Genomic DNA, 71,063 nt, shown 5'->3' with positions numbered 1-71,063 from the left:
GTCCTGTGTGGGGAGAGATCACAGAGGGTGCATACTAAGAATGAGAGATGGTGGCCACTGCAAGGATCCCTGTTCTCCATGGACAATGCTTAATTATTCTCCCTAGGTCATTTTTTTCCTTGTCTAAAGTACTTGACCGAACAAGGATAATTCACATATTTCTTCAAATTGTTGTTGAGTATGATCTGTGAGCTGTGCATACACAAATCCATGGCAAACCTTGTAACATGTTCTCAGGTCTTGCCATGACAGAGCCCAAGTTATTCAGCTGATCTAGTTTCACTGCTTCTCTTTGTGCAGTCATCCTAAAGCTTTTAGTCACAAGGAACAGGGAACATTGCTTCTTTTCCTGACTTGAGTTGCACTTTTATTCTTGCTCCATTTTTAACCTTTCTTCTGCCACCGTATTCTATCTCTTTTGTTCTGTCAGTGTTCACACCCACCCTGCCCTCCTAGGACATCACTAACATCACCTTATCTTCCCCTTAACCATTTAGCAGCAATTCCTTTTTCTCCTCTCATGTCTGCTCTGGAGTCTCCCTCTCTTGCCCCTGCTGCTGCTTGCTGGCAGAGCAGACCCCAACACTCATTGTCCAAGTCCCAAAGATCTCCTGCACCCTTGCCAGCACTACTGACCTTTGCTTTGTGGCATTGCTGAGATGCAGAGCCACTCCGTGGCGTTCTGTTGCAAGGTCTTCAGCTCTTCATGGCTATGGGAGAAGTGAGTGACTGGAAAAGGAGAGGAAAAAAGGCAAGATTACCACTTTCTCCCTTCTCCTCTTAAATCATTGCTGCCTTCAGTATTTTGTCTCTATTTCCCCACTAAGAACTGTCTGGCCTTTGGCAACACTCTGACTGTCTCTTAATTTCACAAGCAGTAACTGCCATCCTCTAAGGGAAGGAAACAGGCATTTCTGCTCCCCCAGCATCCCACAGCTGCCTGCAAGGACTCCTCCACCCACTGACTCACCAGATCTAGCCAGGATGACCTAGTCAACAAATCTAGAGAAGCATATGATCAACCTGAGCAGTCCCAGGTGGCTGTATAGCCAGGTCTGTTAATACAGTCTGTCACTACTCTGCTGAAAAGACCTCAGGGTAAACAGTGGAAGATTTGGGGGGCATATGTTGCAGTCAAACATGACAAAGTCAGAGCAGAGAAGCCTGAGACCTTACAGAAAGCCCAAGCAACACTGAAGTTCTAAAGATGGCCCTGCTTTGAGCAGGGGGTTAGGCTGGAGACCTCCAGAAGTCCCTTCCCATCTAACTCTTTCCATCATTCTAAGAAACAGGGTGTGTACAACAGAACCATCTGACATAACACTGTGTTATTCCTAGCTCCTACATATCTGTTGATAAAAACACCTGATTTTGTTGGCCTGCAGAAGGAAGCTTGTGCCAGCTTGCAACTGTACTCTTAAATACCCAATATTTAATGAGTCAGGAAATATTTTGCTCCTAAAATATACCTTTCAAATATCTCTCCAAGCACAAATGTTGGGATTTGCATCCTTTCTCATGTCTCTTTTCTTACTTCTCTAGAGTAACAGCTCCTCCTGGTTGGAAAATGCTCCCTTTCATGCTCAGATTACTCTGCTTTTCTCCCAACACTGCCCACAAACCTCTCTCCCCTTTTCTGGGTAGCCAGCCTGCACATAACTCACCGAGCAAAGTAATGATGAGAGCAATGCACACCAACAGGAGCAGCAGTGAGATCAGCCATGGGAGCCATGGTGGGTATTTCTGGGTATGACGCTCACGTTCCTTCTTCTCTGGAGGTGCTAAAAGTAAAGGAGCCCACCAAACACAACAACACAGTCAACTCTGCTTCAGTCAGCCCACATACCAAGGATGTACGACTCAAGAGAGAGCTGCCCTAGGAAACCCAATTTCAATCTTGATGTGGAAGTTACACGGTTTGGGAGTGGAGCAGACTAGGATAGAGTAGGGCTCTCTGGTGTCTCAAGAAAATTAGGTTCAGAGGCAGTGTCCAGAGCCCCAGCCGTTTTGGTGAGCCAGCAATGCCAATTGCTGCTGTTTGAGTGTGAGGCCTTCACATGGCCTTAAAGACTAGAAGGAAACCATGTCTCTCCAGATCAAGTCAAGGGCTACCAAACACCACATTGCTTTTCCCATGTTACTTGAGACATTTGCATAAGATTTCATGTTGACTTCTCCCCAGAAAACATGTTTTATATCTAGCTCAGTTCCTTCTTATCTTTTTGGACTTTCTAGGTACAGAAAGGTAGATGTAAGCTGAGTGAGTGCAGAGACCAAAAAAGGTGAAAAGGTATGAAGGCCTGGAATCGCTAGAAGAGAAGAAATATACTTTCTAGGACAAGACCCTTCCACCTCTGTTTTCCAAGCTAGTATTCAGAGAGACTTGCCATGGTGAAACTAAGCTGTGTTAGGCTGGATGCTAGAGGTGTGGGGAGAGCAGAGGGCTGTGTCCAGCAGTCTACCTAAAGAACCATGCTCAGATTCAGTCTTGCCGGAACCTGACTTTTGTCCAGGAGAACACTGCCCATACCAAGGAGGTTTCAGAGCAAGGAGGAGAATGGGTCACAGGTAAAGAGAAGCAAACACTTCGTAGGAGACTGTTTTAGGTAGTGGCAGGGACACAAGCTGGGGCAAACTGGAAGTTACTGGAAGTAACAGCACTCACCGCAGGACAAGAGTAAAGAAATTGAGAGAGACTGATATTTATGCTAAGCTCAGAGAGACCTCATTCATTCTTCAGCTTGAAGCTCCCAAGTCAGCCAGCAGCCACGTGTGCCTGCCAGCCATGCCTAGTGAGTTACAAGACTTCCAGAAACTTATGGTTTGGGGAAATGCCATGACTACTTCCCAAAGTGTTGGGGTGTGTGCGCGTGTGTTACAACTAGGCAAAAAAGTATCATCTTCCATTATCAGGAAAAAAAAAATTATATACAGATAAGACTCAGATTCTCCCGGCCAAATCATGTTTTTTCAGCAAGAACTTTTGTCTGTAGTGAAAACAATGACCTGGATCATGCTCCAGAATCCAACCACTTGCTTCAGACCATAAATCTGACCAGGCCAATTGTCTTTTTGATGTCCTGCATGCTCACAGATTGACTGCTCAGCCTGTGCCCAGTCAGACCTCTGCATCCTGGACTCACCACACTCAGACAGCACAGAGATGACAGGCAGTATGCATGCACTTCACCAACACAACCAACATGAAGTAGATGTTGTGCATACCCAGCAGGCCAATTTTCCTGCAGAATGCTTCCTACATTTAGTCTGCATGCTTTTAACATGTCCAGCATGATCATACCACATCAGACCTGATGAGCACATGGTGGTTATTCAGCCTGTAAATCCAGTATCTCCTGCGTGCATGGGATCTGGCAGCAGGTGCTGTGCAGCACAGATACCTATGTTTCTATCTGGAAAATCCTAGTTGGAAATTCAGTGACCCTAACTGCACTCTTGTGTGCCTTAGCAGTCTCTGCCACCTCCTGTCACAGACAGGTTGGTTGACTACCTGATGCCTTCATCTCTCTCTCTCTTCCAATGACTGCCAGTTTTAGTGTCTCTAGGATGTAATAGGAAGACGCTAAAAATGGGAACTCCAGGTGAGCTTGGCCATTACCAACATGGAGTCTGTATGGCCAGAGTAACCACTCTGAAGGGCAACAGAGCAGGAAGCCTCCCTTAATCTTTCAGTCATTTATCCTGTCCTAGGAGCATGTAATGAGGCTGTGAGAGACATTATCACTATGTGCGATGGTACTCCTGGATACTTCACTGGCTTCAACATATGAGCTACAACCAGTGTGGGATCAGTTGAACAGGTCCACCCAAAATCAGACCCTGAGCACACACCCAAACCCACAGATGAGCTTGGCATCAGCAAACACAGCTGCATCAGGTATCTTTGGAATAGGTCATGGGGAATACTGAACTACCACCACTCCCAGTTCAACGTGATGGAAATGCTGGCTGTAACTGTGCACCAGCTGATCTCAGCTCATTGAAATCTCACTGACAGCCAGTTAGTCATGTGTACATGTATGGTTTATTTCCGTGACTCACACCTCAGAGCAGGCAAGGAAGAACCAAAACTGATGCCTGCTCTGTGTGGAAATTGTGAAACTGAGGTAAAGCTCTAAGTTGGTAAGTCCTTTGCATCAATAAAGATATATGGGTATGTATGTATATATACACACTTTCAATTCTCTAGGCCCTGCACAACAGCAGGGTGGAAGCACTGAGCCACACATGGAACATCTCTATGTGTTCCTATTTGTGGCATAATGACTACAGTATGTACACTGATCAGAACAGGCCTTAAATTTGCACAAAGCCTAGAAAAAGCACCACTTCGTAACCATGATTTTTAATAGAAATAAGACTTTGTTTGGTGTGTTAATTATTTTTCCAGGAGAAGTAGGCACCAATCACAAAATTGGATCTTCTTCCAGGTCTCAGATAATTTCTCTGATATATATTTCAGGGTGTTTTGTTCAAGCCCTTCCCTCCTTTTGACTTTTGGGTCTCTATCCTGCAAGGACGATTTCACAACCAAACAAAAGACCACAAAGCTCTACATTTCTGCATCTAGTGTCACCTCTCATTAGGGTGCAGACTCCTACTCTACTGTAAGAAGACATATTGGTTCCCCACTCCCATATCCTCCAAAGGCAGGGATCTGTAGCCTCACTCTTTGAGGCCAAAGCAGTAGCAGGCAGAGCTTGGGCTTATTTCCTGCCATTTGCTGCCCTGGGAGTCCCTCTGTCTTTGTGACAGCTCAGATCATTTGTAATAAACCACAGTCTCTACTGTTAGTACTTGGTACTTGTCAAAAAAATGCCACTGTCACCCAAGATAAGACTAGATAACACGCAAAGAGGCAGCTGCTACCTCTATCACACCAGTGCTAAGTGCTACTACTCTACAGCACACATCTTGTGTCCTCTACCACTCACCAGTGCAGGTAAGGCAACCAGGGGGACTAGGGGAGCCAAAATACTTTCCTTCCTGAATCTTCATCAGACACTTGCTGCTTGTCTTCCCACTAGCCATCCTTGTTCATGTCTCAACTCCCTACCATTTAAAGATTCCCATTTCTTCTCTTGCAGATGTTCCTTGACCCTCTCACTTGAAAACTCCTCTAGTCTCCTGCTCAGGTAGTGGCAGACAATTCCTCTGCCTCATCATTTTGTCCAGACCAAGCAGGAACCACAGTCCCAGAAGCAAAAGTCTCCATCCCCTGTTCATCAACCCCCTTCTCTCCTGGGTCTCTTTTCCCTTAACCATCCATTCCTTACCTTTGACCTCTGCAGACAGTGATGCATTCTTGAACTTCACCTCAGCGTAGGTGATTTCTGATGCCATTCAATCACAATGTTACTGGTCCCTGTTCTTAGGTTTATTACATAAAAGCTTGGACTTCCAGCTCCCTGGTTTCAGAGGAAAACACCAGCCAGTCACAAAGCCTTTCCCATCTGCTCTTTCATCTTTTGTCTGTGAAAAAAGGTTATGCTGAATGCTGGAAGTACTATAAATAATCTGAGAATTGCTGGGAGCTCAGAAACACTCTGAACAGATCTTGGGTTTCTTAACCCAGGAAATCAGCCCCAGGGCTATGGAAACTCCTGACAGAGAAAAGAAAAACAAGAACCCAGCAACTGAAAAGGAAGTTGCACTCCTCCTTCCCCAAAACACATACTCAGTTTCTAGCTGATAGGTTTCCTTTTTGAGATCTCTTGTCTCTCCCTTTTTCAACTTTTTTTTTTTTTTTTTTGGTTAATCTCTCTCCTTCACTTATCTTCATGTCTTTCTTTCCTTGTTACCATTGCTTTTAGGTTTGCAGCTGCTAAGGCTCTTAACCCACTTTGACCTTCTGCACAGCTTAATACAAGATGCATTCTGCCCTCATTTGTCTGTTGTGGTTAAGCTGCATTTGTTATATCAAATATTGCATGCCCTATCTCATCCTGGGAAATCAGCCCCTGTTGGCAGCCAGCACCAGTAGAAATCTCAAACAAGTAACTTTCCCTGTGGAGGTGAGGCTGGGGAGTTCTAGCCTTAGACAGAGGGAGATTAAAAATCAGAAGTTTGACATATCCAGGGAGAAATAGAAAAGGAAAGAGTGGAGAAAAAAATGAAAGAAAAAGCAAAGCTAAAATAAAAATATGGCTTGAGGCGTTATTGGGAAGAGATTTACACACAGAGATCTCTATCACAGCCTGATTTACCATCTGTTGAATTTCAGAGCAATGCTCCCTTCAGTGAGTCAGGCTCCATTTTTGAGTTTGAAAAGGGTTGGTTTATATTTTTCCTCCACCATGCTATTTATTACCTTTTTCCTGCTCTCTGGCAAAGGCATCTGTTGTTGCCTCGGGGAAAATTTGCCAGACTACTATTCAGTATACTTTCTAGAAGGAAACATGATGACTACAAGCAGGGTCATACATTGGTGGGAGGCTATTAAGAGAAATGGCTGCTGAGATAAACAATGAATAAGACACTTCTGAGAAGAAATGGCAATGAGTCAGGATACCCTGGAGAAAAAGCATCAGAAAGGCTCAACCAGCAGATAGGATCCAGGAATCAACCTCAAGAAAGAAGGAAACTTTTCTTGGTTAGTTTGGCTGACAGGAAGCTCTTCAAAGCAGGCCAGGATGACATGATAGCTGGACATTCAGGGAGCTGGCATGAAAAGTACACAGGACAGAGCCAAAGGTGAGACAGGACTGTGCAAGGAAGAACATGCATCAGAGAAGAGAGGAGCACAGTGTGGCAGAAGGTAAAGAGCAAGGGAGGGAGGTAGTGGACATTTGTGCACAGATTATTGAGAAGAGCTGCCCCTAAACAGAATGTGTAGGGCATACCCCCTCCATCAGCTACTATAAAATCATCATGTCTCTTGTACTGGCTTCAGGGTTTTTTTGTTTGTTTGTTTTTTAAACTGTGTGCAAAGAGAGTGACTTAGTCCATTACGCAACAAAACTGGCTGCAGGACAAAAGCCTGGTCCCTTGGAAGGTTGCATGCAGGCTCCTTTTCTTCCCAACATCCTTGTGCCTCATTCCTTTGTCATCAGGCTTGCCCTCCTGCAGGACCTAAGTGCATCTACGTGGTTGCTGAAACCTAGTTACACTCTGAAATTTCATGCTGAGATTTCACTCATAGTAATCCTCTGCCTGGCCCATAACCAAGTCACAACAGACTCAGTCTCACAGAAGAAAAGCTTACTTCCTGGCAGGGTTTTAGACTGACCATGGTATAAAAAGAGGAACCACAATCAGCAGACAGAGGAAGAAGTTACTGTGTAACCTCATAGGCTTTTTTGCTGCTGAAATACATCTCCAAGCACTGCTGATGCATTTTAGATGTAAATTCAGTTGCTGATTTTATTAGAATATACTACATCTCTCCCAGACATCAGGAGATGGCTCAGTTCTTCCCTCTCAGCCATTAATAGAATTGTTGCTTGCTTTCAAAGTTCAACTCTGAACTACATCTCCACAGGATACAATGTGTGGCACTGTGCAACAACGCTGAGATGATATCCCTGAGGTTAAAATTAATGCCTTTGAATTTGATTAGCACTGCTGGCAAGTAATGGGGTGGGAGTTGGAAGAGTTGGAAGGGAAGTGAGCCCAACAGGTGGTCACAGTGATAGGAAAAAACAAACAAACAAACAAACAAAAACAAAACAGTTAATTCTGCTCCCTGCACAGCACTGAAGCCTAATCACTATCCTACCTTGCTAAAAACAAGCCTTGCAAGCTTTGTTTCCTAGCACTTGCACTGCAGTTCCTCCCTCCTCCCTTCATGTTCATTCTGCCCACCCAGCGCAGTACATCCAGGTCCTCCCACAATACCTGTGTTCCCTCACATATGTCTTTCAACTCAACCCCACTCAGATACAAGTGTGGGAGGTATCTGGAAGTAACTCCCACTTACCTCACAATCCCCAGCTTTTTAGGATTCTCTGGTTTGCTCAGCACAATATTGCCGAGTCCCCTCCTTACCTAGGTTGAGGCTGCTGCCTTTCGGTGGTCGTTCTGGAGCTGTGTAAGCACCAATTGGCTAGCTGACCCAAACAGAAAGCAGCAGAGACACTAACTTTCTTTCTCCCCTGACTACCCTCAACTTCTACCTCTCAGTGAAGTTTTAGTAAGGTAATATCTGCAGGTGTTTTACCTCATGTTATAGGTAAACACGACAAATTGACAACCACTCGGGCCGGGTTGCATAAATTCCAATTTAATAGAATAATTGAGCAAGTCACAAGTAAGCAAAACAGCGCTGGGCGGCCAGGGAGTCTCCTGCTCCACCAACGGCGCGCGCAATCCCCCGCTCACAGTCCCCTTATATGCCTGTAACTTCTGTGGTTGCGCCAGCTGTTGCTGGGGGGGGTCGGGATGAAGGCAGGGGTCTTCCTCTGCGTTGTGCGTGGTGCCCTTCAGGTCGCGCGCATACATTTCACAATGCAATATCGCTCTGCTGGCTCAGTACAATCATTGTGGTGATAGCCCGTACTTAGCGCCTAGTTTCATGGTAAAATCACTTCACGAGTTGATAGCCCGTACTTAGTGCCTAGTTTCATCGTAAAATCACTTCCCGAGTTGATGTAACAAATTATCACCTATCACACCTCATAGCCAGTTTTCACCAAATTTTGCAAACAGGTCCGCACAGCAGCAGAGAAGTGCCTTAGTTGGTTTGAAAATCAAGCTGAGCTAATTGGGTTAAAATTGAACTTACTGAGAAAAGAGAAGGCCTTGAGTCCTAAAGCTGTGACCTCACGTATTCAAAAACAAACAAACAAAAAAACCCTTTTGAAGGAAGTTGAGCACAGCTATAGAGGAAGTTGCAGGAAAGTGAGAAGCTTGTCAGAACTGAGAGGTGCAGCTAAGGGAATTCAGTTACTACAGGTGTCATGGAGATTACACACGGACATCACATTGGCAGCCTAAAGCCAGTGCCTAGCACCTCTTTAGCAGATTTGAGATCAGGCAAAAGGAAGCTGGTGTGGCCAAAATCTAAAGCCAGAGGGATTATCAGTATGCATTCTTCAGCAAGCTCACCTTGCATCCAAAGGAGGAAAATCTAAAGGATCATGACCTCCATTAAATGTAAAACCCCCAAAATGCAAGGCAAAAAAGAGCCTCAGAAACAACTAGTAGAAGCCATCAGAACTAGTAATAAATCCTTTTCTATGCATACTGAAAGCAGAAACACAGACTTCACAGACTTTGAGGACAAATGAAGACCAGGGAATAAAAGGAGCAATCAGAGAGAACAGGGACGTTGAAACAGAGCTAAACGAATTATTTGCAACAGTACTGACAGCAGAAGAAAGTGTAGAGATTCCCAAACCAGACCCTTCTCTTGTGGGGGAATAAATCAAAGGACCCATCCAAAATAAAAGTAATTGTGAAGAGGGTATGGAATTAGTAGGTCTGGGCAGGATGGTCCCAGGGGTTCCCAAGAAATTCAGGGATGAAATAGCTGAATGGCTAATTGCGTTGGGTGGCCTTTTGCCTTAAACTGCCTTCAAATCAGAAAATCACAGGATGGCAAAGAATAAACCAAAAGGAAAAAGAAATCCAGAGAGATCTAGAAAATGAAAGATGTGACATCAGTATTGGGCAAATTAACAGAAATTATAATAAAAGAATAAAATTAATGGACACATGTATAAGTATGATCTACTTGCGAAGAGTCAATATAACTTTCATAAAGGAAAATCCTGCCTTACAAAGCTTTTTTAGTTCTTTGAAGGGGACAACAAGCATATTCATAAGAGTAATCTAGCTATTTGGATTTCCAAAGACTTTCAGCACAGTTCCTCAGCAAACATTTCTAAGGAAAGTGAGCCATGGGATAAGAAGACAGATCTTTTCATAGTAAGCAGACAGGAAAGATGGGTAGGAATAAATGATCAGTTCTCTCAGTGAATGAAAAGCACCAATAGAGCTCTATCAGGTCTGCAGTAAGACAGGTGCCAATATGTCCTTAAACAACAAGGCAAAGAGGAATGAGATGACAAAGTCTACTAATGATACCAAATTGTTCAGGGCAGTAAGGACAAGAGCAAACTGTGAAGAACTGCGGAAGGATGAGACTGAGAAACTACATGATAAAAGGATATAGTCCAATGTAAATAATTATCTAAATGAAGCAACACACATTAGGGAAACCTGCCCTAACTTCACATATAAAATGAGGGACTCTGAGGTGACTATTGCCACTCATAAAGGAAACCTTGGATTATAACCAACATGAAAAATCAGTTCAGATGCAAAGAGAAAAGCAAACCAAACATCAGGAATAATGAAAAAAGAATACAGCAGAGAATATTGTTACAGCACTGTATCGTTATGCCCACATAACTCCAATCTTCTCATCTCAAGAAGGGTACAGAAAAGGTTCAGAGAAAAACAACAAGGATGAACAAAGGTATAGAAGGACTGTCATATAAAGAATAGCTAATTAATACCGGACATTGCCATCTGGAAAAGAGAAATTTTAGAAGAGAAATAATAGAGGTCTATGAAATCATCAATGAAAGGGTTGGTGTGGACTTACATTTGTTTCTTTTAATACAAGAACTACAAGACATTGAAAAAAGGAAAAAGGAGTCAGTTAACAAAGGAAGGTGGTTCTTCACAAAACTGATAGTAGGGCAATGGACTCCTTACTCCAGCACGTTGTGCATGCTGAAAGCTTTCTTGGCTTAAAGGTGGAAACAAACTGACTGTTTACTGAATGCACAGCAACTATGTCCTACTCAGTAAGTTCCTATTCAGAGGCTGGAATAATGGCTGGAAGGGGACAAAGCATTCAAGGAGAACATGCTGTATGCTTGCCCTGGTTTTAGTCTTTAGGCACTAACATCACTATGGTCATTCTTAGATTATTTGTCCGAAGCATCTATCAATTCGAGGTTTGCCTGGAGGCAAGTGCTGTAGTCAGGTGCTAATATCAGGGCTTGAGGTTCTGTAAACAACAGCACAAAGGGGGCTGTTGATGTGCTTTCATCCTTTTGAGCAGGCTTTAGTTCTCCCAGCCAGCTGGGGGATGCTGCCAGTATGGCAACCTTTGGTACATGAGCACACTTCCAGGGGCTAGCTGTTCTGCCAGTTGTAGGGGTCTCCCACAGAGCATAGACCTACACAGGAAAGGTAGCTTACTGCATTCTGGAAAGCAAAGCAGAGAGCAAGAAGGGCGGAAAGACAGAAATGAGGTGGGGGAAGCAAATTCTCTAGACAAATTCCATTCTCTCCATTTATTATCTTTCATGTAGTTGTATTTATCAACACTCAGTATTGTGAGTTGTTTTGCTCAGTTTCTGAACGGAGCACTGATAGCACAAGACCTTCTCGCAAGACCTCTAAGCTCTTATTCAAGCACAGTCCACACCTGCTCCTTTCACAAATTCTCTGCTCTGATCTTACCCTGATCCTATCTGTTCCTCTCCCTACTGACAGGGCACTCCAGCCACCACCTGCTCTTAGAGCTAACCTGCTCCTCCAGGTCACTTGAGTTATCTTGCCTTTCCTCCCTGCACCAGGGTGAGAAGAGCATCAGGAGTGAACCTGCCCCACCTTCTTAGTCCTCCCTCCCTTCCCCACATCACCTTGCTTCTCTCCTAGGGATTAAGGCAGAATTGGCCATGGAGATATTAAGGGAGAAGTAGAGTCCTCCTAGCCAAGAGGAGAGCATAAAATGCCAAGGAAGCACGGGGAATGGGGCCCCAAGACCCAGCACTGTGTGGTGAGTAAGGGATGGCAAATATCTAGCCTCTGACAGTCAGGAAGTGAAAGAGTTCCTTGAGTGCTCCCGAGGGATTCAGTTGGTGAGAATGGATGCAGCAATAAGTGATCCACCTGTCTACCAGGCTGTGAGGAAATAGCTAAGATGCAAAGACAGGGAGGGGCAAGACACTACAATTCTTACTGTGCAGTACACCCAGCTGTAGGATACAGTGTGGGAGCAGTGCAGCCAGCTGGGACAAGAGAGAAAAACATCATTTGTCCTCCTCGCACATGGCTGACAACTCTGGCCAGAGCTGCAGGGAAAAGAGACCTCTTCTGGAAGGTAGTAAACTCTGCTGAAGACAGAATAAACCAGAGTAAAATAAGGAGGTACTAGAAGACCTAGGAAGAAAAGGATTATGAAGCCATGAAAGCTCAGAGACAAGGGAATTAGAGCATTCAGGGGTGAAGGGGAAAACAGGGAAGAACTGAAAGGAAGGTAAGAAAAGGGAGGCTAGAGCAGAGAGTGAGAGGGATAAAGCAAAACTGGTATCAGTGGAAAACCACATTGATTTCTGGCAGGTGGCAGCACATCAGCATAGGCAGGCCTGAGTTAGCACGAACACTGTCTCCTTACCAAAACCACCTAGGGTTACCCTCTAGCATTTTGACCAAGTTCAACAGCTCTCCTCACTGTATGGCTGCAGTCCCATGGAGGACATGGTGGAAGGAAGGGAGACTAGAAGAGATGAGAAAAATAAGTTCCTCACCAGTAGGGTTTGTGCACACCCCTGCCCCCATCAAGTTTTAGAAAGAACTGAGGGGTTCAAGCAGAATGGAGCATGCCCAAAAGCCAGCTGAGCTGAGAGAGATCACACTCGGTCAGCTTTGTAATGGGGAAAAGACATATGGTCTCCTGTGATCACAGGTTCCTGAAATCCCTCAGGTATAGGCAGTCTTGGAACAAGAGAAGGAAGAACAGTATCCAGAGAACCTTCAAACAGACAAGAAACCCTAATCCTCTTCTTTCCACAAACTGTTAACCCAGGACTGTTTTCTCAGAAGAGGAATGATACATTTTTCTCCCCTAATTAACCAATCATCCAACCAAAGCCAACAGAGGACACAATCATATGCATTATCCCACAGCTGTTTTATGTCATTATGGGGAACATCACACCTTCACTTCCTTCCTCTTTTGGGGCTGAGCCACAAATCTCAAGGCCAGAAATTGCTGAAGATCAGATCCAGATGATATTGTAGCTGCTTGCCATAGCTGCACTATATCTGATTCCAAACCTGGGCCAAATCTAAGTCCAGAACTGCCAGACCCAATGCCCTGTTTCAAAGGCAGGAGTGTGAAGTCTGTGGCCTTAGAGAGAGCACACAGCATCTGTATGAACAAGCTATGGCCACATAGCTCACAGAAGTGCTAATAACACCTTCCCACAGAGACAATCCTTCATATTTCATTGTCAATATCTGTCTAAGGATTGTACAGAACTCAACAGACTTAAATTTACCTTTGTATGCCTCTGCCCCAAGAGGTAAGTAACCTCATCTCTCTCTTTTGACAGTGGTGGTATGAAAAGAAAAGCACAAAAAGGCAAATCAGCCCAATCATAATCACCAAGAAAACAAGGCCACAATCAGGTAAGGTCACCCAGACCCATGCTGCAACTTTAGGGCCACTCTTACTTGTTCTCAACCTGTTTTCCTCCCACATCCTCTTCATGCACATTAGGGGAATGCAGTAAAGCCTTCTCAGAGAAAGGAGGTTTTGGTGTGAGCTGCATTGGTTAAACAATTCCACCAGAGGGCACTGGAACAGTCGCACCAATCTCGCAAGCTCTGCACGGCGTGCATCAGCACTGATACTGCATGACTCCATCACTCTGCTTTTACCCTCGAGGTTAGATTTATCGGAAGGATTATAAGTGGCCTGCGCTGACCCTTACCCTGTACTGTAGCAGCATCCTACAGCCCAGAAGGCCAGGCACACCCTTTGGAGCTTCCATTTCCTTTCCCTTCTACCCTCTGCATGGCATGTTACTCTCCCACAGGCAGAGAGTGGGGCCAGGCAGAGCACCTGCCTCCAGAACAGACTGCTGCAGCTCCAAGTCACAGCAATCCTAGCTAAGCAATCAGGGTAGGAAAAGAAGAAAGCCATCTGGAAACCACTCGGGAAGGACTGAATTAAACCAAGTACAGTCACCTCAGCTGGAAGTTCCTATAAGCCTTCAGCAACTACTCCCTGAAATATGTTAGGGAATTTTTAATGCCAGGCACTCAGCACTGTAGCTTTGGGTTTCAAACAAATGAAGGAGTCCCATCAGGACCCAGATGTTAACACAGTCAGATGGGGAAGAGGACTTTTTGTTCCTATCAAGTTGCCTGCATCACCTAGTTTTAACACACTAAGGCACTGAACTCAGTGTTGGCACAGCAGGAAAAAGAAGGGAAGGTAAAGAGCACTCCCATGTGCCAGCCCTCAGCATGGGAGCCAACACGATTCAGAGGGCAAAAGACCCTCTCTTGCCAAGTTCCTGCAGGTCTTGCAGCTGTCAGCCAGGATTGACTCAAAGGGTGAAGTGCTCCCTGTTCACTTATACTGGCCTACAGCACCATGGCCCGTTTCTTTTAGACTCTGCCTCTAGTTCATGTTTACTTGCATATTTGGCATTTTAAACTGGGAAGGAGCAGCACACCACGCTGGTCTTTCTACAACAGGTGTGGTCTCTGCCCTTTCTGAGCAGAAGAACTGTTGTCGTACCTTAGCACCCCCCACAACCTATCAAATCCCCATATCAGACTTCTCACCAGCCACTGCTGTCCCGCAGCCCCATCCTGGGACCAACCTCACTGCTGCATTGAGGGCCTAGCACAAAAGTTGAGTTATAGAATAACTCAGCTTGGACAGATTCTCTGGAGGTATCTAGTTCAATCACTGCTCAAAGCAGGGCTAATTCTGAAGTTAGATCAGGTTACCCAGGGCAGGTTCACTGCTAAAAAAACCTCCTCTATTTCTGTATGGAACAGGCTTTTCCTGTTCTCCTCCCTTCCCTCAAATGTCTTTATTTCCATGGTAGCCTCCAGAAATAGATATTCTACCCAAAAAGTAGTTACACAGCAGTGGTTTCCAAGCACAGTTTACACACTTACTATTGTGTTGACTTCAGCCTTAGGTATTGGTGACAGCAGCCCCTAATTCTGGGCCAGACATCAGTCCATGCTGCCATATCTCTAGCCTCATATCACATATTTTCCTCCCAGAGGAAACAGCCTCCCAGCCCTCTCCTATCTTCCTAGCACTGCTACACACTAGAATAAAATTCCTTGTCCCTGGCAGCTAACCAAAGCAATAGTTTGAGTAGCACTATTGATTTAGCATCTCCACACATCTTTGGAAGCAGTTCACCTAACACCATAACCAGTGCTCATGGACAAGTGCTTAGCCTTCACTTCAGAAAAGACCAGGAGAAAAATCAGCTCCTAATGGCCAAACTTTAAAGACAACTCAAATACACATGTACTGCCATACCAGAAGAGGATATGTGCCTGCCCTGGAGCATCTTGATTCCAAGTCTTACACTACCCTCTCTGTGCATGAGGGCACTAAAGCACAGAGGTCATTAGGTAACAGAGCATTTCAGCATTTGGAAGAAATTAATTCCATTACTGCCAAATTGTCAAGAGAGATGAAAAAAAAATCTTCAAATTGTGCTTCCTGTAAAATTGACTCCCTGCCAAGTTTAAGTCACCCAGGAAAGCATTTGAATGACAAGTCATGATGCTGATGGACATGAGTTGAGAGCTGCTATTGGACTCAGGGAAACGTTTGAAAAGGCTTATACAAACTTTGCAGTCACCCAAAGCTGTTCTGGAATTTTACACCAGACCCACCAAATTCCTTTTCTGGTATTTTACATTTGCCTACCTCCCTTTCCCCTTTGGTCTACTGGGCTGTGTGCCAAATTCAAGACACCCTTTCCTTCCCCTTCTATCTGGGACACTCCTGGGGGCATTTCCAGATGTTGCAGTTCTGCTTTGTGGCTTGTTCCATACCCAGGTCTAGCCCTTGCCCAAGTTCCTGAGACACAGTGTGCTCTTGCTGCCATGTGCCAGCTGTGATTTCTTTTTAGAAGAGCACTTCAAGGGCACCAGCTCCAGATGCTTCTAGCTAGGTGACACTTGCCTGCATATCCCCTCCCCAGCTGAGCCCAGGGATTGCCAGAACCCCTGGAACAAGGTGGTTCAGCAGCAGATAGCAGCACATGGTCACAGGTGGGACTCTGCATTTCTAGTCCCTGGTTGCAGATGCTCCCAGCCACCGCTTTCCACAGGCCAGCCAGGCTTGCAGACCAGGCTGGGAGGGCAGCAGAGCACCACATCTCTGTGCATCCCAGCAGCAGAGGGCTGAATTGAATACAAAGGCTGGAAGTTACAGGCTGTTCCCTGGCTCACTGGGTTTCTCCTCAGGCTGCTCCAAGAATTAAGAAGCCTGGCCCCTGAGAAAGCCAGCTACCTCTATCTCATCATGCAGTAGCGTTGCTATCCCATAAAGACCTGGGAAAGGGGAGGAAAAGCAGGCCATTGCGAGTACATGGCTGGCCTGCCCCAGGCATAAGTGATGTAAGCCGTTCACCTTGCAGTCTCCCATCAGTGACAGCGGGCCAAATGTAGCTCTGGTCTATAACCACTTCAGACACAGGCTGCCGACTGATCTTCCCATGCTCAGAGGCAGCTTTGGCAGCTAGCAAAAGTAAGCTATCAGACTAGAAGAGCACTGACCATCAATAGCTACTGTATCCTGTAATGTTTTCCCTGACTATTAGCATGGACAAAACTATTAACTTGGAAGAAAATAAACCTAAAATGGTCTCTAGAATAAGAATCTATTGTTCACATAATATAATGAGCGCTCAATGGATCCTAGACCTTGAGGCATTACACTGTGTGTGTGTGAACTACACAGGCTGCAGTGATCTGCTTTTATGCATTAACCACCCAGGTTTGTTCTCTCCTAGAATTTTATAGATTTATGCTGATTTAACAGGGTCACTTCAGATGCAGATTCTACTCACTCCTTCACACCCAACTCAAGACGACTGTTCCCCCCTCCCCTTTTTTTTTTAAATTAATTTGGAGTAATTTCCTCCTAGGGAAATCTCTTTACCTCCATTTCTTCAGGAGTCTACACACAATACTGAGGTTTTGTTAAAGCTGTAAGCTTGCGCCTGCAAAGTTGTGTGGCTGTGGTAAGAACAGTTACCACACGGCTGTGGGACAGGAGTTTTAAATCACTGAACACAGAACAGAAATAATGAGGGGTGGGGAGGGTGGCAATACTCACATCCCTCCCCAACTACAGCTGTCACAAGAGAAGCTGCACAACCAATGACCAAACAAAATTGGGATCTTTCATTTGACACTTAAGTTTCTCTTCAGTGTCCAGAACTCTTTCCATTTGCTACGTTCCATTTCCCATTTGGCCAACACAAGTATTAGCTTTCCTTCCCAGTTGTCCACCGTCCCTCTCAGACAGGGAGCAGCTCTTCCTATATGCCCCCAAAACACAGTTTTTGTATTAAGTGGAACACAACAAACATTCAGGACATATTCCTTGGTTTGATCTGTTGATCTATATTAAAGGCCTGGGCTTATGCCTTAATCTAGAGAGTACTCTTGTGCAGTCTTAAGCAGCTTGCATCCTGCTTCTGCTAGTTTAAAAGAGTATTTGCAACAGAAAGCACAGAAGGAGATGGAGGATTCAGCTGCTCTGGTCACAGGTGAGGTCATTTCACCAGTAACTTACTGTCACAGACAACTTCTCCCCCTTGCAGACCAAGAGGAAGGGAAAGATTACTCCTGGTGATAGCCAAGGTGAAAGGGAGAGGAGACATGCCGAACTGCTGCATTCCAGCAGGCTATCAGCCCAAGATGCCCCACTGTGAGGAAGGACACTGGGAACAAGGAGATCCCAAAGAGGACTAAGCTTTCTCCCTCAAACTGTATACCAGTCCTCTATGCTTCTCTATTACACAAGCAACAATACATCCCAGCACCTCTATGAAGTACCCCTTACCTGAAAAACCTCTTGCTCTGGAGATACACTTTCTTAGATCATTCAATCCTTTCTGCTGTAAACTGCTACTGGAAAGCCACTGTCAAGCTTCATCACAGCTCATGGATAGGACTCTTCACCTTTTGTCTGCTGGGACCTACCCCACATATCTACCATATTCACCCCAGGGGATAACAGCTTTGCTCCTAGATCTGAAGAAAACTAGAGCTATTTTCCTAGACTACCACAGATGCTAGAATATTTATATGCATTTGATAGAGGGGTTTATGAAACCCAGTGTTTACTGGTGCCCATTCAAAATGCTGACTTAAAAGGCTAAGACTTCTCACCTTTGCCTAGACTGCAAAACTTCTGTGATACTTCCAAGACAACCTTGTGCAGAGCTTTGCTGTCCTGACACTGGAAGACTGCACAGCCCCACTTGCACAAGAAGAGATGGCTGTAAGCAGACTCAACCAAACTGAAGATGGAAGAACATCACAGCCCTGAGCACATTCTCCATCTTCTGAGAGTTTGGCTTCCTGGACTCAAGGCCAACTTAGTAATATTGGTGTCTTGCTTTGAGACTCCTCAGCAAGGTCCTACCCCTCCCTTGCCTGGGAGTTGTATTTAAGCTGAGGTTCTCACCTTTGATCCCTGTCTGAGCTAAAATGCAGCCAGGTCCATGCCTCACTCTACTGATCTAAGTTCTCACCCTGATCTGCTTTATCTTCCTGCTAAGGTGCTGTTGGACTGTTCCTTTGTTAGCAAGGCCACTGCCCCTGCCTGCCTTGCTCTGACTCTCAGCTCCCAGCTTACCCTCCCTTTCAGAGCAGCCTGCCCTTGCTGCTCCTTGACAAAGAGCCCACTCAGTTCACCTTGCTCATCTCTGCAGTCAGCAGACTGCTTCCAACTTACAAGTGTTGCAAGAATCAATTCTGACAAATCTCCACAGGCTGTAGAAACCACCAATGTCCGATAGGCTAAGTGGCAGGGCAACTAAAAGTTCTCCCACTTGATCAGAACAAGGATAAAACTAGCAAGTATCACACACACCTATAGCCAAGCCTGTTCCCATGGGTATTTTAGTAGTTGTTTGTTTGTTTTTAAACCATTTGGAATAGCCTTAGGCCATTTTTATCTCTTTCTTCCAGGCTTCTACTTCTTTGCCCAGGCAGAGGCTGAACCTCCATCACTCCTAAAGCTGCTCTTGTCCAGCCTGCAGGCCATGATGCACTTGCAGAAGGACAGGCAGGCTACTGGGGGTTTGTTGGAGACTTAAAAAACCTTCAGTCTGCAGAGCTGCCAAAGCAACAACAATTTGACAATGTAGAAGACTCGCAACATTCTTTTCCCCAACATTACTTGTTTAATTACCATTTTTGCACCAGTACATCTTATACTTTATATACATATATCTTTAATTTTTGCTTCTTCAGCTTTTCAAATACATAATATATTATCTCCAGAATACTAATTAAGACAGAACACAGAATAAGAGGCTCCTGGTTAGTTGCTAATTGGTGCTATGAACTTCCTTGGTTTGGGGAACTGATACGTACTTGAAATGACATGACCTGACAATGATACACAAAAAAAACAAGCCAGCCAGCAGAGTCCATGGCTTAACCTAAAGAATGCAAGGGAAGGAAATGGACAGCTAGCAGATTACAAATTCAGAGGAGGCTGGGAGCTGATGTACAGCAAGACTTAGGAGCGACTGGGGTGGGAGAGAAGCAGGGGGAACACCAAGAGAACCAGGGGATCAGGATTAAGTGACTAAAAATACATCCAAGAACAGTCCGATCTCCACTTATCCAAGTGGAACTGCAGCAGCTTTAGAGCTATTTTTAAAAAACTTAGTTTCCCAGAGGGATTGTCTAAGTGAAACTTTGTGTCCAAAATACCCTCAGTGTAGTAAGAAGACAGAAAGGACCAGAGACCTGGTATATACTGGTAACTACTCTCTAAGAGCCTCACCATGAAATTTTAGTCCCAGGGGGCAGAATTTACTTGTACAGAAACCTTGCAGAGTATATCCCAGTCACAAAAGTGTTGCTGCTGGTTGAGTGTTCAAAATAAGAAGCTTTCCTGTGAAGTACAAAAGTCTAGTGTTCTATGAAATGGGTCACAGCTACAGGAAGGTCATTGAGACCCTCTTCACTGCTAGTGTTTTAGCTAATCAGCTAGCATGGTAGGGCTTGTGTTTTCTAGCCTGCCCTGGAGTGTTGCCCAGGTAATCAGCAGACTCGTACCCCAGATCACATCCATAGCTGCTATAGGTGGGATAGTTTATAGACTAAGGGGGCCTAAAGAATCTCTCACAAACGGAACAGGAGAGACTAAGGGCCTTCTGCCTCAGACCTTCTAACCCCCTAAAACACGCAGGAAAGTGGATGACCTTCAGGACACGTTAAAAAAGAGTTACAACAATCAGATCACATCTCTAGAAAGTTAGCCTCAGAAGGAAAGCCACAAGAAAGAAGCCAGGTGGGAGAACCCAGCTGCCACAGCTCTCAGGATTGGGCCTCCTACACATTTCTTGCCCAAATGATGAGTGTAAGGTGAAAGGGGGAGGGGACTGCCCCTTCACTAGAAAATACCCCATTTTCCCATCATAGTTCTTACTGCTGTGTAATACCTGTAACAGTGCAAAGTCACAGCAGGTACTGCTGCACAAACACACAGACAGGGCTCAGGACAGTGATGCAGGAACATTAGAAGCTGAGAGGTGGGATCACCTGGCTGTCATCTAGCATAAGTAACTACTAAATTATAAAATGCTTCTCTTTCTTTTGTTTTGTTTAAAAAAAAAAACAAAACAACTATTTCCAGTTAAAACAGCCCAATGTCATGGAGACCTTTGCATGGGAGGTGGTGGGGGAATGATAATGAGAGAAGTTCCTCCAATGAACCTACAAGCCAAACAAGGAGCCTTAAAATGGCATGCCCATTTGGAGCCACAACACCATGGCAGCAGCAGGTCTACTTAGTGTCCTGCACATCTCTTCCCACAAGAGCACAGGAACATCCAGCAATACCAAGAATCGCACCAAACAGAGGAAGAGTAGTGTGAGCACGGGGAGGTTCACTCCTCACCACAGACACACCATAATTAATCAAACAGGATTTTGTGTTGAGACTTAGCAGAGAGATAAACAAAACCTATATCCTTGCAGCTTCCATTTATGAGTCGCAGCTAAACACAGCTGCCCTCAGCACTGTAGGCCAAGCTGCATAGACTCAAGTCACTATTGAAAGCAGCCACAGAAAGCAACAGGCCATAACCAGAGAAGTTTAAAGGAAAAGGAACCCAGATGCACCTACCCAGCCTACTCCTGTACCCACCTTCCTCAGGATTCTTGCCTTCCCTGTATGGAAACATGGGGAAAAAGAGCTAGGATGTACCATGTAACAGCCAAGTGGGTAGAAGAGACAAGGCTACCTCTCCTCCTTGCCCACCGCGCGAGGAGTCAGTATGTTCTCTTTAGGTTCAGTGGTTTCACTGTGGGATCAAAATTAGTACGTTTTGACTGAAGTGAAGATCTACTTTAAAAAGGAGGGACTGTCCTGACTTGTTTTTGATTGAAGATTAGAGAGGTTTGTGCCTCCTCTGTTCCCATTTGGTGTTTCTGGAGCCTCTTGGTCATCAGTTTATTCCATTCCACTGCTTTGACCATTCAGAACTGGACCCAGTTGGATTGCTGAGGAGTCTGATTAGGAATGGCACTGAAAGAAGGAAAGAAAGGACAATCAAAGGGGCAAATCTAATTACAGACTTCCTAACCCATGTTTTTTCCAGTGCCCTTCTAGACTCTGCCCTTCTTGTGTGCTGTTCCCTCCACCACAGTTTACCTGGATGCAGCGCTGAAGTCTCCCCAAAGGTCTGTAGTAGCTGGTGCCTTGGATGCAGATACAGGAGTGCCTAAGTCTAACAGAATATCTAAGGCAGAAAAAGAAGACAAATCTGTCAAAGTAATCAAGAAGAAAACAAAACAAAACACCCTACAGGCATTTAAATTGTCACCTTACACAACCTCTCCTCCCTGGTAGGTGCAGTGGCACAGCATCTCTAAACAGACTCCATCTCTCTCTCCAGAGGAGGGAGGTTAGAGTTTTTAAGGACTGAGTTTGTTATAACAGCTCCTTTTGCTGAATGTGCACTGAGCCTTCAGCTCCTGCTGCAGGGGTGCATCATCTTCAAGAACTGTTCAGTCCCTACCTATCATACCAACCAACATATTACCCCTCCCAGTAGACATAAGGCTCAGACCCAGCACTATTGGGCACAGCCATCATAACAGTTGCCAACTAGGCATCACTACCAGTGCAAATCACACAGTGGAGCCCAGCCCTAATCAGAAGGTTGTGGTTTCTTCTCACTCAGATCCGTATATACCACTGCTAAAGTCTCTGCCTTCTCCATGCACCTCTACATGGTCACACTTCTAGTACATCTAGAAAGCTTCAGCAGCTCTACTCTTGTCTCCCCTTATAGCCCAATCCCACTATACTTTGCACCTCTTTCTATTGTGCTCTTTATACTAAAGCTGCCTCTCTCCCTATTGTAAGCTTATCAAGAAGTGCTTTTCCTGTATCTCTCAACAACAACTACAGGCTGATGTATATTCTCCTGTGGAAAGCAAGTGACCTGGCAGTGCTTTTCTGGATGCCTCATACAGGTCTGTCAGCATCCATCAAACAAACACAAGGTCAGAAAATCTAAGCATTTAAGTTGTATATCTGACCCTCACAGATCATTTTGACCAAGTCATTTGGTTTCTCCTTTTGCAAGGATAAGAGCTAAAATACTGTTCTCCCCTACAAGGGGAAATGACCAGGTATTATTGTCAAACAAACACGGAGATCCTCAGGTCAAAGGCAGCAAAGTCCTCAGGACACATGATGTCTCACAGGGCTTTTAACTGCACTGTTGACATCAGACTGAACATCAGTTCCCTGAAGCATGCCTCAGCCCTCTTTATGTGCCTACTAGGGTCCAACAGACTGATTGCTCTGTGCTAATGTTTACCTGCACTGCTCACATTACTGGATTTCACCATGGGTGGTGGTGTGACATGGTCGGCAATGGCTGTGGAAGAAGGGGGAGGGATGGGAGGGACTGCAATTTTGCCTCCTGGTGGGGGTGGGAGCAGGCTTAGGCCCCCTGATCCAGACACACGGGGCTTGGCTGCCCCTCCTTTCTTAGTCGTCATGTTCTGTATAAAAAGAAGGGACAAGTGAGGAAGCATCTCAACTGGCAAATCCAAAGAAAGAAGCTGGGGCAACCAGACTCCTTACCCCAATGTTCAGTTTGATGGTCTGCCCTTCCTTGAACCCTAAATCTAATTTGGGACGTGTGTCAGCTTCCTGGGACTCCTTGGAGATCTCAGTCTCCTGCTTTACCCACCTAAAAGGAAAAGAGGAAGACATAAGACCCTGTGGCAAAGGGAAACAGGGCTTCAGAAAAATGCATGGTTCCTCCCTCCTGCCAAAGGACTAGCTTGCCTTGTCAGTCTGGCTACCTCACTGCTCCCAGTACAGCACAGCAAAAAGCTCAGACCACACAAACCCAAAAAACTGTCCAACACCACGCCTATAGCATCACAGGACCCAAGCTGCAAGCTTTCGACTTATAGATCTGACCCTACCGGGCCCTCAGCCTGCATGGTGGTTGACAGCACACTTGAATGTCCTTGATGGAGCCACAGCTGGGCTTCAAGACTATCCCAGAGAAGCCTGTCCTAAATGAACATGCACAGCTGTCCACCGCATTCCACAGGCCAGAGGAAAAACAGCATCCAAGAAAAGTACAACTCACTTGAAGTGATCCTGCAAAGAGACGTTGAAGTCAAATGCATCACCCCGATCCACGAAGCCAATGCCAATGAAAGCACTTCGTCCTAATGGTGAGACAGAAGGGGTCATTGGAAACGTCTTGCAAAGGTACTCCCGTGTTCATTCACTCCCAAATCCTTCTGTTTCTTCTAAACCACTCTTTGCTACCTCCTTTGACAGCTCTGCAGCTGGACAACACAGGCACATAGCAGTTCATTGTTCCTAGTCTGTAGGATGCACCCTTCATCTCATGTGGCACTCTCCAAAACTGAATCCTCCTTTTCAGCCCCTGGACTCTGTGCAATGTAGAGAACTCTCCTCTGCTAACCTTTCTTTCCTATCCCTCCAGGCACACTATCCAACCTTTTCAGCATTCCCAACATCATGTCAGTCCACCTGGCATACACACAACTTCAGCAGATTAACTCTCTTCCACTCCCAGCACTTGGGCCACGCATGACCCCTTGACTCACCAGTTCCATTCTGAATCCGAATGACAAAATAGCGGCTGGAATCTGTCACAGTCTCCACTGCAATGCCAGGGTATTGGTCTACGGGAGCCTGAGCAAAAAGCTCCCCTACAGACAAAGAAGCAGGTGTTAATGAGAGCAATATCTTTCTAAACAGAGATTTCTAAACCTTTCTTTCTAAAACATGGTTGGGGCTGCCATGCACAGCTCCCAGTTGACTTAGAAGCACATGCTCATAAGTAGCAATCACACTTACAGTGTTGACAAGCCACACCCCTTCCCTTACCTGAAACCTTATCCTCTAGTTTTATGTATGCAGTTTTGCCTTTGGAGGTCACACGAAGTCGCCCTGTCCAATCCGGATGGTCCAGTTTCCAGTCAGAAGCCCTGAAAAGAAGAGCAACTGTTCACTGACAGTACCTCAACATTTACGTTTCTGCCCAAACAGCTCAGCTAAAGCCTCTGCTCTCAAACCTTCAATCACATGCAGTTGCCTTATTCCACTTCTCTCTCCCCACAAAGTGTGGGAGTCTGCTCCTCTCCATTGTAGGGTTAGCTCCTCATTGAGCGTCTCAGCTCCTCTCTGTTGCTACCAGTGTACACACGAGACTCAGAATGGCCTTTCTTCCTCTTGGGTAAAGGAAAATAGATACAGTCCAGAGAACATCAACTCCCTGTCTTTACCTTTATAACCTTGCAGAAGAGGAGAAACTGAAACCCTAGAACTCAGCTGGAACAGTAAACCTAAAAGGGACTAATAAGCAACTAGTGAGCATCAGGAAGACCTAAAAAAATTATAGCATGCTGAAGAGCCACTTCATTATTTTACCCCATTGTTGTAAAACGTATCAAGTACCTCTGAAACTAGAGGCAGCTTGTTTACACTTGGTAAGACACCACACACACAAGCATACACATCACCTTATTTGGCCCATTAACTTCTTTGCTACAAAATGCTGGGGGGAGGGGTCAATCCTACAGTCAGGACAAAACATTTGTGTCCAGGAATAGCATGGACAGCAGCAACACTTCAGCAAGATAAAGCAAATACTACTCACACCATCAGTGTTTCAGAGCATAAACTAATCTCTCCAGGAACTGTGCGGAAGCAGCACACAAAGTCGCATTCCACTGGTTTTGGCTAAAGGCACTTCTAACTCCTGGCCCTGCAACTTTTTTTTTTTGTTTGTTTGTTTTTTGTTTTTTAAAAAGACTCCCAGTCAACTCCTTCTGACTTCCACCCCAACCACTCCAAGAGCCAGTGGGCCAAATTCAACCTTTTGCTACACCACATCAGACTTGTGCCTCAGGGAGCAGAGCAAATATAATTGAGGGCAGAAGTTAGGTCTGACTAGAAAAAATGCAGCAAGTGATTTACACCTGTGTTCTCTGTGAAATTAACTAGTTAATCCCCATTCCTCTGCAGCATAGGAGAGGATACTCTTGGTTTGAGGCACAAAGAACATACAACAGACTTGATACAGATTTATCAGAAATAAGTACGTCATCTGTAGCTGAAGTTAGTGAAATTGCAGGTGCGTAAGGCCTCAGAAAGCCTGCTTGACTTAATGCCAAAGAGAGGACAGGCAGCTCAGCAGGCATTAGTGCATACAAGCCTCTGCCTCTCAAGCCTCTGTTTATTTGCACAGAATGGACTGTGCTGACTGAGCAATTCTGCAGGAGTGCCTGAGCCAGCACTCTCTGCCAGAGCTGTACCAGCTCTGCAGGGACAATATGGGGTTGGGGTGGGGAAGAAACACATCTACCACCAGAGAAAGCAGCTATGGTATGACTCAGAGCACACACAAGGACAGATCTGTGGAATAAGAAGAGATCATTTTTATAAATTCACCTCTCCTTTGATCCAAGCTGCAAACTCATCACAAAGCAGGTCATGGGCACCACAAAGCAAAACTGAGAGGTCTAAGGCCACAGCTCAGACCCCAGTTACACAGCAAAAAGAAACAATGGCAGCTCAGTGCACGACTGCACCGCACCCCCTTTTCACTCCACGACGGCACAAGGAGCCCACACCTCCCCACAGCAACGCTTCTCCCACTCCAGGTTTGGCACCATCAGGAGGTGCTGGCATCCTGCAGTGCAAGCGAGCCGCTGCCGTACAGGCACTGCCACCTACTCCAGCCCCTAGCCATGACACCTCTCCCCACCTCAGCGAGGCGCCTACCTGCTCCAGGGCCGCCCTCCAGCCCCCTGGGCAGCACGGAGAGGGGCTGAAGGGCGGCCCTGGAGCCGATGCCGCCCCAGGGAGCCGCGGAGCGCAGCCGTGCTCCCCACGGCGCCGTGGTGGAGAGGAGCGCAGAGCCCCCTGCTCAAGCACAGACCGTCCGGCCTCGGCCCCCCGGCACCGCTGTACTCCCGCCCCTCTTACCTGTATCCACGGTTGGAGGTGCGCGGCGGGATACGGTACACGTTGACATCAGGCTTCACGCAGAGAACAGACTCATACTCCAACTCAGCCGTCGCCGCCATCTCAGATATGAACCCCAAACACCCCAGCAGACAGCAGCGGGTGGGGAGCTTAATAACCGGGGGCGCTTCCGACCGCCATGTTTGTTGAGGGCAGACGTTGCCAAGGGAGCGCGAGCGTAGCCATGTTGCAATCAGGCCACGCTAAAAGCGTGGCGGAAGGTATCATGGATCCTGGCAGTAAAACGCTGGGGCGGGGGAGGGGAGGTGGCCATATTGGAACCGTTTCTGACAAAGCAATACGGAGGGCGCCATCTTGGATCCTGGCAATTTCCACAGGGTTTGGCGTGGCCATATTTGATTCGGGCTGATGAAGTCGTGTCGAGCGGCATCCCGAATCCTGGCGCCTTCCCTTCCGCTCGGATACCGGAGTGGCGCGGAAAAGCAGCCATGTTGGAAGTGGGCAGAGTGAAGCGGGCGGTCACCGGAAGCCATGCTGCGTGCTGCCGTGACCGCCCTAGCTGCAGGAGCCGCTTGCGCTGGCCCAGGTGCTAACGGCTCCAGCGAGGACATGGAACGGGGCAGGATGCTCGGCCCTCCTGGGCCTTCTTGGGCTCTCCGCGGCAAGTGTATGTGTGTGAGCAGCCAGCCCAGCCTCTCCAGGCACAGGGTAGCCCCAGGAAGAGTGAGGGCTGCTTCCCACATGCCCCGTGCCCAGGGCAGAATCAACCGTGCACTTCAAAACCAAAATGATACCAAGCAGAAGCTCACGATGTCATGCCACGTGCTGGAAAGCCACTGCTCAGACCATGCCAAAACATGTGGTTGGGTTTTGTGCTTTCATGTATTTGAGGGTCTTTTAGTTCTCTGAATGTTCTGAGTATTGTTGTGGGTGCTTTGCCTTCCTTCCTTTTGTGTTTTTCTTCTCTGCAACCTTAGGTCAAAAAGTTGGATTTTAGGGAAAAAAGGATTTTCATGTACCCTGTGGTTCTGGGACCAAGAAACTTTTGGTAAAACAGCAAACCAAAGTGAAAGTGCAACACAAACCACTGTAAGTTTTCCAGCTAAAGCTGGTGAAAGTACATGTTAAGTAAAGGTTAATTTCAGAGGTATGATTTTCCAGAAATGTGGCTAATGTAAGTATATAAATACTAATTTATTTATTAAATATAACAGGAGAAATACTAGTATCATTTAGACTGCAATTTTTTCATAGTCACTAACTTCCCAGTGGAAGCTGGTGCTGAAGTCTACTGCTGTGCAGTTGCTTGTGGCTGACTCTCTAAATTTTGACCCTGAAGACTGGGAAAAAAAGGGATAAGGCAAGTTATGAAAAAAGTTACCTTTGTCCACCCAGCCTGAGACAGACATAACATGGGCTAATTGTGCTAGGAAGTAATTTAAGCAATCCGTGGAACGCTAAGCTTAGTTTATTGCTGAGGGTAAAGCAAAGTGAATGAAACAGCACTGAGTCTGGGGAATGATTTTTTTTCTGGTATGGTATAGCGTTAGTTAATGCAGTGAGAGCTGAAACTGTATTTGGAGATTTGTTGCCATTTTGGTCCAGTCTTGTTCAACTTCTTCATCAATGACCTGGATGAAGGGACAGAGTGCACCCTCAGCAAGTTTGCTGATGATACCAAACTGGGAGGAGTGGCGGATACGCCAGAGGGCTGTGCTGCCATTCAGAGAGACCTGGACAGGCTGGAGAGGTGGGTGGAGAGGAACCTCATGAAGTTCAACAAAGGGAAGTGCAGGGTTCTGCACCTGGGGAGAAATAACCCCATGCAGCAGTACAGGTTGGGGGTTGACCTGCTGGAAAGCAGCTCTGCGGAGAAGGACCTGGGAGTGCTGGTGGACACCAAGTTAAGCATGAGGCAGCAATGTGCCCTTGTGGCAAGAAGGCCAATGGTATCCTGGGGTGCATCAGGAAGAGTGTTGCCAGCAGGTCGAGGGAGGTGATCCTCCCCCTCGACTCAGCCCTGGTGAGCCCACATCTGGAGTACTGTGTCCAGTTCTGGGCTCCCCAGTACAAGAGGGATGTGGCACTACTGGAGCAAGTCCAGTGAAGGGCTACAAAGATGATTAGGGGACTGGAGCATCTCTCTTATGAGGAAAGGCTGAGAGAGCTGGGCCTGTTTAGCCTGGAGAAGAGAAGGTTGAGAGGAGATCTTATTAACATGTACAAGTATCTGAAGGGAGGGTGTCAAGAGGATGGAGCCAGACTCTTTTCAGTGGTGCCCAGCGACAGGACGCGAGGCAACGGGCACAAACTGAAACACAGACGCTTCCATGTGAACGTGAGGAAAAGCTTTTTCACTGTGAGGGTGACAGAGCACTGGAAGAGGTTGCCCAGAGAGGTTGTGGAGTCTCCTTCTCTGGAGATGTTCAAAACGCGCCTGCATGCAATCCTGTGCAATATGCTCTAGGTGACCCTGCTTGAGCAGGGGTGTTGGACTAGATGATCTCCAGAGGTCCCTTCCAACCTCAACCATTCTGTGATTCTGTGATTCTGTGATTTTCATTCCAGAGGTAAGTGGAACTGGATGGTAATAAACCTCAGTCATAGCATTCAAAACAAGCAGTACTTCTGTCAGGCCAAAGGTCCAACTACCTCAGCAGCATGTCTCTGACAGTGCCCAGTACAGAAAATCTTTGAAACAAAGGGAGTTTGTGCTGCTAGTTCCATAGATTTGGTAAGCGAAGCCCAGAAAAAGGAAGTCTTGAGTCAATATAGTCATTGAGTCATTAAAACTAACAGAACAAAATACTGTAATTTAACTAACCTATCTAAATGTAACCGGCCTAGCTTTTCAGAAAAAATGGTGTGGGCAGCTGTATGAATAGATATACACAAAAGATGAGCTGAGTACCTGAATAGACCTGAATTACTATGGAATTATGCAAATACACAACTTCCCTTTTCCCTTCCCCTCTGCCAGCTAGTTCTGCCTCCATGCAGCAGGAAGGAGAGGTTAGCACACAGGATTTTTGTGGCAGATCTTGATATCCTAGGGAACAGAGGCCCTTATCTTGCTGTTTGGGTGAAGCAAGCCATTCCCTGCCAGGCTGCACACTGGGTCAGGCAGATATCTGCCTGGACAATAAGATTTGAAACCCTTCAGACAGCCTGGACAAGAGCAGATGGGAGTGTGTGGAGCCAATACTTATTGCAGGTAGGTGCCACAATGTGAAAGAAAGCTCTGCCTCCCTGCTTGCAGTATGCCAGGGTATGTTGCTTGCCAGACTGTCAGAATAAAAAAACAGTTCTGATACTGAACTGAAGTTAAAAGAGGTTAATGAGAGGAGAACCGTGGAGGAGAAGGCAGCAGAGTTGCTTAAAGAAAGCATATGAAACAGCACAGAATTACACTTTGCTCATATGAGGAGAGGCTGAGAGAGCTGGGACTGTTTAGCCTGGAGAAGAAAAGACTGAGAGGGAATCTTATCAATATGTATAAATAGCTGAAGGGAGGGAGGGTGGGGCCAGACTTTTCCCAGTGGTGCCCAGTGACAGGGCAAGAGGCAACAGGCACAAACTGAAACACAGGAAGTTCCATCTGAATCTAAGAAAAAACTTTTTTACTGTGAGGGTGACAGAGCACTGGAACAGGTTGCCCAGAGAGGTTGTGGAGTCTCCATTCTTGGAGATATTCAAAAGTGTCTGGACATGGTCCTGGGCAACATGCTCTAGGTGATCCTGCTTGAACAGGAGGGTTGGACTAGATGATCTCTAAAGGTCCTTTCCAACATCAACCCTTTTGTGATTCTGTGATCTATGAGTACCCTGATACTAATCCATGCAGAAGAATCATTTGAGCTTTTGCTTTGATTTGATTACATTTAAGAAAAAATAATGCATTGTCCAGGAATGTGCATGAAGCCTATTGTAATGGATGGATACAACATATGGAATTTTCCTTCTGTGCATAAAAGGCACAAGGGAAACCCATCTTACAAAATGAATCACTTAAAGGTCAATCTTGAGACAAGCATTTACACAGAACAGTCTAAATACTATTTCAGACAATGCCTTCTTCACTGAAAATGCCCTGGTAAAAATTCTGACACAGACAATCATCCAGTACTGAGAATCTTGTATTATGAAGAGCTACTTTTTCATTCTGTGTGATCTATATATGTACCAGTTTTGCCAAGCTTGTTCCCTGTTTGATGTCCAAAAGGCTTGTGCCTACCTGAGCTTACCCAGCAGTGTACAAGAATGGTTTTGGGTCATCCAGGAGATTTTCTAAAGAAGGGAAACTGAGGAATATCAATACAGGGCAACCTTGCTGATACTTGGTGTTACTGCAGCAGCAGCCAGTGAGTCCCTGTGAAACTAGGTACACACTAGAGACAATGCAAACACTGTAAACACATAGTAAAGATTGGCCACTAAAGCACCACAGTATGCCTTCCAGAGACGCAGTTATGCTAGCTATGGCTAAGCTTTATAGGGAATGTTTTGGATAGTTTAGGAAGATGAGCTTGACATATACTCAAGGAACTTTCAGCGTCTGGGAAAGATCATAGCTATCTAGTGGGTCCACCTGCTCAGAAACAAACAGGGAGTCTCAAAGGGTCTGTAAAGCTTTGTAGAACTGCAGAAGTAGTAGTAAAAATATGAAATGAAAATGGAATTCTCAATTCTTGCCAAACTGTTCTGGAGGAAACCTGCATTCTCTTGAGGGAGGGAGGCTTTTGTAAGTATGCTGATCACATTTATAGAAATGCAGTTGTATATGGGTGTAACTATTTAGTAACTGGTAGGCTTGTGCAGGTTTGTACTAACAAACCTGAAATAGCAATATAAATGGCAACTGGCATTAAGGTTTTAGCCAATTTGTTGTGATGGCCAGCTGAGTCTATAGGTCAAGATAAATTCCAAGGTTAATTAGAGCCTTTCTGAGCTAATCCAGTCTGTTTATCATGTGGGGAAGGGAAAGACCTGGAAGAGAAGAAAAGAATATAGTATGGTGTTTTGGGGTTACCATCACAGCTGCAAATCAGAGGTCTGGCCTGATCTGATCTAAGTAACTGTTTTCTGAAAGTAATGAATGAAATGTCTTCTTCCCTCCTTGCTCCATCTCCCTGAAGTGTCCAAGTGTCTACTTCATTAGGTCCTTCATGCTCAGGTGCAAAATACCTTGCTACTCAAACTGCTTAAAAGGTTCAATTGGTCTGGAAACCTATACAGAGAGGTACCTCATCATCTTATCACTGTCCAGAGTCAGCTGGCTGGATTGTAGGTAAAGTGTTTGTTGTGTTGAGGTTGGCTGCAGGGGAAGGATTTTAACTGAGGGATTCGGAGCTAGCCCACTGATGGAAAAAGACCTTCTTGCAAGAGAGAGTTTGGCTAGATCTAGCCAATCCCATAGTGATGGAGAGGCTGTGGGATTCCTAGGAAAGATGACCAGTACCCTCTTATTAACAGGACAATTCATGTTACTCTCAGATCACTTGCTGTCTGGGTCTGAGGAGTCCCCTGGAAAGGCAGCTGAGAATAAAAGGCAGCTGGAGGGGCTGTTCTGGCAAGCTGCTGACAGCCTGTCAATCTTTGGTGAATGGCCCAGTCCTGGCCTGCCTTCCTGTTCCTGGTCTAATGGTTTTGTCTTTGAGCCAACATTCATATGTTTTGCAGAACAGATGACATGCTCATGAGCAGAACTCTTCTCAGTCCTGTTAATTTTCCAGACTAAAACCAAAATGCAGAGGCTGATTCTTATGTGTCTGGACTTTGCCATTTCTCCTGTCTCTTGATTTCCTAATTTGGGGGGGGAAAAAACCTAGTGTTAGACACTTGAGTGCTTTACTTTAGATGTCTTTTTATAGTCATGCTACTTTTTGTGTTATCAGCATTTCAATTAACCACTTCTGCTTTTTCATCAGTTAAGTTCCGTCTTTAAAAAAATGTCATAACTACCCAAAAATGTTGCAAATCAGATTAAAATCCTTTTGAGACTTCCAGTAATGGCTTGTTGGGTAGAGTGTTTGGGTATTTCATGAACTAAGCTGTTTCAAGTTGGAACAGAATCTGATCTGGATTGATAAGAACCCAGAATGATAAGAAATGGGATTAGCTAGGTGAATGTGCTGATCTGACAGAACATGAGGTGGGTACCAGACAACAGACCAGACCCCTGATGGTAACATGTCAGGGTCTGAATTTATGAGCTGCACCAAGCAGTGGTCAGTGTTATGCCAGTAGGCAAGAGAGCTGATTCAGTGTCTTGGTTTGGTGTTCTATGGAAACTTTATTTAAAGTATGTGTTTTGCCTATCAGTCCCTTGCCTCCTATTATTCCTTAACTCAGGAGCCTGTTTTATTTTGGCAGTGTTGGGACAACTACTGTTTGTTTGTTTGTTTGTTTTCTTTTTCTAGCAGATTATATCTAAAACTTCAGATATGAGTCATTTTAAGCCCTTCCGGCAGGGTGCAAGAACCTAAATAGTTAGTACACACATGCACATAGAGGAAAAAAGCAGTTCCTAAAATGCCATGAGGGTTTCTTCTTTCAGTCACTCCAGAGCCAAGGCAGGATAGGTCTTGTTCCCTGACACGCTGAAGTATCTGCTTCACTGAGGTAGGTATAATAAGCTGCAGAATTCTGTTTTCTCCTTCAGCTTGCAATTTCTTATTGTTCACTCCTGAAAATCTCTCTCGCCCCTCCACTTTTCCCTTCCATCTTTACAGACACATACAGCCTTTTTAGCATTCTTGAAAACATAGGGTGGGCAGGATTTTCGTATTAATTCATCTCTCTGTTTGCTTTGGTGTAGGATTTGTATTAGTATTTTTACAGCATTACCTGATTCTCTATCCTCTTTATGCTGTAGTTACATTCTGTGGCTATATGAGGAGACAGCATGATTTAACTCTTGCAGCGCTGTTCCCTGATGGTCTCTGTAAGTGTCTTCCGCATATATCAGTGGGACCACAGGAAAATGAACAGACTTGCTAGATTTTTAAGTTAAACCCCCAGCTGCCTTCAGTGACTTCTTTCATAGCTTTCCTCACAGTTCACCCTCACCTAAAAGCCTATTAGTAACTGTTACCTAAGAGTGGTAATTACAGTGTTCATTACAACTTTTTAACTTATTTTCCTCTCGGTGAAGCAATTCCACTGCTTATGATTTGCTCCACATCTAGACAGATGATTTGTTGTTGGTGTTTTTTTTTTATAATACTGTATATTTAGTCCTGCACACAACAATCCTTGACTGGCATTTACGTACTGCCATAACAGAGGTTAAAATAGAAACAGTATTGGTTGTCTTATGTCTCCTCAGCTGCTTTCACAGGCTGAATTCAGCTCTTACCTGTGCAGCTTCCTTGTCTTCTGGTGATGCTTTTAGGGACCTTTCAGCAACACAACTGTCTTCATTGATTCAGCAAGGGTTTTGTTGTGTGGGGTTTTGTAAATAGTTCTGTTAATGCTTAAAGGATGATGCTCTTTCTCTCAGATCTATCTTTGCTTTGCTGAATTTCCTCTACTTAATATATCAATATCCAAGTGCAAGAGTGACTGAGCAATTAAAGTCTTTCTACTGCCACTTCTTATAGTTTTAAAACCAGACTTGAGTGTTCTGTGGTTCAGCTTTGATTTGCTATAAGGACAGCTTTTCTTATATCTAAAATGGTTGAAGAACATTATTGCTATTATTCTGTATTTTAATTTTTCTCTCTGCAATGAAATCTCTGTCTATTCTTCTTAAGCCATTCACCTCTTGCCTTTCTCCTCATCAAGACTAGAAATGCAAAGAACTGGCAGAGAGCTCAGAACACAGATACATGGGCTAGAAAAGCAGGGAAAAGGAAATACTTACTGAGACTTCCCTAAAAATGTCCTTTTGCAAATAGAATTGCTGACCTGTCTGTTCTATTTGTAATATCCACAAAATAAAATGGACTTATTTAATTAAGACAACCATAGCTTTCTCAACCTAAGCCTATTTCACTATTCATGCCAAGAGGAGGAATTGCTTGTTTTAAAAGGTAAAGGAACTACAGTGCTGACTTACCTTTCTGAAGAACAAAAACATATGCAAAGCTAGAAGTTGATCAGGGAAGACACTTGGAGATAGCATGGGTATGGGTGTGAATAAAATGAGACCTCCACTTTAGACTGGAGACTAAAAAGAGGGAGAAATGAAATCAAAAGGGATGACAGAGACAGGAGAACGTAAGTGTATACAAAACCTCTGTTTGAATAGTGGGGCCATTTTTCTTATGTGACTTAGCCACCATGTGAATGATGAAGCTGTATAGTGGTCAGACTAGTAGAGGTAAACCTTTAGAACAAAGTAGTATAGACCTATGCTTTTGTATCCAGAGAGTTCAGTACTGTCAGCTGACTCAGGAAGGCTTTAGTACAGATAAAGAGAGGAATTTGGAAAGGAAAGTGAGAACTGCTTACTAATTTGCTTTCTGTTTTATAGCTATAGAATGTCTCCACTTCTGAGTGACAGCAGTTCACATGAACAGGCTGCTGTACATTATGCATCAGAATCCATTGGCTCCCTTGCTGTCTTCATCCTCATCTTCATCATAGGTATCCCAGGCAATGGGTTGGTGATCTGGGTAGCTGGCCTGAAAATGAAGAGGTCTGTGAATGTTGTCTGGTTCCTAAACCTTGCTGTGGCTGATTTCATGTGCTGCTTGTCTTTGCCATTTTTCATTGTTCATCTGGTCCTCCATGAACACTGGCCATATGGCTGGTTCCTCTGCAAAGTCATTCCATCAGTCATCATATTCACCATGTTTACTAGTGTTTTCCTACTCATGGCCATTAGCATTGACCGGTGCCTCCTTGTGATGAAACCTGTCTGGTGTCAAAATCATCGAACGGTGAAGTTTATATCACTAACGTGCAGTGGCATTTGGATTCTGGCCTTCATTTTCTGCTGTCCTGTCTTTCACTACCGTGAGACTATCACTTATGATGGCAAAACTGAGTGTGGGTACAATTTTAGAGATGATAAAATGCTAGATTATATGGATGACAATGGTCTTGTAAATGAATTATTGGAAGAATACTCACCTTTAATACCAACTGGCACCTATGGTCGCACCATCTTCATTCATCAGCCTGTTGATGATTATCCATATTTCCAGACAGAGAGCATATCCACCAACGAAGACATAATCACAACATCCCACATTCTGTATTCTGCAGTACCAGTAAACATAAACTCGCTGTTATCTTCCACTGCCTATCCTGACATCAAGGTGTTGGAATCTCCTAGTGGTACGCCTAGTGCAGACGTGTCTGCACCATCCAGCATTGACCTCCATTTAAAGCTACCGGACCTCCCTGATGGTTTGCTCGATTTTGACAATGGGTACAGCGGTAATGACTCACTGGGAAACTTCTATGAGGATGATTATTTTGTACCCCTCCCATTAGTGGTCATAACCATCACCAGGGCCATCTTTGGCTTCGTACTCCCCTTCAGCATAATGGCAGTTTGCTATGCCCTTATTGCTTTCAGGATGCATGCAAATCAGTTTCACAAGCAACGTAGCAAGATGCTGCGAGTGATCTTGCTTGTGGTAGCTGCATTCTTTGTCTGTTGGGCTCCATATCATGTAGTTGGGATTCTGTCCTTTGTAGCTACTCCTGGAACAGGACTGAGGGAGTCATTGGTCCTCTGGGATCACCTCTCCACTGCACTGGCATATGTTAACAGCTGCATCAACCCCCTACTCTATGTTTTTGTGGGGCGGGACTTCAGGGCAAAGGCACGACAATCGGTACAGGGAATCTTGGAAGGTGCCTTTGTTGAGGAACTAACACATTCAACCCCTTACTCCCTTGACAGAAGCAAGACGTCAACAGACAAGGATGTTAGCAGCACAGTCTAATGCAGGACTTCACCACTGCAGGGACAAAGAGTGCATCAATGACTTTCCACTTACAGCTTTTTTTGCTCTAACACATTTAATTAATCTGCAGAGCTGCACATGGGATACTGAGATAGTTCACTTGAGAACAGCTAACCCCCTTTATATCCTTCTCTAGACAGATGCGGAGTTGAAATACCAAGAGTAATAATCTTTGAGGGAAGACACTGGTGAGGAAAAAGACCCAGAGTACATTAACCTTTAAAGAAGAAAGCAGACTTGCAAAATGATTTGTGGTGGGATCATATAATTTAACCTCTGAATTACTAGATGACTATGTTATTAAAGTTATTTGCATATTATATCTATTATAGATGTTATGCATTTCCTGTTTCTGGTAAACTGCAGAGAGAACTAACTTGGATGTCTCTCCTTGAAATCTGTCAACTCCCCCTTCCTCTCCTTTACCTGTACTTAGAACTGAAGGGTTTTTTTGCTGAAGATGTACCTAGATGGAAGTGCTACCTTTTCTCACAACAGTGCGTTGGAACTTCACTTTCTCCAGACATGATTTTCATGCCAGTGGATGCACAAGATCTTTCTTAGTCTCAGCAAATGCATCACTGTACACTAGTAATGGGTCAATTCACATGCTGTATGTTCATTAACATGCACTCACTCAATCTCTCCCTAACACATGCTCTACCACTAGAGTACCAGATCTTTTTAGGATGTGGTCTGAGATTATCTGAATGTCCCTACTGCATTTTAAGACAGCACACAAATAGAATTTGAGCATGTGCAGTCATTGACAAACCAAATTAAGGGGCTGCTGGTCTGTCATCCTTCTAGTGAAACCTTGGAATTGAGAAGTGATATCCTGTATTCTAACTGCAGGAAAGTGGTGTTGAGGCTCATCATGTCCTGTTCCCTATAAGAGAGATGTGTTTTTCATGTCTTTATTTTGGAGGAAGAAGATAAAAGTTTGTTCCAGTCAGGTTCTTTTGGGGTGTTTCCCAAGCTACAGTGTTCCCTACTGCTGAAAAGCAGAAATATGTGGCTTAAAATGTGCTTTTGGTGTTAGTTGCTCCTTAAAGAAGTATGGTCAGCAAATGGTATGATGAACAACTACTAAGCTTTGATGTAGTTTTCACTATGTCTTTCTGGCAGGCATACCATTGACAGGAAAACTAGGTTGAAAGACTCACTGATCTCACTGCTGTGCAAACACCCAGCTGTGAGAACCTCCATTCTTCCTCTTGACAACCTAAAATGTCTCTGTTGTAAAGTGCATATTTATGTGGATTGTTAACTCAGCAATGTCCACACTCAAATTCTGTTTGTAAGGTAAGTAAGTGGGAGACAAACCAACCTGACCAGGCGCTGCTGAAAAAAAATTCAATACTGGCACCAAAGGAGTTAAACCATAAACATTCACTTTTTCTTTTTATTAAGAAAGCATGCACAAAAATAAACTCGTGAGACCATGCCCCTCTTTCCCTGACCACTGACTCAAAGCGTTATGGGCCACAACACAGTGGAAGGGCACTCAGGAACACTGGCAGGCCCATCTCCACCGGCAACATCCCTTTGCTCCCAGCAGGCTGTTACCAGCTTGCAGTGCAGAGCTCCACATGTCCAAACGGATGCCTTCCCACATGCTAACCATGCGCATTTATTTCAAGGGCAGAGAAACGAGGCTAATTTGCACACTGACCGGCATATATTCACATATGCAAATGAGGCACAACTGAATATGCAAAATGAGGCAAATATGCAAATGAGGAGCACTTGGCTATGCAGAAAGAGCCATCTTGGTTTGTTTTTCTTCCAGGTGGTGTTTTCAGTCTTTCACAGGGCTGGCTTTCAGTAACATCCTCTGCAAAGCACTAACTGGCACCTAGGAGAGGCTGTCTTTGGTGCCATGTTCCACAGAAACCCAATCACACATGCTTCCAAGTTATATCATTCCCATCCTGAGCAGCAGACATAACAGCGGACTTCATGCTGAACTTGACTCTAGGATTCCTCATTTCTCTTGGAAACACTCAACGACGAACTCCCTCCCCCCCCCACGCACACACTTAAAAAAGAAAAAAAAAAAGAAACAAAAATACCCCCCTCCCCCCCAAATCCAATGAGACTCTGTCCACTTCCCTGACAAAGATCCAACTGGTTTATCCCTACAGCGAATTCAGAAAGCAATGCTAAACTACCTCCCCTGCCACAGGCATGTCAAGCCCCCATGAGATGTTTTACTTCCATCTTGGTTCCCCTCACTGGTAAATAGGGAATAAGGACAGGGGGAGGCTTTACAAAATATAAAGAGGAAACAAGAGGTTTGATAGAGTAGAGCCATACCAGAAAAAGGGGAACAGAGGACACAGCTTAGGGCAGGAAGCATCTCAACACTCACTCCTGCTCCCACACCTTTTCCACTTTCTTGCTTTGCAAGTGCTGACAAGAACCCATCCTTAAGGGCTTACAATCCATTCCATCATCTCCCCAGCTGAACTGCAACGGGTCTGACTCACCCTCCTCCCCTTTATATTTTACTCCTTTGCTGTTCAGTTTAAAAATCTCCCCCATTTTTCTTCCCTCTTCTAATGCATCTCTTACAAACATATCACTTGTGAGGGCCTCCCAATTATTTGACCGGAGGGCTCCAGCCCCTTGAACAGAAGTCCTCTAATTCACCTCCATTCTCAGTAGCAGCTTCCTCTTTCCACCTTTAGCCCATTCACCAAATGGGTACCAATGACTGAGAATTTATATCTACGCAGGTAAGACTCTTGCTGGCATTCTCAAACCACAGGCAAGGACAGTCTCCAAACAAATAAGAGAGGGAAAGGGCCAAATAATAACCAAATACTGATGGTATGAGAGAACTTCCTGATTTGCATATGCAGATGAGAGTCTCACCACCTATTTTGAAGGAAGGCTTGAAGAGGTTGGGGTAAAATTAAAAGCTCTGGGGAAAAGAATTTGATGAATCTCATATGACCTCCCCCAACTGCTGGTGCAAAAGACACCTGCTGAGCTTCTCTTACCTGATAGGTACATAGGCTTCACCTCTCTGGAAACTGCAAAAGGCAGTGTAGAAAACAGATCAGGATTCCCTCAAAATCTCTTTAGGTTCTCATAAATGGCACTGCATTTTGAAACCCATCTCTGCTGAAATGTCCTCTCTGCTACAGATTCTCTTTTCTCCACACTCCCAGCTCAGTCCAGCTCTCCCTACCTCAGAGATTGCCCTCTCTTTGTACTTGGGATCTCTACTTCTTTTCTTGCTTTTTCCTGCTGGTGCAAGAAAGTTCACAGAGCTAAGATCAACCCTCCAGTGTCCCTTTAATCCCCTGACTTTTACAACATATAAGAAACATAATTACAGGCTCCCAGGGTCCACTAGGCTCCCTCACTCCAGTAGCCAATACAACAGATACACTGGCCACCTTGAAGGGAAAGAGGGATTGTTAAATGCAAAATGATGGAGGCAGAGAAAGATGCACTCGAGGAATCAACCTTCCAAGGTCTTTTCATGGCACCAAGGAGCCATCGCTCCACCCTCCACAGGGCACCATGCAACACAAAAGAGCTGATCTGATGTGTCTGAGGCCACCAGAGGAGGGGGAGGGCTGTGCTCAATTACTGGTAATAATAATAATTATAATAATAATAAACAAAAGAAGAAAAAGAAGATAAACAGGACGCAAGGAAGGATTATCTTCGGCAGCATCTTGCGGTGGCTTCTCTGGCAGAGTTAGAGAATATATATCTATATACAGGCAAGGCAGGGAGGCTGGGAAGGTGGTGCTGACACCATTCACCCCACATCCCCCTTCCCTTCCGTGTCCTTCACGAAGGACGGACTCTCAAGTCTGTAACTCGCTAGGTGATCAAGTCCCAGTCAAAATCGTCGGGGATTTCCTCATTGGTGCCTGGAGGAGGTCCTGGAGGCCGAGGGACCAGATGGTGAGCTGAACCAAAAACAGGAAAAAAGAAGAGAAAGGAAGCAGAACAGTTAGAAGAAAAAAGTTATGCTTTTTCACAGTGAGCTCTTGGGCAAAAGAAACCTAAGGGATTCAGGCATCGTGGGCTTCTCCCCACAGTCGAACAAGCAAGAATACTATCAGAATGGATTTCTCCCTCTCAGACAGCATGTACCAAAGTCTGCAGGTAGGAGGTGCTGTGCTGTGAGCTTCTTCACAGAAGCACCTACAGAGTTAACCTGCAGCCTCCTTAGCTTTCCTCACAGCTGGTCGCTGATAGAGCACAAAGTACTCCAGCAACAGGAGATTACCCATGTCAAGTTGTCTTCAAGCAACTGACTGTGGGTAAGGCTAGGCTAGGAGACCATTTATGTGAAGTGAAAGAAATCGGGCCACTGTAATTCTAAATCCTGCCAGAGTAATGGCACAGCCCTTCTGGAGAATCCCTTGCAGTCCAGGCTCCTTCTCCACCCTCAGTGCTCCATCTGACTAGCAAGTGCTTTGGGAGAAACACACAGAGGTTTTGGGAACCACTTCTTCAATCTTCATTGGTATAATATGCCTTAATGTCACCCCTTACCTGGGCGATTATATCCTGGAGAGTCCTGGGTGGAAAGCTGGTACATAGGAGATGGCCCGGAGAAGAGATGGGGAGGCTGGGGCTGACCATAGGAGTTCACTTTGAAAGGAAAGGAATAAAAAAAACTATTAGTATTCTGGTCAGCTGTCTTGGCCCTAACTGGGTGACAGCTCAGCCACAGAGGAACTCCCTCAGACCCATGGGATATTGAGGAGATGTTCAGTTATTGGGTCCTTACTGCAAGCTATAGCTTGGTCAGGGATCTTGCTCTGGGAATCAGCAAGAGATTCTCTATCGTTGTAAAAAAAGAAAATTTTCATCCAGAAATACCAGAAGCTGGCTCAAAATCAGCCACTCAGTTCAGTACTAGGTGACATACACTATCACAGTTGTATCAAGACCATGATACATGAGGCCCTCTGTGCTGTCCTCACCATGCAACCTCCTACTCTTTGTCCAGTCAGTTCTCCTCCAACATGGGTGCAAGAGCTCCTGCCATGTGAAACAGCAGCCTTTCTACCTTGTCACTCCTTTCTGCTTGTTAGCTACAGAAAACAAACTCCATCTGCTTTATCAGTTTACTTTTTAAACTTATTTCTGTCAGGATATGGTGCCTTTCAATGGTATGCATCACATGATGATGTTGTTTCTAGGCCACAGACATAGGACACCCCTAATTTTTTAAAGCCAGATGAGGCTGAGCTGGTATGAACAGCTCTCACAAAGGTCACAAACAGCCAAGCCCTGAGTTGCTTGGTGCTACACTGCCTGGCAAGGTGGCAAGCTGTTTGGGATATTCACAGAATTGGGCCTTCATTTAAATGACATTTTAGTCTACCTCCCAATTACCTGGGTTCATGGACTGCTCCTGCTTGCCACTGTTCAGGGCACAAGAATCAGAGATTCGGGGGGGCTGCTGTGGGCCAACTAGATGAGGAAGCTGACCGGTCTGGGTAAGGAAGTGATTGAGGGAGTCGCAGAGGTTGGCAATATGGTGTTGATCCAGCGTCCAGTTCTTCCGCTCAGCCTGACGCAGACTCTCCATCAGCTCTGCAGAGGACAAGGGACAGTGTCAAAGCCAGCACCTACACTGGTCTCTCCCCCTGACTCTGGAAGAGTCCCTGCAAGTAGCTGCTGTCATCCCACCCTAAATCTCACTTTCTCCCTGCAAACCCAACTTCCTCCTTTCTAATCAGTCACAGGACATCTGGAGAGCTCCCTTTTCAGGGTATTGTCTCACTGACTCAGACCAGGGGAGGGAGGAGCAGGAGGGAAACTCTCTTACCAGCTTTCTCTGATACTTTTATGAATCAATTCCCCCACTCAAATTTGTAGAGTGTTCAAGTGACTTATGGTCTTTAACAGAACCCATGAAGTAGGACATCTCATTTTATAAACAGAAGAGTGGTGTCACTGAGAAACCCACAGACTTGACAAGGTTACAATGAAAAAAGATCTGAGCACAGGACTTCCAAATGCTAGACTATTGCCCCTAGTCACTGAGTCACTAGGTCAACACTGACCTGAGAACTGGGAGTGCTCAATGCTAGACCAGTTCAGCCGGTTTACCATCTTGAAGCTTTCTTTCAGGGAATCAATGCTGGAGCACCAATCAGGGGGAAATGCTGGAATGAAATGGAGACAAGATTATTCCAAGACAGAACACTCTTTCCCTCTACCCCTTAATACAAAATGATTGGCCTCTATTTACCAAAGAGCCTAACACTACAGTAGAAATCCTTTTTATTTAGCCCCAGACTCTACCCTGCATATCTAAACAGAATCCCAAACCCAGTGTAGATGTATTTCCCTTTCCCTCAGTGAGAAGTGAATTTCCTACTCAGTGATCAATCAGAACTGGCTTTTGCCCTTTTTTGTACACAAAATGTAGGCACTGCTTAGGGGAAGCTTGCTTGTGGAATTTCTGTCTAGGGGTTCCCCACTACTCTCTTTTTCCCAGTTGTTCTTTCCATCAGCAGTGACTCACCAAAGCCAGCACTGTTGATTGAAGCCTGTGACTGCTGCTGCTGGTGCTGATGTGGCTGCTGCTGTGGATGGGAGTGTGGGTGGTGCTGTTGATGTTGGTGGTAGCCTCCATGCTGCATTGGGGGTGGGTGCATGGACATCACTGGTGGAGGGCCATAACCTTCACCCTGCTGCTTTCCTCCTTGGGATGGGCAACCTTCTGGGGTTGGGGTGTGGAGTGGGGGACCACCACCAACTGATGAGGGGCCCTGCTGCTGCTGCTGGTACATGTAGTAGTTGTGGTTGGAGGGCTGCATGTCACCAAGGAGAGAAGAGAAACCTGCAGGGTGAAAGAAAGAGGAGGGAGCTTTAACAGGTGCCTGGATCAGACCCCTGCTTAAATTATCCAATTCTAATTTCACACTACTCATCCCACTATTTATGAAGCTTTTGAAGTGCCCTCTAGAAGCTGTAAACAATTAACACATGCACATGCACTGTGCTCCAAGTTCCATTCAAAGCAAAACACCCTACAATAAAGGATTAAACCTCTAGTACAGAGTTAGGCACATAAATGCCTCCCTGAATTCGTCCTATGTTCATCAAATCACAGCCTGCTCTCCTGAAATTTCACATAGATGTCGGTCTCCTAGAAATGACTGTTAACCAAATTTGAAGTTAAACAACAAAACATAGATAACAGAGAAGTTGATAAAGCTGATTTGCTGTTTTGAAAAGGTCTCTTCAGTTCCTGTCTTCCAGGCAGCTTGGTCTGCAACCTTCACAATTTTTCTAACAAATCACTAGGGGTCACACATTCTACTGCTTTTGTACACAGAGCACATTGCATACACCAGGGCTCCTTATTACTTTCATTTCCTCCTCACTCATTGGGTGTGTTCTTGCTACCCTCATCCATTTCAGGCATTCCCTACATGCAAGAGCATCAGGCATTCTCCATTTTTCCCCACATTAGGAGCACATCTTATTTCTCATGTCTGCTTCCCCTGTTCATTCTTCCCTTATGTTGTAGAACCTCTGGGAAAAATCACAGTGAAAGGCACTGCATACCATTAACCTGAGCTACCCATTCCTTACTTTCAGTCTCCTTACTTGATCATCCATAAGTAAGCCTCAGTTTTCCACTGGAGCCAAAAATCAGAACTACTACTGGAATGAGGCTAAAAGGTCAATACTGTTATCTTTACTCATAGGTCAACCACACAGCTTCCTCAAACTTTGTAAGCTTTCCTAGACCACCTTACAGCCAAAGACTTTAAAAAACATACTGCTGCTTAGCTTTTACTCTGTGTATGTTTCTAATTGTAAAGGTTCTCTTTTGGATTTTTGTAGCTTTCTTGTTCTACAACATCTCACATAACAGGCTCCTACTAAAAATTTCAAGTGTCTGCATGATGCAAGTAGTAAAAATAATATTTTTTTATTTCACTAAAGCCACAAGTTTAGGAGGCTCCTCCTATAGTAGCAAACTCTGCCTGTGCTGTATGATGGCCGACAGCTGAGCAGCTGTAAAATAGGCGAGATGTTCATCTAATAATATATTCCTTTTTACAACAGACTAATATTTAGAAGAATGTTTAAAGGTGGGAACAGCAATTTGGTATTTTCATGAAGTGGTTTCTGTGGGCATCCTATCTTATCCCTGGAGCGACTCTGCCCTCTGGTGGCTGCTTCTTCAATCAGAGAAATCTGATCTATGAATGGAGTTGTAGGCTGTTCCCACTCTCCAATCCACAAAGCTCTATTCTCCATGGCCTTATCCAATCCTAGTTTTAACAGATCTTAGCAACGATGACTTTCCACCCTCCTTTTGGGGAAACTCATGCAACAACCTGCCTACATGCAACAACCTTCTCCCTCCTATGGTTTCTAGTCCAACACTCGTGATGTCAGATTACGACTACTTCCCAGTCAAGCTTTTCTTTAGGACTTCATTCCTCTGAGCTTTTGCCATTCTTGCTTTAGTATCAACACAAGGTATTTTAAATTCATTACCCTTTTTATTCTGACAGAACTGGGGGCAGAGATAGAGAAAGGACATGCAAATTTCTTATCTGCCCCGGCAGAACTAATTACAGCATGCCAAGCAAGGAAAGTCTGTTTGCACAGGCTCCTAAAAGAGGAAAGATCTGAGACACACCAAGGATATATCTGTGCACAAGGCTATGCCCACCCCACATAACACATAGGGTTACTCACCGTGCTGAGAGGAAGATGATTTTTCCAGCATGGATTTGTAGAGATTTCGGAAGGACCAGCTAAGATCCTGGAAGTTGATCTCAGAGTAGGAGAACTTGAAGTCATGGTTGGCACTGTAGAGCGGGGGTGGCACATCGGCCCCTTCACGGCCCTGCCCACCTGCTACTGTAGAGGCTACATCAACAGGCCCTGCACCCTGCTAAAGGACCACACATGGTAGAAATAAGCCATCTAGTTTGTCCTAGATTTTGTAACTTAAGACAGGGATCCAGAGTCAGGATGCAGGGAAAACATGCAGCGGTATCACACAACACTGGGCTCATCTCCCACCAAATCTTCCCAAATGTTGTTTTCCTTGAGGAAAGTCAAATACCATCTTCCTTCTGCAACACATTGTCTCCAGCCTATACTTCAGCTATCTAATGCCATTATGCCTTTATCCTTATCCCCACCTGTCCCTTTCTTACATTTCACGTCCTCCTTATTTTCTTTCTGGCTACACAACTTTGACTTCTTCCCTTCTTTCTCCTTTTTACCTCTACCACTGTCTCTGCTGTTCCCTCTCTTCTCATCACTTTTCCATTCATGCATTCCTCCCCCTTTCCTTTTCCCCCTTGCTCTCTTCTCAAGGCTCCTATCCTTTTCCCTGCTGCTCACCTGACTGTAGTTGGCAATGGGGGTGGTGCTCTGGAGTGACAGCTGAGGGGTGGCCTCAGGTGGCAAAGAGGCTTCTGTGTTGACTGGAACAGCCCCTCGAGGGCTCTTACTGGCCTCTTGCTCTGGTGAGTCTTGTGGTATCTGTGGATGGGGGAAGAAAGAGAAAAGGAAAGGAGCGGAAATCAAAAACAGACGGAGAAGTGAAACTGCAGATGGGAAGCCAACTCCTCTATAGTAGAAGTTCACAGCTTAGAAAAGAGGACTGGGCCTTAGTCACTGAAGAGTCAGGATAAAAGATTTTAGACAGGATTAAATTTGCTACTGAACAGCAACAACAGCCAGGACAGCAGGACATTCATGTAAGTTCACTCAGTCCTAGCCTTTGTCTACCCATTTGTACGCCCTGCCCTCAAAATGGAACCACAGTCTGATGCTGAAAGTATTTTTTTTAGAACAAGAAGGGACAGCCCCCCTCCTGCTTCGTGCTCTCAGGAAAGAATGACACTCACATCATCATCTGGAGGATGCCGCCTCTTGCGAGATATATCTGGACAGGTATCTATGGTCCAATACGAACCCTGGAAAGAAGACCCATTGGTGAGTGATTGTATTACTAAATCAGAGAGCTTCCTGCAGCAGGCTGTTAGTGACCCTAAGGGTACAGCATCAACTAAACATTAGGAACACCAGGACCACCCTCCAGGACATCAGACAACAGAGACTTGGGTGTTGGAAAGATTCACCTCCTGCATTGCATCAGATTGAATAATGAGATACAGTGCTACTGGTGGAAGGCAGAATGCTCCGTGCCTCTGTCACTCAGAGACAGGAGACCAAGGGCAAAGGATGTTTTGATCCAAGCTAGACCAACTCCTTTGGATCTACACACCCCCTTCAGTACCTTCCTCACAGCATGGATTTGTTGTTGACTAACAAGGACCAACAAAATGTTCAGACTGGGCAAAGAGAGCTAAAAGAACCCCTCTCTTCAATGCTTCTGAGACTCCCCTTTGAGTTCTGCGCCCAACACATTGACATACAAGAGCACATCCAGAGGAGGGCCACCATGACAGTTAGGGGACTAAAACACATGATGTGCAGGAGGTGCTGAGAAAGACAGGTTTGTTTAGTCTGGAGAAGAAAAGGCTAAGGGGACTTAACCACTTTCTTCAACTATGTAATGAGGTTATAGAGAAGACAGAGCCAGACTCTTCTCCGAGATACACAGCAAAAGAAAAAATTCTTTAAAATGATGGTGGTGCAGCACTAGAACAAGTGCCCAGAGACACTGTGGAATCTCCATCCTTGGAGATATCCAAAACTTGACTTGACAAAGACCTCAGCAACCTGATCTAATTGGCTCTGTGTTGAGTGTGAGATTGATTGATCTCCAAAGGTCCTTTCCAACCTAAATTAGTCTATAATTATGTCAGTTTGTTGTTTTCTGAATTATGATAAAGACAACTCTAGGGTGTGAGTTCGTTCATTATAGTTTCCAACTGAAATCTGAATAATCATGACAAGCACAGGACAGGCTTTTATTATAAACCAAGCCCAACATGCCAATGAGCACCTGCAAACATGTACACTGAAGCCAGTTAGGATTTCTTGGAATAAGCCATATAACCAATGGTGTTTTTGACCAGTGATCTTCAGAGCTGTACAACTTCAATTTCTAGATGCCAACTGAGCACTCAGTCCTTTAAAGATAACCTGAAAAGAAAAAGCCTGGGCAAGTGGCCCTTTCTGATAACTTTATGATGTAGAAAAAGAAGACAAGATTTCTCTCCAAACACATAGCTTCACATCCCCACCATCTCCCTCTGCTTGTTTTTTACAGTAGTAATATCTGCATACCAAGTCTTGGTTTTGCTAGCAATTCCCCTTTACAGTCTGTATATATTAAGAGAGTTTTACTAGCCCTTACTGAACCAGTAAATTGCTAAATTCTTAAGAGTTTTTCTTCCAACTGATTTTTACAGATTTGAATTATGTGATGGTGATATTTTTTTCAACACCAAATGGTTTGCAGTCTATATAGGTAGTAGCTCTGTTCTCACTTCCTTGGAACTTGTTTCTATGAAACTCATGATGTCATAACCCTGCCACTTGCCAGCAGCCTCTAAGGTCTGTCATAATAGAACAGGTTCAACTAGACCTGCATTTTACACATAAAAATCAAGAAGAAAAAGAAAGAAAACTAATGAAGTACATTCAACCCTATTTTTTTCCTTCCTCTAATATGTTCAAAGTCAATCAAAGATCACAGATTTAAAATAAAAAAAAAGCTAAAACCTTTTAGGCCCCTTTACAGGTTCCCTTTAAGCAACTACTTCTGTAGCCAAGCACAGCAGTAAATCTTACTACTGCTTCCATTTTTTGCCTACACTTTAGGTTTCAAATTCCAACTATGGGTTAGAAAGGGCAACCCTGGCTTATTCCCTACAGTTTTATATTGCTTGCTCAGGAACATGCAGATTGCTTACCTTCCCAGGATCATCCCTCGGTCGAGGCACCTTCCGAAAACATTTATTCAGAGAGAGGTTGTGACGAATAGAGTTCTGAAGAGAGATTGAGAGATACACATAAGTGCTACAATGAAAATCTATGGAGTTTTGAGTATGCCTAGGAGTGGGCACAAAAAAAGAGGATGGTGGACACTCAAAAACCAAAGCTTATTATATATATGCCCCAGAATGGAGCAGAAAAGAAGCTGAGGAAAGGAAAGGGATGGATCAGGCTGAATAACATGGGTTGAATTACCTATACACCTACATAAGATGCAAAGAAAAGAGTATCAGTGTGATGCAGAGCTTGGTAGTGATTTTTTTTTTTTTTGGCAGGGTCCTTCCTAAGGGACTACCACATACATAATACAAAAAGCTCAGAGAAAATGGGACTTCTGGCTTTGCATTTCCACCAAGCAACTTGGTTTCACATCTGTCTCTTTATTTTGCTCAGTGAGAACATTTTGCACAGAAGTAAGAAAATAAAGTCTTTTAAACAGAGAGGGCATTTTAGACATGAAGGCCTCACCTTCCAACCAATCCCAGCATTTTTATAGTATGGAAAGTTGTCACAGATCCAACGGTAGATCTCACTGAGTGTCATCTTCTTGGCAGGTGATGAGTTGATGGCATATGTGATCAGAGTGGCATAGCTGTAACGTGGCTTCCCATCTTGGTGCACTGCAGCCTCGTCTTTACTCAAGGTGGCATTGGGATCTGTTGGTGAGCCTGGGGGACACTTTCGGGCAGCACCTGGGGGTCCTGCTTGTGAGGACCCCCCTAGTTTTTCAATAGTAGCCCTTAAAGTAAGCTGTGGGAGCCAGTCTATGGAAGTGAGGCTGCTTTCCAGGTCAGAAGCCATGACGGTGGAAGCTGGAGTATCTGTGAGGAGAGAGGAGCAGAAAGGGAACTCCGGAGATATAAACAAGTTGAAATCTAAGAGCAGAAAGATCTCTTTGCATTACTCCTCTACTACTTCTCCCTCTAACACTAAATACCTGTTTGAAGATCATACTACTCCATATACCTTATTCACAGCCAGACACAATCATCCAAAAAGGCCTGTGACCGTGTTGCTGGGAGGACCATCCCTGCTGATAATAGCTGGGACAGAGCTGATGGTAACTTTGCTGGCACAGTCTTAGCCAGAGCATCCCAACTGTATTCAGGTAAAGAATTACGATACAAAAGAGATCTGTTCAAAGGAGGTAGGGCCTTTTCAGCAGCTGTATTTCATTCACTCCTTTACTACTTAAGCAACATAACCTTAAGACCTTTCACTGAGATCTTGTAAATTTACTTTGTCAGATAAAGAGGAGAATCACTGCTAAAAGGGAATATCCCTTCATGCCATATCCAAACCACAGCTTAATTAGACAATCTGTAAGAATCAGGACTGTGACTACCTCAATTTGGGGGAAAATTAACTTCTTTCTAAGGCCCAGTCTCTCTTGTTGCATCATGTGACATTATAATTAATCCATTTCTTAGAGCTAGGATTACATATCTCATTTGGAAACATCAAGACCATGCACAACACTATATATAGATCATTACATCTACCATGTCGAGGTGGACTAGACTATATTGAGCTCACGATAGTTACAGTTTTGCCTTCCATCACACATTCTTCCTAAATAAATATATCATCTTATTGAAATAAATCTTGCTTAATTCACAGTATAACAGGCAAATATTTTTCCCAAATCCAAGACACAAGAAAAACTGACTTGTCCAAGGTCACATAGCAAGTTTGCCACAGGGAGAAAACAGAATCAGGATCTCCTGACTTCCAATTTTTCTATTGGTCACAAGACCATATTTCCTCTCATAAAAATAAAACACACCTGCCCAACATGACTGGCATTTATACCCAGGGTTTTCTACGTAAACAATTATTTTATATGACAAAAACATTTAGTAGCATGAATTTTTTATGAACTTGTATATTTAGTACATGAACTTGTAGGCTGTGTTTTCAAGTAATCAGGCCATCATAACGATCACCACTATTACTCCTAGTGGCTGCAACAACATACCAGCAGCAATCCCTCTAAGTTTGGACTTAGGTAGCTAAGTTTCTATGGTCACAACCTGCACTGCACCACACTTACACTTTGCATAAGGTGAGGAATTAAGTCTTTAGTGGCTGCAAGTTCCACATCTTTCATTTTTGAAATTAATCTTTTTGGAAGAAACTGTCTTGGAGCATGCTAGCACATACACAAGGTAAAAGCACAAACACACATGCATGCACGTACACACATAGATACACATTCTCATGTAACAAATTAACCACAAACATACATGTAGAGATAACAGACTAACATGAACATACCCTGCTTAGGAAAAATTCATCAGCAGGCACCTCCCACCAAATGCATCACCCATCTGAGTGGATCAGATGAGACAGGGAGACACCCATCTACATGAATAACAATTAGACATTCATTCTAAAAATAGGTATTTGAAAACAACACAGTGTGGATGCACAGATCCAGACACTGATGCATACAGCATTTTGGCATATAATCTCCACCTTCTTCCCCCAGAATCACAGGCATTGATTGTACTTTGCACTTCTGCACTGAAGTGCTCTCACAGCACAAAAGCACACAAGGGTCTACACTCAAGCACGTGTGCATGCACTAAACTATTCATTTTCATGCATGTGCTCATCACACCTTTCAGGGCTCAAAAACCTATGCAGTATCTCCAACAAAATCCAGCACTCAACCACCACCAGCAGTGACTCCGACAGGTTGGGCTCAGAAGATAACTCAGAAAGTACAGCCAGTGTTATCGCTCACACCCATATGCATGCACAGACTGAAAAATAAAATTGCAGCACTATAATATCTGTAGTGGGTGGAACATTTTTCTCTGTGGAGCAGAGGAAAGGAAAGGCCCAACTGCTACCAACTTATCTATATACTCATCTGACACACTATCACATATGATAGCAATGACTACTTACTCTACATCTAACTAGATCAACTAGGGTTGCAAAAGGCTTTCCATTGCCTGCCCTTTACAAGTTATTGCTTATTGAATATAACTCTTTTGGGTTGAATTGATCTAATCTTGTGCATTTTTAAAAAGAAAAAGCAACATTGTTCCTTCCTGAATTATGCAAAGGTAAAGCAATGATGTATTTCTGTACAGTGGAGAAGGAAGAAGACTGCTGAGGTATCCACGTAACTCAAACCACAGCTGCATTTTCATGGCAATTTTACAGGTACAGCCCTCACTAAGGAATAGTATTCAGACCACTTTGGGAGGAAAAAAAAAAAGAACTAAATATCAGTTGAATGTTTAGTTTTGTATGTGCTTCACATAAATTTTAATTTCCATGGTGAAATCATAGAACAAATTACTGCTGCTTATCATATGCATATTAAACCCTTACAAAACATCAATTGTGCTAACAATACAAAGGCAAAATGAAATAAATACAAGTTTCCCAGCCCACTTTTTTTTTTTTTAAAAGAGCACTGACATAAAGAAAATTAAGTTTAAAAAAAAAACCTTATGTCAGATAGAGCTTCCAAGCTGAAATGCCAGAAATGCAAGAAATGCAAATACTGCAGTTTTCACAGAGTCCTCAGATTTGCCCACATTATGTCAGTAGACCATTTGGGATGATTGACTACTATGCAGTAAAAGGTAAGGTTGATACACAATATGCAAGCGTAATACCCTCAGTTTCATCAGAGAAAGGCAAGGTTAGAATTGGGTCATGTTATGGCCACTAAGAATCCAAATGTTTTCACTCCCTGGTTTATAAAACTCTTTGACAAGAAAAGAAAAATACCCAACTCTTAAATTAAAAAAATTCTATTTATACACATGCACTGATTGCCTAGCACTGAAACAACTACTTTTCAATAAATGCAGCAACTCTTGAAGAATACATGTTAGAAAGTCATTTAGAACAGAAAGATAATACTCCTAGATCCAACAGTAACCACATAGAAATTTCAAATCGGTAGAATAAGATTATTTTCCAAGTTTAAACTTGATCATGATACTGGCAGAGGCAATATGGGATCTATATTAATCTGACATAGTCAAACCCTCAGGTAAGGTGGCAATTCCAGCAACACAGTCAGTACAAAAATAATAATTTGCTACTAACCTATTTGAAAGAACATTTGCTATTAAATAACTACAGTTACAACACTTTGTGCTGCACATCACATTCACCTGATTTGTCTCTCATCCAAGTGCTACACCAGCTTGACACTACTTAGTGATATGACAAAACAAGACTGCAGCCAAATCAGAGCAGTTCACGATTCTTCCAGTTTCCACTTTCCAGCTTACTGTCTGGCAAATGTTCTTTCAAACTCCTCTCTTATGACCCTATTCAAACACAAAAAACACAAATAACTAACAGACATGCTGAACTGAAATTGAGAGTGTTTAAAAAATAAAATCCTACCACATTAGTAAGCTAGAACTAACTTCTAAGAAGTAAAAAGAAACTTAAACACCATAATTCATAACCTCCCAATTTAAAGTCAACCAAATACATAAACTGACACTGTTTACTTTTGCACATGTAAAAAACAAGGCTAAGGTAGCCAGTCATAACCATCATCAAGAGCTGGAAACAGACTGTAGTTTCTTCATTTCTCAAGCACTAACTAGGTTCCAGTACAACCCCAAGTCAAGACAGGTCAGAGATATGTAAAGATGACAGCCAACCACTAATCCAAATCTACAATTAAACACATGGGAACCTGTCTGATTCAGAAGGAAAAGATATTAATCATTAAAGAAAATCCTATCATTGAATACATTTTAATGTATTTACTTGGGACTAGTGATACTTCATTACAGCTCTCCAGGGAAGCTTCTTCCTTACTTTGAATATTTGGGATCAGCAAATTGAACTTCACACTGAAAATGTAACCCAGCCTTCTTTCTATCAGATTCCCTGTACTATACCTGCTGCTGGACTGAAGAAATTAGTACTGTGCCTACCCTGCTATTTTGCAAATGCTTGCTCCCAGCCAGTCTGATCCTATCCAACATCATTGCTACTTTAATATATCAGGACTGAAAAAAAATGTATGAAATGTGGAGAACAGAGCTCTAAGAGTCATCTTGAATGCAGTTAATAAACACTTACAACCCGAATATTCTCTAAGGCAGAACTCAAAGGCTGGCCAGTCAGTATTGGCTATAACTGAAGCAGGAGAGTGAAACAATGAATGGAATGATGCTGTGCACAGCCTGTAGAAGATGCACTTCTTTCACTGTTGTTTTATTTTTCTTCCTGCTGCAATTCTAATCCAGTGAAAAACTACTGGCAAAACACTCAAAGGAGCCTTAGCTTAGGTTTCTCAGCACAAACTTGGAGCAGGAATATATTCAAAACATACCGACTAGGGTGAAGCATTAATGCAGAGCACCTATAAAAATAAGGGCACTTCTATTCAGGTGCCTGAAATACAGATCAAGGGATCTAACTGACAGTGTTCATCTAACATAGCTAAAGAGATATGGCTGGCTTCTGGGGCATTACAAAAATAATAATAAAAAAAATCACTACAAAGAAACCATTTGACCGCAGCCTTTTTAAGAAAGGTGATCAGGATGGCAATGAGAGGAAGCTGCCTCAAAAAGCAAGAAAGAAAAGTAACACGTAAGATGAGACGTGCATGGAAAAATGGACATCTTCTGCTCTGATGGAAAAAAGATAGTTTTGAAGTACATGTGTAAAGTACACAAGCAAGAAACTTATATTCTTATGCCAACACAAAAAAAGGGAATCAATTTTTCTAACTCTGGCAGGAGGAGAAATTTGCCATTTTAAGATGTATGTTTTCCCTCAAAAACAAGGTTATATGGAAGAAGAAGGCAGGAACAAAACACTTAAAATCTTATCTTCTCTAAGCAAACTTCCTCACTGAGAGATATTTGTTTCATGTAAAAAGCTAGAAAGAAGGATAAAGCATACCTCATTACCTGGCTAGTCTCAACATTGTTGTCCATCATTTTTTGTAACTATCAATGAGAAGTCTTTAGGAAATTTTTGATGGTTCTGGAATCAAATCCAGATGGAAGAGAGAAGCTACTGGTACTGTTCAGAAAATGAAACTTAATGTGGAAGGACTGGCAGGGGTGGTATTAGTATGTAAACACACCAAAAGAAAAGCACTGCAGTTTGAATGCACACTTCTGTCTGGAATGCCATATGAAAGGAGAAAAAACAGCCCTTGGGCAAAGAGATAACAAAAATCTTCATACCCTAGAACCATGTTTCCCTTCTTTGGGAGCAGTAGAACAAGCAGAAAAATATTTTCCCAATAACCCCCCCCCCCAATAAAGGGTTGGAGATGTGGTAATAGGTGGCACACAGTTTGCGCTCATCATGAACCACAAAGGAAAGAAGAATTCACCAAAGGAAGTTACTGTCACTTAAGAGCACATAGCATAGTATCAACTATATGAATATAAAGGAATCTGTTACAAAGTCTGTGCCTGTCCATGTCACAGCGGTCTGATTCTATACCCCTCCTTGAAACTGTTTTCTGTGCAAGATGGAATGGCTTTGAATGCTTTATGCTGTTTCAAGCAAATGAATACAGGTGATAAAGAAATCATGATACCCTGAACAGGAAATTGGCTAAAAGTTACAATACACTAAGATGGTGCTGAAAAATCAAAGATGAAAAATTTTAGACTGTGCATAGCTCAACATAAATCACTGAACTAGTTGCTTTTTATTATAATTAAGTTGTTATAAAGATATGATCTTTCTTTAACAGGCAGAAATTATCTCAACAATATAAGATTCATATTAAATCTGTGGGGGAAATAAAAAGAAAACAAATTTGTTTTTATATAGTTACTAATTATATAAAAAGCATAACAGCACATTTTAAAATAGGATGAACTTTTACCTTTCAATCCCCTACATTTTCTGAGGTGAGTAGAGAAGCTGCATGAGCAAGGAATAATTTCATATTTTGAGTTAAGCCAATCAACTGCATTGACTGTGCATGTAATCCTGGTACTAATAAAGCTTGAAGACTATGGGGACTATAAAGTCACCAAGAACCCCATGTTGAAAGTACATCAGGATCCAATTCCAAAACCATGGGATTTACATACTAAACCGGCAAAGGGCACAGTTTTTAAAACCTGACCTGCTTTAGACATATCAACCAATGCTATTAGAGCCAAAGTCTGAAATATTCTCATGTGAAGGCAGTGTCTTTTACAGGCATAAAAGGCTAGGATCAACTACAGCTAGTGCCTTGCCAGATTTTAATAATAAAAACTAACTAATCCAAGATTCCTTTGTTGTCTGCTAAATACACATGCAATAGAAATGCAGATAAACACTAGACAATTGTTGAAGAGATCCTTCAGACACTCTCAAAATATGAGTTCAAAGTTAAGAATAATCAATTTGCTTATTTATGTCACTGTATAAGTGAGAGAGGGGAAGACTTAAAACACCTACCAAATGAAACAGCAAATGATATTGAGAATACTGGTATGCCTAAAATACTTTTGAGCCAAAATTATTTGTAATAAAACTACTATAAAAGATTTATTCTACTAATAAGCCCAATGTCCCATTACAGCCCTTCACCTTCCAAAAAATAAGAGATTTGAAGCAAAAAGCAAAACAAGCCCTTTGAAGAAGCACAATGAAAATATATCACCACAGCAGAACTCTCTCTAAAGCACCCCTCCCCCTTCAGTACCACTAAGCAATATTTTACCACTGGAAGTAGGAGCTGTAATTCTAAACATATGCCAAGGCAGGCAAGAGAAATCTTTGGCAATTGTTTCAAGAATATTAACAGAACAATTACTCTTACAGTGAGAAAGGTACTGGATATTGTTTTTGGAGTAACTCAATTTTATGAGTATATATCTGGAAAAAAAATTACCTTGGAAACCAGAAAGTCTATGTGAGAGAAACTGTATCTGTAATATGGTATTTCCCCCAATCCTGTGGAAGCACCCAGGTTGAAGAGAAAGATTTCAATTTTAGCTGTCTATCAGAATCACATCCAGTGGCAAACCTTCTGTACAGGATATGCAAACATTGATATGTTACCCAGATTGTCTCTGAAATTAGAGACAACATCAGAAGTAGATCAGCATGCAGAATATCTTGCTCAGAAGATCTTCACATCATTGCAAAGACAGCTACAAAACTCAGGTTAAAATAATGCATTATGCACTTACAAATGAAAATTGTATTCTATCCCCATTAAAAAAGTGGATGTCAGTGAAAGATTACTGTTAACCTTGCAGTTTAATAATAGTAATACTATGAAGCTTACACATAAGAAGCTCCCTGGGCTAAATAAACATCAGCCAGGCAGAGTGAAAATGAAAATCTGATTGCAAGTGGTCAGAACCTGTTCACCAAAGGCTGAACCACTGAAAGAGAGATTAGTCAATATGAACTCTGCAATAGTTGCTGAAACAAGCCACAACCCATTCTGTCCCATTTGTGGAAATGGACATCAAGCACTAGGAAGAACGACATACTGAATTTATAAAGAATAAGGAAATTGGTATCAAGTGTAAATTATTTGTATACCAGGTGGCCAGAATGTAGATACAGCAGATGCTCCTAGTGTTAAGATTACCAAAGCACAGCAGAATAGCTTGCTAAAGAAGAATTTGGAAGTAAAGTGCAGCTGAAATTGAAGTTTGAGACTGATCAGAATAATTAATACTGTATAAAGCTCATAAATTAGGTCCCAACCACTTCTAAGCTAATTCTTTTTTGCTTTTCTTTTAGCTTTTATTATTTTAAACTGAAGTGACTGAAATATCTTCCAGGAGACAAAACACCTGACAACCCCTAGCCAGGCCCACAACTTGTAAAGATTTATACGAAGTTTGAAAGTCAACATCACAATGCAGAATCACTCTAGCAAGGAACACACTCACATTAACAGTTCTTTCTGGCTTAAAATGCTAGTACAGCTACTTGGCATTCTGCAGCCTACTCAAAAAGGCTCCATCTTGCATATCATCCTCAAACTAAATCTCCTGTTCAGTCCCTCACAGATACTGAAAGTAGCCCCTTTCTCTCCCACCCATACCTACCCACAGTCACCACCTTGCAACTGTGAATAAATATTATTTTGCTCCAACCCTCACCTTCCTAGTTCTTGTGGGGTTGGGTCTTTGCTTATGATGATCTTTATTTATTTTTGTAATCATTCTCCTCCTTCACAAAAGAAGTGTCAGGATGGAGAGGATAAACATAATAAGCCAACTACCTGTGAGTATCATTCAGTCCTTTTGAATAATTTTCAAATAGGTAAACAAATACTCTCCAGTATGTCTGGCCTCTATTGGCTGGCAGTTTTCCCATAGGTATCAAGGTACGAGTCAGCTGTGGAAGAAGGTGAAGAAATGTTTATGGAAGAAACTGAAAAGCACAATGTAATGTGTTACTGGCAGAGCAGAGGGCAATACAATAAAAGACAAAGACAGATAAGGGAGAAATATAAACGGAAAGCCCTTAAGTGGGGACAAGAAGCTGGACCATTATTTGGTGGATGATAGCCAATGGACAGGATTGCAGGGGAGGAGATGGCAATATGTTGAGAAAACAGGCTAGGAGACAGCTTTAGCAATGGCATTTTTAACAAGACCAAAGAAGGGTGACACAGTCATTACAGGCCAGCCAAAACACACAGTAGTTGAGATGGAAGATGAGAAAGCATAATGGTTGCTTGCCTTAAGAGACTAAGAAAGAAGAAGTGGGAGGCTAAGGCCATGAAACCGGAGGATGAGGCTCTATCCTGTGTGTGCAAAGCAAGAACAGTGGGATTCAGAGGAAACCCACATTATAGGCCCAACTATGGAGGCTTGCAACAGAGGAAAGCAGGAAACAAAGGGAAGTCTTAAAAGAGATTTCAGGAGTTCCATTTTGATCTCAGTGATTTTAAACTAGTGGCAAATCATTTAAGAAAAGATGTTAAGACAGTAAGCTGAAATGCATAATTTAGTATCACTGGCATGAAGATGGTGGCGAAGAAAAGCAAAGAGAACACACCAGAGATGGGTCTGTGCATCCAACTTATGAAAAAATAAATGAAGAAAGGTAAATAGCCTAATGAAGAAGTTAATGGATGAATGACTAGAACAGTAGGAGGGAAACCTGGAAAACACAGGCACAAAAGTCAGGAGAGGACAAGATTTCAAGACTGGGCATGATCAAGTGTCAAAAACAGCAGGGAAGCCAAGAAGGATGAAGATGGAACAGAGATCCTGAGGCCTGGCCAAGAAAAGGTCATTAGAGATCTTAGAAGGAGAAGATTCAAGGGAGCCAGAATATCTACACTTAAAAAACAGTTCTAGGCTACAGACATGGTACAGGATCTTTCACCTTTCAGTTTTGGAGTCACGGGACCTTTCATGAAAGAAAAATGAACTGGAGCCTCATGCTTTCACTACTTAATGCCACAAAAGGTGGCCTAGAGAGATTTTGAGTTCAATCTCATATTCTCATCAAGGTAATCAACAATATGAAGAATATCAGTTGTAACACCCAGCCCTTATATAGTGTTTTTCATCCTTGTACTTTGAAGCACTTATAAAGGTTCGATACCTTTATGGCAGCACAAATGGGAAACCACACACACAGAAGCACATAGTCCAAGGTCAGCCAGCAAATGAGTAGCAGAAGCAGGCACAGAACCCAGGTCTCCCAAATCCAAGACCAATTCTTTACCCTGAAAGCTTGTCTGCTTTGTTCAGCTAGAGATAAAACAAATTTGAGAAAAAATTAGTTTAATAGTTTATTTTCTCTGCAAGTTACTCATATGGAGAGAGAACTGTTTTGTTTTTACTTAACAATTTTTTGGGGAAAACTGAGAATTCAGAAATGTTGCTCCCTTACTTTGTGATCACAAAAAGTTTCAATTCCTTCTCAATTATTCAAATTTTAACTTTAAACCCTAATTATATGATATTTCTACTATAATCAGCCACAGAGTCTTACATGACAAAGAACATAAACAAAATTTGAATTGCTAATGTAAATAAAAAGAAAAGAAAAAAAAATCTGGAGATATAAAACCCCTCACTCCTTATCTCTCCTATACACTAAAACAAGGCCAAAAAAAGAAGACACATCCCCTAATGCTTTGTAGTTACTTGACCTTGCTTGACTTCACATCAGGTAAACAGACCAGTTTAGAAGGATTGGGAACAGGATATTGGGCCTTGCACAAATTGTTCACCCCACTTCAAAACCAAAATCCTGAAGTGCTAGAAGGAACTAGAGAATGTACTGCAGGGGCTTTTCATTCTAATTCACCAACTAAAATCTAGCTATTCCTGAGGAAGGGAAGGGGACAGTAGAAAAGGAAGGGTAGGAGAATGAGTCAGATGGATTATGGAGACAAAGTGCTAGTGTCATTCCCAGCCTAGAAGAACCAGATGTTTTCAGAAGAACAAAATTATATTTATTATACAGTTTTATAAAAGAACGGGGTTCTTGGCACAATCTCAAATGAAAAATGCTGTGTCCACAAGCATATAATCTAATGAAAGCCAAACCAAGAAGGGTCAAAATGCAGGAGTGGTAATAACAAGGAGGCCTGTGAAATGCAGTGAGAAAGGATTCCCGACACAAAATAATCTTAGGGAGGAGATGGGGAATGCTTGCCTTGTGAGCATAAAACAAGCATTTTAGGCTTTATGGGACATGAGGACAGAATGCCAAAGGGGACAGTAAGGAAAATGAGATGCAAAGGGATGTAGTGAGAGACTTGGGAGGAGTAGTGGGGTGTAGGAGGAAATGAAAGTAAAAACGTAGGCAGGGTGGAAACATGCCAGGCCTTAAAGGTGCAGGAGAAAAACCTGACTATGACACGATGTTAGGAAGCCAGGGATGGGATTTAGGAAGGGGCTGACAAAGGTCAGGAACTAGCAACATCAGTGGAATGCTGTGTCTTCTACTTTTAAGACACCTACCCTAAGGTTCATGCTAGGATGGGGTAGAAGACAGGGGAGGTAAAAACAGAAGAATAAGCAACAGTCTAGTCCAGATCTTGGCAAAGCATCAGGAGACACAACAGTAAATTGGTTCTAAACTCTGTTGCAAAGGTCTCTGAATTTTGAAACACTCTCAATATTTTGCATATGTTTCATTTCAAACTTAAGATGAAAATTTTACAACTAATTAAGTGCGAAAACACACTGCAGGGTGCTTGCTCTCTCTCAGTAACACATTCACACAGGCTGCCTTTAAAAGTGAAAACATGGGGACAGTGTAGAAGTATGCCATGGATTTTTATGTTCATCTTATATCCTTTAGAAGGAAGAAGGAAACATTAACTGCAGAACAGGTAGCAAGCAGCAATACTGACTGCTACAAAGATGACAAGCCTTTGGGGGATAAAAACATCAACTGGATATTGTTGTTAAAATAATAGGAAGTACAATATCCAGCAATACAGAGGTTTACATGCTTTTCTTTAGGTTTCAGAGTTAACACAAGTGGAGAGTTCATATGTTTTAGAGATACCATTTTAGGCTGTCCAATAATCTGGACACTACTCATATTTTTAGAGCCGTCTTCAAGACCAGGAATGCTAGAAACAATATTCTTTAGTTAAAGTTTCAATTCTGAAGCACAGTACTGCTACAAATTCTGCAAATGGCATACTACAAAATACAGGGTTCTGCCTGAAAGTCACTGGTTACAATTCTATCCAAGGTTTGGAGCAACAAATGGAAAAACGAGTCCAAAAGCATCTTCTGGTTGCTAATGACCAAAAGTAATTCCTGTCTGGCAGCAGTGTAAAATAAGATAATCATCATAGCCCTGCTCTTGAGGGACAGCTGTCCATAACACAGTTGCCATTAACAGTACCACCTTTCTGACAGTTGCAGTAAAGGGCCAAAACTCCAAATTCTGATAGAGGCTGAACTCCCCAGTTTAGGAGAGGAGGATGTAATCAAGTAATAATGGATACCTGTATCTCTGGGGTAAGAAAAAGCTTCACAGAACAGTTGAGACTGGGGTCTCTTCTCCAGAGACACCAGAATTCAGCCATACTTTTCAGAAAAAGTAAGCATTACAGGACTCACAACCACATCTAGGACTGGGACATGACATTCTACTCCCTAAACAGATTATTCTATTTCATTCTAACATGTCTGACTCCTGATTTTGAGCTAGACACTGCCTACAGAACCAGATTTCAAGATAAAACCCAAGGAACTTACAGAACATATACTTAAACATTGATATAACCTTAATATAACCTCCTGATCTTTTAGTAATGTAATTGTTTTCCCATAAATCTCTAGACCTTCTCATTTAATTTTATTTAAGGGTTTGACCTGAGAAGTACCACGCTCTCAGTTCTCAAACTTCACTGGGAATGGAGTGCACATAGGAAAGGATCAGACTGCTTCAATTTTAAAAGCCAACTTTGGAAGCATGAATGCCCAAATTTAAATTTGCCAATCCATACACATACAATTAAGTGTCTCTATATCCAAATGCTGAAGACTTTGTAGCTTCTATTGAAGTCACCTCTAAGTTCCTGGACACTTAGGAGAATCAGGCTATTTACTCAGGTACCTAAATGTGAGTTTAGAAGTCTAATTTTAGGTATTCAGGTTTAACACTCTTGACAAACTCTTAAAGACATAGCACTTTCATTTAAATGTGCCTATAAAGTACCTTGCACTTTTATGAAGATAATATTCTTCCTTTCTCTTTTATGAATACTTTTGTATTAAATAAATGGTGCAGAAGAGCTGCAGTATTCCACCTCAGAGGAAGTGCATTTTAGCCTGTGATAAACATTTGATTTAAATACAAACATCATCACACTGAAGAGCCATGCCCTGTAAAAATTATTCCCTTCCTTGAATTTACCAGCACATCCTGGCTTTGTAGAGCTGTGTTTTAGACTACAAGACCTTCAGATCTGTCTTAATTTTGTGTGTCTGTGTCAGCACCAAATACCCAGTCAGTAATTAACAAATAAATAACAAACAATTAAACTACAGCATATGACTTTCAGCCTTGCATGTCTGTCATGAATATTAAAAGCTCAGGCAGAAAATACAAATCTTACTCTTTATCACAATAATCAAGAATGAAACATTTTACACATATAAAGATAGTTATTCCGAGAGAGCAGAATTTTGTAAGGCTGGCATATACATTCTGTAAAGTGCCTTGGCATCCATCATAGCCAAAAGCATTTCAAAAATGTCAAGTCATTACAGTGAGGAAGGGGCAGAGGAAGGTAAATTAACCTCGAGAACATCAAAAGTCAGTTACCCCCTTGAGTGTACAAAGGCCAAAATGACTCAGTTATCTCTTACCTTGCTCTGGATAACACGTCTGTACTCAAAACAGTCTGACTGCACAACTATAGGGCAACAGGTAGGAGGGCCTCTAACAGTACCCCCTGAATATACAGTTCATGGTTCAGCCTTCCTTTGAAAAACACACCTTCTCAAGCTACGGATAACTGTCAAAATCTCTGCAAAAATGGGGAACTACCTTGGAGGGACCTGGATTCTTTTGTATGATCTTACTGTCAAATTACACCAAGGAGTTCCTTCTTCTGGGATTCCCTATTAACCACTGTGCTCCCTACTGCATTCCAAAAAGCTACCTGTCCCGGCCAACGATCCTTTGATCTTGGATTTCCTCACTGCTGTCTCATTGGAGAACAGAAACAGGAGTATCTTAAGTGAGATATCCTTAGGGATGATGCTTCTGCTAAAGGAATCTGCTTTGGCTTGACTTGAGATGAAGTCTCCCTTGGACTTTATTTCTCAGGAAATTGCTATGTTAGTGTCAAAATACTCATTTGGACAGGAATTTAACTGTCCCGTCTACAAAATGCAGCCAGCTTGGCTCACCATGACACTAGCATTAGGATTGACAGTCCTAGCCCCTGAACACAGAAGAAAGCACATATGAAGACTAGCAGCAATGGAATGGTTTCTTTTTGACTTTCAGAGAAGGTTCCACCAGCCTTACCATGACTTTCATTCCTAGGCCCCTGAGTACAACAGGATCAACTCTCAAGGGCACTCAGGCCAGCATTCATCCCACAACCCCCGAATACAGTAGGATTTTCATTTCAGAGTGTTAGCACTGGGGTCTGTATATTCAGCTTCCAAGCACAATAAGGTCTGCATCTCACAATGATTTTATTCCTATAGTTACAATCATAGCAAGACACATATAGAGAACACCTGACACTCCAGCCCCATGAGTGCAATATAATATATATACATCCTTGGACACCAGCACTACAAATCACTCTTCCTGTCTCTTTAACCTTTTTTTTGGCCAGTATTACCCTCGTCAATGACTTCTGGATAACAGAAATTAATTTCACACCATTGATGATAAAAGCTAAGCCCAGGACAAATTCAATAAACCAATGAAAGAAAGTAGAAAGGAAAGGACAGAGAGGTTTGTTACAATTAATTAGGGCTAGGATCACCCATAAGCTAAACAGTGAGGGAAAGAATCAGGTCAATTCCCTGTAATGTGTAAGTGTGATTAATGAGAGAGATGGAAAAAGATATATGGAAAAAGAAGGTTGGGGAGAGGTTCATAAACAGAAAGAGACAGAAAAGATTCACTGAAAAGCAGATACTAAGAGAGAAAAGACATGGAAAACAAGAAAGACAGAGGGAAAGAGAATGATAGAAAGGAAGACAGAGGTGACATAATGTGGTCACTCACTCTGGAAGATTTTCTGGAGGGAGATGGATCTTCAGTGCTGGTTTCTGGGGTGCTGCCCTTCACACTCCTGTGAGCCCCATCCTCAGAACATCGATGTTGCTGTCAGCTACTCCAACAGCTTCTTCAAGAAAAATTTTGAGGGCAAGGGGATTGTGGATGCAATCAGAATCTTGAGTGCTAAAATGATCTGCTTGGGATTGTCAATCCCCTAAAACTGCTAGTTTTATCCCAGGATGGAGATGCTCTCTCTCTCTTTTGGCAGCTAACTACTAAAGGGGAGTTCCCCTGGGAGATAGCATTTTCTTCTCTTCACTGACTGTCAGATTGAGAGAGCAATTTCCGCAGTCTCCCTACCTGGAAGTCTCTCTTCTCTCTCGTGCAGGTACACCTTGTCCTTCAAGTTGGGCAAATCTCTGAAAGAATTCTTACTAACTCTGTAGATATTATCAGCAAAATCTGTCTTTTTCCTCCCCTGTAATTGGGAGGTGTGTCTTCTCTCCTTGCACAGGTTATTTAGAGAAAACCCTCTTGGTTTAAGGGATGAGGAATATTCTTTGGAAGGAGGACCAGATCAGTGCTAGAAATTACCTTTTTCCCCAGCAGTTAACAGCAACTGGAGAGGGGAGAGTATCTAAATCTGTGCCTGTTTTTCTTTCTCTGCTGCCTGCTGACCAGATGTAAATAATTAAAATCACTAGGTAAGTATCTGGTGAGGTCTGGCTTATTTCTGTTTTGGGGACTGCCTCTCTTTCTTAGGGAAACTCCCCACTTACTATCTGGCTGGGTCTGGGAAACAGCTGGGGAAGGGGTGTCTCCTTCTCTGCTTGAAGGAGGAATTTTTCTCACCCAGTAGCTATGTAGTAGGGGGGGAAGCAGGTGGTAAAGATGGTTCGCACAACCCCCAGAAATTTGGGGACTGAGGACACCTCTTCCCTCAACAGATACTAAGGGAGCTCGGGGGGGGGGGGGGGGGTGTCTCTCCCACGGCGTGGAATAGTAAATCTGCTTCTAGTTATCAGGGCTTGGTGGCAGGGCCCCTGCCCCCCTTGCCTAGTTAGTGAGAAAGAGGGCAAGTGTTACGCTCCCCCCAGCTAATCAGCGGGGAAGGGGGCTAGCAGGCGGGTCTCCCAACCGGCCGGTGGGGGAGGAGGCTGCGAGGGGGCACGAGGGTGTCTCCCCCAGCTGGAAGAGGAGCTGCCTAACAGGGTGTCTCTTCGCGGCTGCGGATGGAGCGCGGAGGGTCTCCTTCCCACCCCGTAGGCTACGGGGGTGTCTCCCCACCCCGGCTGCGCAGACGCTATCCCTGGCTTCCCCCCAGGTCCTCTTGCCCGGGCCCGGCTGCTACGGGAGGCCGCGGCGGCCCTCGGGCCTGCGTGGGGCTGAGCGGCCGCCTCCGCCGCCTCCTGCCGGGCCTCGGCTTCGTCGCGGAGGGCTCCCCAGGCTCCTGTGCGGGGGGCCTCGGACGGGCAGCGCTGAGTCTCTCCAGGCCCGGCCGCTCCCGCGGCTGCTGCTCCGGGCTGCGGCTCCACTGCAGGCCCCGGCTCCTCCCCGGCCTGCGCTCCGCCTCCCCCGGCTCCCCCCGGCCGTGGCGGCCCCCGCCTCCCCGGGTTAAGGAGGCGCCAGGCTAGAGGTGGCCCCGGCTGCCGAGGGAGCCCCCCGCCCGCTCCCCCGCCGTGGCGAAGGCCCGCTCCGCCCGGGGGGGCCCAGCTACCCCGGCGCTGCCAGCGGAGCGCGCACTCCCCATCGCCCCCCGCTGCCAGCCGGGGCCGCGGCCTGCTCCGACATCGCTGTCCTGGCCTGGGAGATAGCTGCACGCTGTGGTGATCCTCTCCGCGGAGGACTCCATCTGTAATAATCTCTTGCCGCCCCCCAGTCTGCAGTGACAACTGATCGCTAGGCCACCTTTGTAACAGTCGCTCACCCACACAGCCATCTTCTTCAAGCTGAGATAACTTCTTCCAGCCCGTGTGGCACTGCTTCCAAGTTGTCTTCTACTGGTGTGACAGTCCCTCACCCCTGATCGGGAGGTGGGGGGCTCGCCACTTTGGGGAAACTTCTCCCAGTCTTGTTCCTGGCACAAGCGATAAATTATTCCCTCCAACCATGTAATAATTGTGCCCTGCTCCAAGCCTAGATACTACGAGTCGTCTTCTCCCCCAAAATCGCTTGAAATCTTCATCCCTGATAACCTTCCCTCACACCACAAATTTGTCAATAACCTATTGCAGTAACATCCTCAATTCTTATGCGGCATTTCCACTACAATCCTGTTAAAAGTCTAATCACTATTTCTCCAATGTGTTATAATCAGTTAAAATCACATAGAAAACTCTGTAGTGTTGTCTCATTTCCACCCAGCTGGCTGAAAATTGTCTGTTAAGTCTCATGGTGTTATGTTGCAAGGCTGGTTTTAGAGACACAGACTAAGACGATTGTCCATTATTTTAGAACATTAAAGGGAACTGTGTAGTGAAGTAAATTAAACAATACATCAAATCTTCCAAAATGTATGTGGAAAAAGGAATAGTCTGGGATCCCCATGAATCTAAGGCCAATGCTCAGGCAGGCCATTTCTGGATGGTAATCTCAAATGCACAATCATGTAAATGCCTCAGGTTCTGTACCACAGTTATCCCCAAGACTTCTTGTATTTAATAATCTTGTCTCTGCATAGATAGTTTCACATACGCATACCTCCAAACAGTATCACTGCTGTAAGGCTTGGAGTATAGGATATGAAACATGCTGGGAAAAAAATGGCATTTTCTGAGTAAATTGTCATTCTTTTTTCCTTCTATTATTTGTAATATGGAAATTGTTCTGGGGTGGGGGGAAGGGGTGGAAGGCTTAGTGCTTTTGCAGGGCTTAGTTTACTGAATCTGCCAGAGACTCTTTGCATTCCTTCAACAGGTCAAAATCTGTGCCAAACTCTCATGCTGTCATTTCAGTAAATCACAAGAATTATACTCAATCTCTATTCCCTCAGAAAGTATGTATGCCCTTTTCTCCTAACCCAAACCTTCATTCTGCTCCTGTGCCAGTAGCTCTGTATGTTCCCTTGTATTTTTCTTCCTTTGCTATTTACTGTTCTTGTCTCTATCAAGGAGTGTCTCCTGCCCTTGTTCTGTTTTACCCTCTCCTTACAGATCTAGTGTCCCTGCAGACTACCAAAGGCCAATATCCATCTCTTCCCCTCCCACCTCCAGAGGCCATGGCAGAGCTCTGTCCTGTTCTGTCCTTTCCCTTAATTTCACTAGTGTTCTTTCCTCCTATTCCCTTGGCTTTCTGCCTCTTCCTGGACTTCTCTTTGGCCTAGGTCTTCTTTGCATCTCTCCTCTATTTCCATACCAAGTCCTCCAGTTCCCCTCTGGCTAGGATTTGTGTGCATATGCTCCTCTTTACTGACAGGACAAGACAGAAGCATCATTATGCTGGGAGGCATAGATGGCGTTAGATGCAGAGGTGTGATTAACTAAATACGTTTCCAGGCATCCAATGGTTTCCCCACTTTTTTTCTTTTTGGTTTTCAGTATCTTCTCTCCCAAACCAATATGCCTAAAATATTCTCTGTTTTTTATACAAAAAAGAAAGATCTGATGTAATTAACTTATTCCACTATTTGAAAAGAGACAAACACAAAAATGCCAAAATACCAAAAGGCCTTTGAGAGGCAGACCAAAGTATCTATGTTGAAGAAACACAAAGAAGCTAATGGATCATGACCCCAATATCATATTTAGTATTCAGAGAACAAAAACACCCATCCAAAAGCCTTTACATGCTAAGTAGAAGATAGGAGATAGCAGATGGAGACATGGAAAAAAAATAGTCATCATGTAATTTATTTTTACATTACATTCAATATATTTTATCTTTCTCCCAGAATTTCAAGATGCCATTGGTTTTGAACATGATTGAATTGTGAATATTTGTCTAGGGACAGCTATAAATTTTGACAGATGGGTAGGGGGCAGTTGGGGCTTCCGGTTTCCAGGAAGGTGTAGAAGGTGGCTTTGTTTTTTGGCAGATAGGACATTGAAAATTATGGTACTATGGAAGGGATTCTTTTCCACATCCTGGCTAAAGGACTGTTCCTTTCATTTGCAACTAATGAGTGATAAACAAACATAACAGCAATCTAGTGTAACATACAGGTATCCTAACCCTTTTTTCTCCCCAACTTTTTTTTCAAAACCACATCTATACTTTTTACAAAGGAAAATCTTTTATATATATATATATATATAAAAGTGTGTGTGTGTATGTAAACACACACAAAAATGTATACAAATAATATATAAAATATAACATATGAATAATTCTATATTTGTTGGTGTGTGTGTGTATATATATATATATATGTATTTCCAGTTAGCATCATGTCTCCCAATTCATTTCTCCAAGCACTATTTGAAAATTAAGTATCTGCCCCTTTTTTGAGTAGCCCTATATAACCAAGAGTCTAAAACTGCACACTTCAAAATTGGGCACTTTAAATGTATCTTAGAGTTTTTCTTGATTACAAAAAAATGCTATGCACCCTTATCAGCATCCAAAGGACCTGTTGGATGCTCAGCTGTTATGAAGCCAGACAAGTATCGAAGAATGTACGTACTGGCTTGGTTTTAGACACTTTTGAATACAGACACTGTTTCCAACCGCCATTCCCTTTGTGTGATAATTCCATGTCTTCACTGCAAAAAGTCTCATGTGACAAACTCTTATCTTTTGGTGTATACAAAATAATTTCCTTCTCCTCCCAGCTCAGCTACCAATAACCACGAAGTGATTTCATTCTCCCTGTGTGATAATTCATGTGATGCACAGCGTAGTTTTATATCCTGCACTGGAAGCCCCATTTAATTTAACAACCTTCACAGTAGTATACTCTCTCACAGTAACTAAATATGTCTCAGTGAAATCACGTGACTCCACTACAACTCGATGACTACAATAATTATGGAATATTTCTTCGTGGAAAAGTTTCATCTCCCAGCGACAGGTTCCACCCTCATTCCTCCGCGGAATGAAAGCAAAGGCATCGCTATGGTCTGGTCAGTGGCCGAGGAAATACAGCACATCCCGGCTACTTCCGGGGGACCGCTTCTCCCCGCCCCGCGGCTGGCTCCCCGGCAGCGGCCGGGCCTGCCGCGCACAGCCGCGCGCCAGGGCCCAGCGCGTTCCGGCGCGCTCGGCCCGCCCCTGCCGCTCCCCGCCAGCGGCAGGGCCGGGCGGGGCGGCGGCCCCACGCAGCTCGTCGCACGGATCCACCTTAAAAGACTGAGGAGCCCCCGCACGCAGCGCCCGGGTGGCTCTTCCCAGCCCCGTGTCGCATCCAGCCTGGGAACGTGTGGCGGGAGCAGGGACGCTGCCCCCGTCGCGGAAGGCGGGAGACCCCCGCAGCGGGGGAGGGGCGGCCTTCCCGCGATCAGAGACGCCCGGCGCGGCCCGCTGCGCGCGGCCCGCGCCACCACGCTGGGATGTGGGCGCCCGTCATGCGCGGGGGGGGGCGGCGGCGGGCACCCAGTGCGGCAGCGGGGTGCCATCCCCATTCCCGCTAGCGCCTTTCTTCCACGGCACGGATTGGCGGGAGGCGGAGGCAAGGCTAGCCCGCAAGTCATTCTCTGATTGGCTCCTGCATCCATCCATCAAAGGGCGAAGGCGAAGGCGAAGGAGAAGAAATTGCCCTTCCGATTGGTCCTGGCCTGAGGGAAGGTGGGCCAGAAGGGAGGAAGGGCTAGCTCCCACTGGTCACCAGATCGTGTCAATCAAATAATTCACAAAAGGCCATGCAAGACGCTGGAGAAGGGCGCAGGCAGCGAGCAACCGGGTGGCTGGGGTTGTTTGTGACTATTCGAAGGGCTCACTTCCTGTCCAGGGTTGACGACTTCCGGTTACCTTTGCAGCCTCAGGCGGGTTGCGTTGCCCTTCGGGCGATTCTTGACGCATGCGTGGAGAGGGAAGGGCGGGTCTTCCCGTCCGCCTGACGCCCGATGCTTACGTCACGGCGACGGCCGGGGCCGGAGCGATGGCACGGGCGGTGTCTGCACAATAACCCGTGGCGGAGAGGCATGTGCCGTGGCCGTGGGCAGGCCTGGGTCTGCTGTGCTCCACCCAGTTCTCCGGAGCTTCTGCAGAAGGCTGAAGCCCCGCTGTAATGCAGTGGCACCGAGTCGGGGGAGGTCTGCGCAGGGCCTTCTGCTGCAGAGCTGTCTGTAGCTGCCCGGTGAGCTGAGGCTTGGGGGAGAAAGTCCCTTCCCCTCCCTCTTTCTCTCCCCTAATGGAGAAGAGTGCCTATAAAATACAGAACGGGCTCCATGTTGTTTCTCACAGCAACAGCTATGCTGAATGTGTTAAATTTGGAAGTTAAGCAGAACTCTTCCAAGTTGCCAGGCGTTCACGTGCAAGCTGAAATCTTCAGGCAAGCTGGGCTCCTCCTGGCTGACACTTCACAATCAGTTTAAATGTAGCATGCAGCACTTGGGTTATTGTGGCGATGCATGGGGGAGTACAGTATCACTCTTGCTCTCCTAGTTATGTTGATGTCACTGTAGATGGGAGTAAAAGAAACCATTAAGTTTAATATAGTCACTTGCTCAGCAAGTATGACTGAATTAACAAAGTGAAATGTATCCTTTTCCCACTTAAACTCCACTAGGGCTCTCAGCATAAGGATGTGCTTTGTCTATTACAAGCAGATCTTCTAAAGCAGTGTGCCAGTGTAACACAGCAAGGTTACATTAAAAAGTCAGCCAGAGCCTTGGTTCAAGGATTTTAGTCTCTGGAAAAGATACTGGAGTGTTTCAGTATTTCAGGTCCCTCACCACCCACAGAAATACGGTTTCTACATGAATCTTTCTCTACCACAGGCTCTCCCCCTGCCTTAAAACAGGACAAATTCTCAGAAGTCTAGGAGAAGGACGCTGGCAGTGCTTTTAATACAGAAAGTCATTTTCAAGAGAAGGAAAGTCCCAGCCTTAATTTCTCAGTGACTGATGGTTTGCTCAGTGTATTCCTCTTTCTTTCCTCCC

At 44.1% G+C, this 71,063-nt stretch overlaps 4 protein-coding genes across 8 annotated transcripts in view; 1 reads left to right on the top strand and 3 right to left on the bottom strand.

Annotated features, from left to right (window-relative positions):
- LOC106495708 (C-type lectin domain family 4 member D-like) overlaps positions 1-5,679 on the bottom strand; it is a 7,906-nt gene extending 2,227 nt beyond the window's left edge. Inside the window, exons 1-4 of the mRNA XM_013956223.2 lie at positions 5,298-5,679; positions 1,665-1,781; positions 637-729; positions 1-3 (exon numbers count right to left, since the gene is read on the bottom strand). The exon at positions 1-3 is cut by the window's left edge and continues 149 nt beyond it. Coding sequence (XP_013811677.1) covers positions 1-3; positions 637-729; positions 1,665-1,781; positions 5,298-5,364 — 280 coding nt within the window. The 5' untranslated portion in view covers positions 5,365-5,679. The remainder of the gene's footprint in view (positions 4-636; positions 730-1,664; positions 1,782-5,297) is intronic.
- A 2,589-nt stretch (positions 5,680-8,268) lies between these two features.
- Positions 8,269-26,703, bottom strand: NECAP1 (NECAP endocytosis associated 1). Its single transcript, XM_013956218.2, has 8 exons — positions 26,501-26,703; positions 24,398-24,498; positions 24,115-24,219; positions 23,625-23,706; positions 23,105-23,213; positions 22,836-23,022; positions 21,659-21,746; positions 8,269-21,532 (listed from the first exon to the last, which is right to left on the bottom strand). Exons 1-8 carry the CDS (start codon positions 26,599-26,601, stop codon positions 21,484-21,486), a joined length of 822 nt encoding a protein of 273 aa, XP_013811672.1. The 5' UTR covers positions 26,602-26,703; the 3' UTR covers positions 8,269-21,483.
- A 6,371-nt stretch (positions 26,704-33,074) lies between these two features.
- On the top strand, positions 33,075-36,675 carry C3AR1 (complement C3a receptor 1). The gene is made up of 2 exons (XM_013956220.2): positions 33,075-33,121; positions 34,977-36,675. The coding sequence occupies exon 2, from the start codon at positions 34,984-34,986 to the stop codon at positions 36,400-36,402; it is 1,419 nt and encodes a 472-aa protein (XP_013811674.1). The 5' UTR covers positions 33,075-33,121; positions 34,977-34,983; the 3' UTR covers positions 36,403-36,675.
- Positions 36,676-37,800: 1,125 nt separating this feature from the next.
- FOXJ2 (forkhead box J2) lies at positions 37,801-65,524 on the bottom strand. 5 transcript variants are annotated; one of them, XM_067303970.1, is made up of 12 exons: positions 64,033-65,524; positions 50,638-50,724; positions 48,829-49,181; positions 48,279-48,353; positions 46,302-46,370; positions 45,793-45,933; positions 45,136-45,334; positions 42,938-43,255; positions 42,474-42,575; positions 41,800-42,000; positions 40,951-41,049; positions 37,801-40,358 (listed from the first exon to the last, which is right to left on the bottom strand). In XM_067303970.1, the coding sequence occupies exons 3-12, from the start codon at positions 49,159-49,161 to the stop codon at positions 40,270-40,272; spliced, it is 1,626 nt and encodes a 541-aa protein (XP_067160071.1). In that variant the 5' UTR covers positions 49,162-49,181; positions 50,638-50,724; positions 64,033-65,524; the 3' UTR covers positions 37,801-40,269. The 5 variants fall into 5 exon arrangements, with proteins under 5 accessions (XP_067160071.1, XP_067160077.1, XP_067160082.1 ...); XM_067303976.1 differs by lacking the exon at positions 50,638-50,724 and having other exon boundaries at positions 64,033-64,153; positions 64,387-65,524; XM_067303981.1 differs by lacking the exon at positions 50,638-50,724 and having other exon boundaries at positions 64,033-64,153; positions 64,621-65,524.
- Positions 65,525-71,063: the final 5,539 nt, after the last annotated feature.

Source organism: Apteryx mantelli, chromosome 1, assembly GCF_036417845.1.
Source record: "Apteryx mantelli isolate bAptMan1 chromosome 1, bAptMan1.hap1, whole genome shotgun sequence".
Lineage (NCBI taxonomy): Eukaryota > Metazoa > Chordata > Aves > Apterygiformes > Apterygidae > Apteryx > Apteryx mantelli.
Note: the sequence above shows the minus strand (reverse complement) of the source record. Positions and strands in the feature narration are given on the sequence as shown.

Coding starts and splice junctions, on each gene's coding strand:
- NECAP1 (XM_013956218.2), bottom strand. CDS start 26,601: ATGGCGGCGACGGCTGAGTTGGAGTATGAGTCTGTTCTCTGCGTGAAG. Junction 23,023..23,104: donor CCATCAAACTGAACATTGGG/GTAAGGAGTCTG, acceptor CTTTTTATACAG/AACATGACGACTAAGAAAGG. Junction 21,747..22,835: donor CAGTAATGTGAGCAGTGCAG/GTAAACATTAGC, acceptor TTTCTGCCTTAG/ATATTCTGTTAGACTTAGGC.
- C3AR1 (XM_013956220.2), top strand. CDS start 34,984: ATGTCTCCACTTCTGAGTGACAGCAGTTCACATGAACAGGCTGCTGTA.
- FOXJ2 (XM_067303956.1), bottom strand. Junction 48,354..48,828: donor ATGCTGGGATTGGTTGGAAG/GTGAGGCCTTCA, acceptor ATCTCTCTTCAG/AACTCTATTCGTCACAACCT. Junction 42,001..42,473: donor TGAGCACTCCCAGTTCTCAG/GTCAGTGTTGAC, acceptor TGTCCTCTGCAG/AGCTGATGGAGAGTCTGCGT.